At 38.7% G+C, this 64,868-nt stretch overlaps 1 protein-coding gene across 1 annotated transcript; it reads right to left on the bottom strand.

The window, feature by feature from the left end:
- Positions 1-4,194: 4,194 nt before the first annotated feature.
- Positions 4,195-33,637, bottom strand: LOC121739759 (putative fatty acyl-CoA reductase CG5065). Its single transcript, XM_042132313.1, has 11 exons — positions 33,457-33,637; positions 32,252-32,334; positions 24,858-24,974; positions 23,760-23,882; positions 23,172-23,297; positions 21,056-21,200; positions 20,037-20,138; positions 19,001-19,190; positions 17,570-17,676; positions 6,509-6,638; positions 4,195-4,613 (listed from the first exon to the last, which is right to left on the bottom strand). The coding sequence occupies exons 1-11, from the start codon at positions 33,458-33,460 to the stop codon at positions 4,394-4,396; spliced, it is 1,347 nt and encodes a 448-aa protein (XP_041988247.1). The 5' UTR covers positions 33,461-33,637; the 3' UTR covers positions 4,195-4,393.
- Positions 33,638-64,868: the final 31,231 nt, after the last annotated feature.

Genomic DNA, 64,868 nt, shown 5'->3' with positions numbered 1-64,868 from the left:
AAGGTTGGCAAAAATATTAAATAAACGTATACAAAGTTTTCGAAAAAGCGCTTACGTTTTAAAAGGGTGTAACACCGTATTGGGATTAGGCGAGATAATAATCATGGCGTTATATCATATTTCGGAATTTATAATTTGGAAACTACAAACAGAGTAGACAGAACTAAGGATTGCCTCGACTTCGAACAAACTGGCGTATCTACGCGAGTTGGACTCTAGTGTCACTTTGAACATGTTTCACAATGCTTTGCGAGTTTCTTACGCCGGTTCTTCTCGCCGGGCTAGTTCCCGAACCGGTGGTAGGCATTATTGTGGACTGTATGATTTTTGTTGATATTTATATGTCTATATATTTGAGCTTTGATCACTTTAAATTAAATCACTTTTAACTCTTCACTTCGATTTATTATATTAAAATTAAACTTCGTGCACTGTACCAAGGCAAAGGGCGGACTACTCAATGTTTATTATTTATACTCGTTACACCCGTAATCTGACCTATCGGAGCAATTTATATCCGTCCGATAAGAATGATGTTCTCTGACCAAGATCCGTCAGAGTTTCTGGAGTCGTAGTTGCCGTATGAGTCCTATGCCCAATTACTATTCTATCGCAACGCCACGACGCAACGTCGACCGGCCTATTTATACGTCTAACTTCACTCCCGCCATGCGGCATGCGCTAGCGCAGAGGGAGAAGACCCCGCCCACTTATCCCGGTGCGGGGATATACGCCTTATTTCTATCCCACGGAGATACCATTTCAGCGTACACCTATCTCTTTCCTACCCATTGCTATGGCACTGTGCACTACACAATACAAATTACAATATACAATAATTATTCAATACATAATATGCAATACAACAATTTCAATGCCATGATATTATGTTCTTAATCTACGTAACATAATATCGTGACTCACAGATCAGGGTCTTAGATTAATATACAAATTAAATCTAATTCAGATGTGCACTAATTATTAATCATCTACTAATACACATTATTCGTATTTCTTGCCCTTTGATTCCAAACGTACGAATTACACAATACGTGGCAAGAAATACTCATAGCAACAACTGTCGCGGAAATTATGTAATACACAAGAATACATAAGGTTTTATTATACTCAAAACTTATAGCTAGATACTACAACACATTTAACCACATTCGTATCTAACCCCAAAGGTTTCCCATACGATAGCCTAGTCTTTATTTATTTGTAGTTTACACATATTCTAAAACACATACAACACATTTTGACGTGGGAGAGCCATGCTTCGGCACGAATGGGCCGGCTCGACCGGAGAGATACCACGTCCTCATAGAAAACCGGCGTGAAACAGCGCTTCCGCTGTGATTCGCCGAGTAAGTGAGTTTACCGGAGGCCCAATCCCCTACCCTTTTCCTTTCCCTACCCTCCCCTATTTCCTTCCGTACCCTCCCCTATTCCCTTCCCTACCCTCCCCTATTACCCCTTAGAAGGCCGGCAACGCACCTGCAGCTCTTCTGATGCTGCGAGTGTCCATGGGCGACGGAAGTTGCTTTCCATCAGGTGACCCGTTTGCTCGTTTGCCCCCTTATTTCATATAAAAAAAAAAAAACAATCAAAATAAATATTTCTATCGTAACAATAAACTAAGCATCTGCTAGCTTTCTAAAATTCTATTCTTACGCTGGTTTCTCAGATATTGGCGAACGTTTGTTCCTAACATCCTTTATTTATTGTTCGGACAAAGACAATGCTTTATTACTTTGTAAGAGAAACAGCTTTACTCGTTACTAATTTTTAAGGAACACTGTAATAACGTATTTTGACTAACGAACCTAATACAGTCAAAGGGACCGAACATATTGTGGCGATTTCACTTTAACAATTATTTTTTTTTATGATATAAGGGGGAAAACGAGCAAACGGGTCACCTGATGGAAAGCAACTTCCGTCGCCCATGGACACTCGCAGCATCAGAAAAGCTGCAGGTGCGTTGCCGGCCTTTTAAGAGGGAATAGGGTAATAGGGGAGGGTAGGGATGGGAAGGGAAGGGAATAGGGGAGAGTAGGGAAGGGAATAGGGTAGGGGATTGGGGCTCCGGTAAACTCACTCACTCGGCGAAACACAGCGCAAGCGTTGTTTCACGTCGGTTTTCTGTGAGAACGTGGTATTTCTCCGGTCGAGCCGGCCCATTCGTGCCGAAGCATGGCTCTCCCACGTATTTTAGAAATATTGTATCTTAGAAATACACTACTTAACCTTCTAAAATATGTTCGCTGCCCTTTTCATCGTTGTGTCCACAACAGGCATCATGTAGACGTTCAGAGAATATTTGAAAAAATTTATTCTGAATAAAAAAGTTTTGAGTTTTTGAGTTTGAGTAAGGATTGATTCAGACTGCAACACGACGCGTAGATGCATTTCTAAATTTATTTGGATTTGACAGATTTGCAAGACGTCTCACGCAATTGAAATCTGTCAAATCCATACAAATTTATGCCGCGCCGCGCCTCGCCTCGCCTCGTCGCGTTGCGGTCTGAACTGACCCTAAGGGTCAATTAAGACCGTAACTCGGCAACAAAATATTGAATTGGCCTCACAGGACCAAACTTTTTGGCGAAACTTATTTTGTGATGTCATTTTGATGATTTTTAATTAAGTACATGTATTCAGGAGGAGGTTTAAAAATGTTTTACATACATAAAGAATATAAACTTTTTTCAATGTGAATATAATATCTTTCCAAAAAATCGAAGAAGAAATAGTTGTTGACTCCTCAAAGATTTTTGTCCTTAAGGCCGCGCAACGCCGGAATGGCAGCGGCGAGGCGAGCACTTCTGAAAGTGCTCGCCTCGCCGTTTAAAATCATAATATGACACTGATGTCATAATATTATGATTTTAAATTTTATCTTCATTAAGTAATACATACTTATCACTTGAGAAATCGCGGCCACCGGTGCCCGCTTGGCCGCTCGTAAACTTCTTAAGCGATACTATGTATTACAATAATGAAGATAAAGTTTAAAATCATATGACACTGAAAGTGCTCGCCTCGCCGCTGCCATTCCGGTGTGGCGAGGCCCTAAAGGGGATGAACTCTCGCCCTTCACGCACATGCAGGATTATCCTACAATTCGGGGAAACCCCGTAACAAATACTGTCTATAAAAACTGTAATATACACAACAAATTGTCAACTTTAGCTTTTATGGTATAGTAGTAAATAAACATATTTTGTGATCAGAAATAACTTTTTAGCTTAGATGAATGATTGGCGAGACCAATCATTTATCTAAGCTTTTTATTGTACTCAGTACTCAGTACTGACTACTGATACTGTCATGTATAGTTATATTTTGATACAAAAGGCTTATACAAATAATTATACTTTAATAATTATTGTAAAATAATGCTCCCATTTATATACAGTACCAAATATTGCTCGTAATTAAAGGGGGTAAGTAGCAAATAAGCCATTGATCCATTCATTCTGACATTTCCAATAGTCACCTAACCGGGCTATAGTATAATTTATTATGAATCAGCTCTAAGACTTTGTTTTAGGGCCAACGCTAAATCTCGCGCGGGCGCACGCTTGCGTGTGAATAATGAAAAATAATATGGGCAGCGCAGGCGCGTGCGACGGAGCGCGGACGCGGGCGACGGACTGTCACACGCTCGACGGACGTGCGGGCACACGGCGCGGGCGCACGCTTTCCGCAATGGGGATTGTTGATTTTTTCTTAATTTTGCTCATTACAAAAACATTTCGAGGAATAAGGTCAGTGATCGTTTTTCTGTATATAAACGAAAAAAATACTCGTACCCATTGGTTATTTATGTTTTTGAACAAATACGTTTAACCTTTGTTTGACCTTCAATGGCGTTAAACTAGCAATAAATTCGACCAACATTACGTTTCGAACTTTTGGTAAGCTTCTCGTATCAGCTTTCACATAATGAGAACTTGCATTTGACGAACCAGCCATTATAAATAAGATTGAAAGGAAATTTAAAACATATGCAGAGGTCAATTGGCGGCCGATGATGACGTCAGAGCAGAACTTTAAAAATTTATTAAGAAAAAACTAGCCAATGAATTTCAAAATTATTTAATTTATATTCTTAAAATACCCTATTTTAACGAAAAAAAATATAAAAAGTAAGTACATGTGATTTTTTTGGACAATGCCCATTATCGACGTTGTTTCTGTTGACGTATTTTTACCAAATAATAAATTAGTAAATAATCCATGGTAATCTACTTAACACAACTGTACACGCTCGAAATAAAAAATATACTATCAGCGCTAAATGAGATGCGCACGCGACGGGTGCCCGCTCGCCCGCGGCGGTATTCCGACGCGTGCGCCCGCGCCCGTATCCGCCCGTGTTTTAGCGTTAGTCCTTGAGCAAGTGTTCTCTTATGCCACTACAGTACGTGTACATGTAATTCTCCCAGTCTATATTTTCGGGGTTAAAAGGGAATTCGTCCCTATCCCTTTGGGGAAGGGACTGGAAAAGTGCCTTGGTCCTCTGCGCCCGGATCACCCAGGAAGTAGCTATGAACGGCACCATCTTGCTTTCGACGAAATGAAGTTTCCTTATAAGTTCCACGCTTCTGAAAATTATTGTGATAGGTTAAGCTATGGTTATGATGGCTGCTTAAGTAAGCTTGCAAACACCTGTTTATAAACTAATATCAGCGAACCGAAAAGCTTGTAAGGTTTATGCACACCGCTATAAATTGCGGTAAAAAAATATAGAAGTACAAATTTAAGCTATAGATATAATATTAGTGTATACTTTAGTAATCTGATAACAGTATAATTACAAAGTTCTCAGAGAATTTAGAAAGTTTTACAATATTCTCATCTCTCTCCGTAATTTTTTTAGTCAGTTATAATTATACAATACTGGATGTCCCGCGCGGCTTCGCCCGCGTAAATTAGGAATTTTACAGAAACCCTACATTTTCCCATAAAAAATATTTACCCCGTTTTTCCCACATTTTCCTGAGTTTCTTCGGTCGTATTAGTCTTAACGTGATAATATAATATAGCCTATAGTCTTACTCGATAAATGATCTATCTAACACTTCCTTCCTGAGATTGACGCGTTCAAGCAAACATACTCTTCAGGTTTATAATATTAGGTAGGTATATATTTTTTTTAATTATCGCTTGACAAACTCGAGTCTCGATCTAAAAGACTATGAAATGGTATAATATGGTAGTGATGATGATGATGATGATGATGAATGTAATTTGCATAGTAGCATATGCTTTCTGTTCTTAAAACAACGCCGAAACTCCCAAACTTGTATCTATAAAGAATCAGGAGTTCTCTCAGCACCTTCCGAACCACGGTATACCAGGTATATCTCGGTGCAAAATCTTACTTGTTGGTAGCATATGCTTAGAATACTTCTCACGAAACCAAAGTCACCACATGTTTCCCTATAAGTTTTGAGGAGTTCCCTCGATTACTTATGGATCCTTCATCAGATCACCACTTTTGTGAATATAATACCAAATTGGGATGATACCCTATATACCAAAAGAAAAATCTTGAAAATCGGTTAACAAACGGCGGAGTAATCGTTGAATATAAGAAAACGAACATAACACCTCCCCCATTTTGAAAGTCGGTTAAAATTGTAGCCTATGTGTTATTCTGATGTATAAGCTATATTATTGTAAAGTTTCATTAAAATCCGTTCAGTAGTTTTTGCGTGAAAGAGTAACAAACATCCACACATCCACACATCCATACATCCAAACAAACTTTCGCCTTTATAATATTAGTAGGACTAGTAGGACTAGCTGTCCCGGCAAACGTTGTTTTGCCATAATATAAAGTATTTTGCCCATATTATTTTATTGAAGGGACTAAATAAGTATGGCACCATCGCCACCATGGCAACGCGCAACGTCAATCGCTATCCCGTCGCAAAATCTATAGACGCCGTCAGTCTCGACTCTCGAGTTGTAATATATTACTATTATTTATTCAACAAATGCACTTATCAATTATTATTATTATAAAAAGTACACAGTAGCCGATTCTCAGACCTACTGAATATGCATATAAAATTTGGTAAAAATCAGTAAAGCCGTTTCGGAGGAGTACGGTAAGTCGGTAACTAACATTGTGACACGAAAATTTTATATATATACTAGCTGTCCCGGTGAACTTCGTGTCACTTTAAAACCTTCCCTGGACTTCTACGAATATTTTAAGACTAAAATTAACCCAATCCGTTCAGCCGTTTTCGAGTTTTAGCGTTACTAACACAATTGAAAATCCCTTTTTATATATATAGATAAGATATAGTACAGAATTTAAACTTGGTCGGTTTGAATTTAGAAACTAATGGTTATCATTTATCTAGGAAGAGAATCTTGAAAAATTTTAAATTCCTGCATCTATCGAAAATAGAATATTGCTCGAAAGTTGTCTTACGAAGTTTTTAAACCTTAAGAACATTACGTTAATATGTAGAAGAATTTTTACCTTCCTTTCTCTCCCTTGAAGTAATCTTTGACGTCACTAAGATACATTGGTATAATTTCTTTCCACAATTTCAGTAAATAAATGTTGATGGGCGACGTGGTCAGGGCCACATTTGGATTTGGACGTTTATCTAAAACAGAAAAATGTTAAATTATTTCACTGATAACATGTACTCAACGATACGGAGCACTAAACTTTATATTTATATCTCTATATCTTTATATATATTGAATATTGTCAAAATTTGTAAACAATGAGGGATAAATGGCACTTATATGTAGCCGTAAGGTATATTGTGTCAATTGTCGTGTCAAACAGCTGTCATATGTCACGATATAGACGTCATATTATGTGTATCTGACACGACAATTGACAAGAAATACCCTACCGTCCCTCTGCGTAGCTAGCACGGGGTTTCCCAGTCGATTCTTCGGAAGAAAGTAATGGCAGTTTCTTTCCCATGTCTACATATCTTATTCCCGAGCATGGCACCACCCATCGACTTGAGTTTCAGTGGACAAAGACAAGAAACTCTTTCCATAGCAACCATTAAAGCAACGGCAATTATTTTTTTTTGACATTAGTTTCTTGGTTCTTTTTTTTTAATTATGGCACCTCGGCTATAAAACCATGGCCAGTGTCGAGTAAATGGCGGCAAATTAAAAAAATCGACGTGTAGCAACCTTGTCTATAGCCAGAATTATAGTTTTGATCTACGAAATACGAATAATAAAAACTAAGGAACTTTATTATTCGTAGTTTGTAGATCAAAAAGATAATTCCGGCTATAGACAGGGTTGCTATACATCGATTTTTTGAATTTGCCGCCATTTACTCGACACTGGCCATGGTTTTATAGCCAAGTGCCATAATAAAAATAAAAACAGAATCAAGAAACTAAATGTCAAAAGCGGATCGTCATGCTTGACTTATAGATTTTCAAAAGCGAAAGATATCGAGATAGGAAAGAAACTTTTACTCCAATGTTTTTCCGGTAAAACTGTCAAAATTTAGTTTCTTTCGTTTGTCTACGTGCTTGTGCTAGCTATGCTGGTGGCAAATAATATATCGAAAACCCTCATTGTGTCGTGCGTCTTGCTGTAGTTTTAACCTTCAAGCGGTCGCGCGACGTCGAATCGACTCCCCTCAATACATTTTCGTTGATATTATCGATATTTATCGTTGAATACGTATCATTCTCTCAGTTCAGTAGCTTTTCATAATAATTTATCTATCTACCAAAATATAAATAGCTTATACTTACTCGGCGCACCCCCTTTGAAGCAAGGAGCTTGTATGATTCTCGCTGGAGAGGCAGCTGCATTTCCCTGAAGCTTGTGCTTCAATACCTAGTGAATTCCCAGCAGTAGAAAAGCATAAACACTCACCTGGAAAGGTTTGGACTGGAGGAAGATTCTCTTGAACTCGGGGCGTCGCCTGGTTGCCGGCCGGCAAAGGAATCCCTTCGAAGACACCTTGGTGGGTGTGAAACTATAGCACCACAAATTCACCACGTAGATTGAGCGCAATTCAGTCAGCAAACCTCTAACGAGACTGTTAATTCTTTTAGTTATAGATTTTTAGATCACAGACGCGCACACGCGATATCTTTCAGGCGGCCATATATATTTTTTCTTGCCCGCGCGCAGTGATTGGCGGGAGGCGATACGCGCGGTTGGCGGGATATTTGAAAGTGGGAGGAATTAAAGGAATAGGCTCATGTCTATACATTTTCCCCCCACTTGAAATTCACAAGGATTTCATAAGCAAAGTGATATTAATAGGGGATAGCTGTGCTCGAAATATAATAAACTTAAAAATAAATTAAGAAACTAAAGCTAATAAGGAAACACCATCTACCTTCTACGTGCTTGACAGTATTTCCCTAGCGAATACAGCATTAAGAAATTAATTAATAGGTAAAGGACAGACCTTTACAACTGGTCTGCGTATAATTCTTCCGTTAGCAGTTCGGAGAGTAACTACTCGAACTACTTTATCTGAACCAGTATGAACCTGTTCAACGCGAGCTAGTTTCCACAACAGAGGTGGAAGATTAGGTTCATTAACGACCACTAAATCATCTTTCTTTAAATTAGGAGATTCTGAGAACCACTTATTTTTCTGTTGGAGCGTGTGGAGAAAATCACGCTGCCAAACGCGCCAAAAACTCTGAGTGATCTTTTGAATCATCTGCCATCGAGAACGTGGACAACGGTTTTCATCCCGAAATTCTTCCGGTAATGAAACCAAAGGACCTCCCGTCAAAAAGTGTCCGGGAGTCAAAACGTCAGATTCCTGAGGATCTGGTGACAATAGGCAAAGTGGCCGCGAATTTAATACTGCTTCTACTTTGGTTAAAACCGTTATAAATTCTTCTAAAGTGAGCACTTGGGCACCGACAACTCGCTTAAGATGATATTTTGTCGATTTGATACCGCTTTCGAAAATACCTCCGAAATGAGGTGCACCCGGAGGATTAAATTTCCAAGTTATTTGACGATTTGCCAAGCCGTCGGATATTTCTTGATTATGTTTACTAAGTTCGTTTATAATTTCGTTCAAATGCCGATTTGCTCCTACGAAGTTAGTCCCACAATCGGTAATAATAGTTTGACACATTCCCCGGCGAGACACAAAACGGTCTAATGCGGCAAGAAATGCTTCCGAGCTAAGCTCGGTTACTGCTTCTAAGTGAATGGCCTTAGAGCTTAAACAAACAAAGAGACAAAGATATGCCTTATAAGTTTTAGCGCCTCGACGGCGACTTTCCTTCAAACAAAACGGGCCACCAAAATCAATTCCCGTGGTTTGAAAACAACGAGAAGGCCTTAGTCGAGCCGCGGGCAATTTACCCATGATTGGTTGCCTAGCAACTGGGTTTACCTTGAAACATCGCACACACTTGGATAGTACAGTACGGATAAGAAGTCTTAATCCAACTATCCAGAATTCTCTTTGGATTAAAGACTGAAGGGTTCGAGGACCACAATGTAAATATTTTAAGTGGAAATGTTCGACAATGAGTCGAGAAAGATTACATGCCTTAGGCAAGAGTAGAGGATGTAAAATTGATGGAGAAAGGTTCGCGTCATCAATTCGTCCCCCCACTCGCAATAAACCATCCTGATCTAAGAATGGAGATAATTTTTGAATAGATTTTTCACATTGCTCGTGCCTTTGCACTTGACTGACCTGGGAAGTCATAAAATGACCTTGAGTGAATTTAACTAAAGTCTTCATTGAATTATCAAGCTCAGAACTAGTGAGCGCGGAAATTCTACGGTCCGACCTACGACGGCACCTAGAATTTGAAATAAACCGTAAACACCAGGCTAAGGTTCTTTGAACTTTAGTAAGAGTTGAAAACTTTGAAGTTAAAGTCAGAAGTACGTTTTCGGTTTGCACAACGTGAAAGTTTTCTGTAGCTAGAGTTTTTAATTCTGGTAACTCTTCTTTAGGAAGGAGCACTTGTTTTGAAGACCAAAGATTAGGCTGCAACCGCAACCACGGCGGACCGGTAAACCAGAGTGGGTGGTCAATGAGATCTAGACATGAGACACCACGACTGCTACAGTCAGCCGCGTTGTCTTCAGTAGATACGTAATACCACTTGTCAGGGCTGACCAAATCAGTAGCCTGAACTACACGATTTGCGACGTACATTTTAAGCAAGTGCGGTGCTGTGTTTAGCCATGATAACGTAGTCGTGCTGTCGGAGTAAGCTCGAACCGAACTAATGTCGACCTTGTCCTTAAGAAGATTATACATATGATTCAAGACCTTTGCTAGAAGCACTGCTGCGCTTAGCTCGAGTCTGTTCACTGTTGTCGGCTTCAACGGAGCTACTCGGGATTTTCCTATCAGTAAGCTAACAACTGTGGAACTGCACGCATCAGCAGGAACGACACACATATACACACAACAACCATACCCTTTTAATGAACCATCACAGAATCCCACTAAATGAACTTCTTTCGGTGTCGAAGGTATTACAAGCCTTGGAAAAACAATTTTCTGTAAATCCGCTAAATTTGCAGCTATTAGATGCCACCTTTTGGCGAGCTCTGGAGGAATATCTTCGTCCCAGGACAAGTTTAATCGCCACATGTCTTGTAGCAATGACTTAGCGGCAAAAACTACTGGACAAATCCAACCCAAAGGATCGAAAATTCGAGCAACAATTGAAAGTATTGATCTTTTAGTAAACCTGACGTCGAAAGAGTCCGAAAAGTGATATGAAAAATTATCGTTTGATGGGTTCCAACGGATACCTAAAATTTTGACAAATTCATCTCCTGATATTTCGAAGGATTTGGAAATTTGACAATGATCCAAAGGAACATCAGATAAAAGACTGGGCTCATTTGAGCTCCACTTGCGAAGCTCAAAGTGGCCTTTAGACAATAAAGACGTAAGATCCGCCTTTAACTGCTTGGCTTCCTCGAGAGTTGAGCAGCCCGTGGTTACGTCATCCATAAACGTCTCTTTGGTTAGCACTTCTGACACACGACTTGGAAACTCAGAATCGTGGTCTTCTGCTAACTGCCTAAGAGTTCGGATAGCCAAATACGGAGAGCTACTAACTCCATAAGTTACAGTATTAAGTTCATATTCCACCAAATTATCGTTTGGATCATCACGCCATAATACATGTTGGTAACGCCTGTCTTCAGGTCTTATTAAGATTTGCCGAAACATTTTAGAAATGTCGCACGTGAAAACAACCTTATGTAGGCGAAATTTAGTAATTAAGTCGATAATATCGATTTGAAGCTTTGGCCCAACATGGACAAAATTATTTAAAGAAACATGGCTAGAAGTCTTGCTACTAGCATCAAAGACTACTCGTAGCCGTGTAGTAGCGCTTTCCGGACGCACCACACAATGATGTGGAATTATATAACGATCAGTAGACGAAGCATCTGCAGGCTGCATGTGTCCTAGGTGTTCGTACTGATTCATAAACTCCTTATATTCCCTTTTTAATTCGGGCTGTTTATTAAGACGTTTTTCCAAATTAAAGAAACGATAAGACGCGTGACTATAAGAATCACCCAAAGGCGGAGAATCACCCTTCAACATAATAGGTACTACATAACGACCATCGGAGGTGCGATATGTACCTATCTTATATTTGTGTTCACAAATATCGTCCTCGGGACCGGAAATTTTACATTTCGGCGGTTCCTCGGACTCCCAGAACCGTTGCACGATATTCTCGAGCGCCGAGGAAGACGCGAGAAGTGACGTAACAGGTTGACTAGGAACGTGAGATTTCGTGTTTTGAAAATACTTGCCGGTAACGACCCAGCCGAACACACTAGACAAGGCGCACGGTAGTCCGGGGCCGGGCGAAAAGCGCGATCCGGTATATATTTGATCAAAACATTCGACACCTAACAAAAGATCGATCGGACCCGATTTATCAAAATCGCAGTCGGCGAGATCGAGGTGCTTAAAATGATCCTTGACCGACAACGGCAACGTAGCGGAAGGCATTTGAAATGTAATTTTAGGTAAAACTACAAATGGTAAGTTAAACTTTGGTGATTCACTCGAACGAGGTATTATCGAACCAAAAGTATAACCTTTTATATTACAAACACTATTTTGTCCTAATCCGGTCACACTTAAATTACATTTTTTAATATTTAAACCTAATCGACGCGCACACGCAGTCGTAATAAAACAATCCATCGACCCGCTGTCTATAAGGGCGCGCGCATACTGTAGCGAACCGTCGGCGCGGTAGATGCGCACAACCGCCGAACCTAATATCTTAGCGGTAAGGCCCTGATCGACAGGAGACTCTGTGCTGGTGGCGCCTGTCAGAACGGTACTAGCACCGTCCGACGAGTTCGAATCATTCGTACAAGACACCTTTTGTTCAACATGTAACATCGTATTATGTCTACCGTTACAAACGAAGCAAGTCGATTTTGATTTACAATTTTCTCTAGTGTGACCCGGCCTTAAACAATTTATACACAATTTTAATTCGCGTACGAAGTTTTGTCTTTGTTCTAAACTCATAGAATGCATTTTACCGCATCTATAAATTGAATGACCTTCATTACAGCATGAACATAACATCTGTTTATTACTATTGATAAGATGCGTAGGCTTATCGGAAGCTACCAACGACGATCCCTGCGAGCGACTACCGCCGCTAACCCTATTGACGCCACGCGATTGTTTACTAATTATTATGTTCGATGGGGCGGTCATAACATTAGGTTGACTCACCTCCAGAACCTTTACATAACTCTGTAAGTATGATATTAAGTTATTAAAGGTCGGAATCTCGTTAGTATTTTGTAGCTCAAACCGCCTTTTAGTTTCGATGTCGAGAGGTCGAGAAGCGATATAAAATAGTATAAATTCAGACAAATCCTGAATACCTAAGGCGCGCAAGGCGTTGACACTTTCATATAAAGTATTTGTAAATACTGATAAGTTATTAAGAGACGGCTTTTGTATCGGTGTTAATTGAAATAACTTTTCTAAGTAGGCCGTCGCTAGGACGCGCTTATTGTCATACCTATCTAAAAGTGCATTATAGACAACATTATAATTAGCTTGAGTAATCGGTACGCCCTTAGCCAATGTCAACGCGGCTCCGGACAGGCACGATAGTAGATAATGAAACTTCTCGATATCCGACAACGATTCATTTTTTTGTATAAGCGGAACATAACTATCTATAAATGTCTGCCAATTCTCAATACGACCGTCAAACTTAGGAATTTCTAATTTAGGTAATTTAACGCGAGTAAAGGAAGAAGACTGATGTCCAGATTCCGTAGGCTTCGAGGCAGTATTCGAACCGAGCGAGTCGGCAAATTCAACCGCGGCGTAATATAATTCGTCAAAGGAAAACAAAACACTATTATCGAACTCATATTTTGGATTTAAGCTCAATTCAAATTTATTTATCTGTTCGTGTGATTCAATAAAATTAGCACGAATTCTTTCTATATTTTTGTACCTCGCTTTAAATGACGCGAGTTTTGTAGAATCCTTGCTAATCTCTTGTATTAAATCGTAGATGATTTGTACATTTTTAAACTCGAATTCGCGACGTTTAATGTAAGATTGCAATTTGGCTTCCGCCATTTTGTTTTACCTTTATGACTTGGAAAAGCCTGAACAAACACTTTTCTCAATTTACGAATGTAAATAGTATTTCACTACCTAGACATTGACGTAATTAAAAAAATAATAATAAAACCTTTACTCCCTAGATTTACCTAAATATTTCGAGCACAACCACACCCACAAATAACACTACAAAATTCAAGTCAACGCAGTGCCAATTTCACTATTTAAGTACCTACTAAGATAAGTTTAATTTTGACAAAACTCCACTTATGTCTCAGATGATTATGAAATTATTTTATTTAAATGAAGAATGAATTTCAATGCAAAATTTTATAAATTGTAGGTGTAGGTAGTAATGGCGGACGCTTGCTGCGACCGTGGCAACAATGATAGTTAAGTTACTCAGTTAATATTTTGAAATAATAAGTTTTAATGCGTCTGAAAGACGGAAAATGTTTTCTAATTTAATTAATAAGCGAGGTAATTGATCGGCCTTAGTTGGCGACGAAATTATACCTCACAGGAGGCACCATAAAAAATGTATGATTCTCGCTGGAGAGGCAGCTGCATTTCCCTGAAGCTTGTGCTTCAATACCTAGTGAATTCCCAGCAGTAGAAAAGCATAAACACTCACCTGGAAAGGTTTGGACTGGAGGAAGATTCTCTTGAACTCGGGGCGTCGCCTGGTTGCCGGCCGGCAAAGGAATCCCTTCGAAGACACCTTGGTGGGTGTGAAACTATAGCACCACAAATTCACCACGTAGATTGAGCGCAATTCAGTCAGCAAACCTCTAACGAGACTGTTAATTCTTTTAGTTATAGATTTTTAGATCACAGACGCGCACACGCGATATCTTTCAGGCGGCCATATATATTTTTTCTTGCCCGCGCGCAGTGATTGGCGGGAGGCGATACGCGCGGTTGGCGGGATATTTGAAAGTGGGAGGAATTAAAGGAATAGGCTCATGTCTATACAGAGCTCAATTGTTTTGATCTCGGCGCCGGCGTCGAAAAGACTCCGCGCGCCTCTCTTATAATTTTATATGTAGTTTTCATATAATTGAAGCAAATTCTATGTTTATTTATAAAACTATGTCGTCGTTGACCAATAACATCGAGTGTTATTGCTAGATGAAGAAAAAATTGGAACTAGGATGAGATTTTAATCACTTTTTCTGCCCCTGTCCACACAAGATAAGCTGCTTTGGTCACCGGATTTTATAACTAAGTTTTTACTAAACATACAATTAAATTTTCTGGGTGAGTTGATTACTTTTAAAAAGAGTAATAATTAAATTTATGAAATAACTAGATGATGAACGCAACTCCGTTGCGCCAAAATTAGTTTATCGCGCCGGAACCGTACATTTTTCCGGGATAAAAAGTATCCTATGTCCTTTCCCGGAACTTAAAGTATCTCCATGACAAATTTCAGCAAAATCGGTTCAGCGGTTTGAGCATGAAGAGGTAACAGACAGACACACTTTCGCATTTATAATATTAGTACAGAAGTACCTACAGATAAATAATGTTGAATGAAAAGTGCTTTGTTTCCCAAATTCACCGATGACGTATTTTAGGTTATGCGCGACCACTGTCACAAGTCGTTACAAAATAGCGCGCGCCCGCTTGAAAGTTAACTATTAAGTGAGTATCCATTCTCCGTAGTTTAAGTCACAGTACACAATATAATAATAAAAGCTCCCACACCGGTTTCGGTGACGGTGGCCGGTTTCATTGAAACCATACCAGCTACGCAGGAGTAATTTATAGTGCCCAAGTGTGTGCGCAGTACACAAGAGCACTCTCTATTCCTTTACTCTCATAACCCAGTGGGACGGACGACCGACACGACTGGCGAGAGATCAGGCGCAGGACCGACTTTTTACATGCCCATCCGACGCATGGATCATCTTACTTATCAGACAATCAGGTGATCAGCCTGCATTGTCCTAACCAAACTTGGAAATAACATGTTTCCAACGCGGGAATCGAACCCACGACCTCCGAGTCAAGAGCCGCGCTCTATACCACTAGACCACGGAGGCGTTCACACAAAAAACACAATATAATTATCTATATTATCAAAGGAAAGGGATCGGCACCGTATCGCCTCGAGCCGTTCAATATTGTTTGTATGGCACTCGACCCTACTGCAACGCACACTAAGCGGAACCGTAACGTAATCGCCTCGGAACAGTAGGTCTACTACGAAACTGTTTTGAGACTCAAACAATCGGACGAGAATGCCGCGTCTTGCTCTAACAACGTCATTTCACGTTTGTTACAGTAGGACGCAGCATTCTCGTCCGATTATTTGAGTCTCAAAATAGTTTCATGATACAAGGCCTGAACCGGGATGCGACGCGTGGTCAACTAGCAGTCCCCCCGCTTACGGCTCGTCGTCCACCCGCTTACGGCTCGTCGTCCCCGTGCTTACGTCTCTCCGTACTCAAGCTTACGTTTCTTCGTCCACCCTTGCCCCTTTCCCCTTCCCCGAGCCGTAAGCGAGGCATCCGCGTCGCCTAGCCGTAGCCGAGTTGACCTGCAGGCGCTACTGATACGCTTTAGTTACATGGTGCATACGTTAGGTTGACGCCTGGTTGACGGCGTGGCGGAAGGCGATATGGTGACGATCCCTTTCCGAGTTGTTGTTTCCGATATGTGTTACCTTACCTTATAATCTGTATATGTGCCAAATATCATCAAAGTTTTTCGATAGTTTACGACTTCTGAGTAAAATAAAATAAAATAAATAAAAATTGTTTTATTTCTGAATAGATTTTAAGAAAATGCTTTCAGAATGTTGATACCATGATGCCTACCACCAGTATATTTGATGATAACAAACAGAATAGTTAATGTTAAGGTTGGTTGTAGGTTTCATTTTTGGTCTAGCAACCCATACTGCTGCTGTTCTGTAGTGGCGTAGAGCAAAATCAAACCTTAGGGTCAATTCAGACCGCAACGTGACGAGGCGAGGCGAGGCGAGGCGAGGCGCGACGCGACCTAAATTTGTATGGATTTGACAGATGTCGTCAGCGTGAGACGTCTTGCGAACCTGTCAAATCCATACTAATTTAGTAATGCATCTACGCGTCGCGTTGCGGTCTGAATTGACCCTTAGTTTTTATTATTCGTAGACAGAATAGATAATACAAGTACCTTAGATACTGTGGCGGTACCCACAATTCGCCTAACATTCCTGCATCGCGCTATCGAAGTTTTCTGAGCGCGTCGGTATGTATACGACAGCTGAAATGTATTACGTGGGCTTCGGCCTGACCGAGCATAACACCTCGCTCGGTCGGAAGATCTTCCTTTGTGGCCACCATACATTATTCCACAATACCAAATGTCATAAAGGGGCGATTTATTTAAATTTTTGGCGGTCGCAACTCGCGGTCGCACGCCGCTACGATCAGAACTTGATCTTTCGGGTCAATTCAGACCGCAACGTGACGCGTAGATATGCATTAATAAATTTGTATGGATTTGACAGATTTGCAAGACGATTCAATAATAATTGAAACGTCTTGCAAAAGCGACTGCGAAGCGGTAGCGTCTACCGCGCGGCGGACGCTGCCCATGTAATCTTATGGCGCCGTTTCGCGTTACAGACGCTCTCGTATCGCATACCGCGTCCCCTGTCACTGACGCGTAGGTTTGTTCTAAGCTTTATGGATTTGACAGACTTCAATAGAAGTCTGTCAAATCCATAAAAAAATAGAAATGCATCCACGCGTCGCGTGGCGGTCTGAATTGCCCCTTCAGAATCACGTTCATATAAACTTTAAGGGTTGATTCAGACCGCAATGCGACGCGTAGATGCATTTCTAAATTTGTATGGATTAGACAGATTTCAATTGCGTCAGACGTCTTGCGAATCTGTCAAATCCGCGTCGCGTTGTGGTCTGAATCAACCCTAAGTAACGGACTGTATTTTCCATAACTTACATATTTTATTCTCAATGCTGTGACCGACAACATATTCGTTCACCATTCGCAATATGATCGGATTTAGTTCACTCGAGCTCGAATTATACACAGCCACCTCGTCTGAACTGAAACAAATTAGTTCATTCATAATTATAGCTGCGTGACATCTGAATAATGATTAGAACAAGAAATTATCTTTAGTTACAAGTTTTATTTCAGTTCTAATGAAATGATTTGTATTCGCAAGCGCCCCAGGGTCAATAATTTGCCCATAACAAGAGTTTAAAAAAGTTATTTCTTCAGTGCTGTCACCAATGATATTCTATGTTACTAGTATTTTAGAAACTCATTGGCTGTCACTATACGAGGGACTCATACACGTTTTAAACTATTTTCACTTTGTTTTGTTACACCCCGTATGAAGCAGTTATAATTGTATTCAAAATTGATGTCTATTTATTGTAAGTAATACGCTCAAAGACCGAAATCGCTCAGTGAGCGAAAAAATAGCTCACAACGCGTTGTGGTCACAGTGAAACAGCCACGACGCGTTCTGGCAATCACAAAAAGACCATAACGCGAAATTCTTGTCGTGGCTGATATGATATTCGTTTTTCTTGATTTGTTCTTGATTGATTAATCGTCCATAGGTATGGAAGATTATATTTGAATTACCACGCATACAGCGTACTACATAATTTTTTTTTTTTCAAATATAATCTTCCACACCTATGGACGATTAATCAATCGAGAACAAATCAAAAATAATCGGCTAAGTGCGAGTCGGACTCGCGCACGAAGGGTTCCGTACCGGTATAGAGCGAAAGTATACAAAAAATTGTGTTTTTTGTATGAGAGCCCCCTTAAATATTTATTTTTATTTAATTATATTAATAATTATTAAAGTTACAATATAATTAAGTTTTTTATGAAAATTTCAAGTGCCTGGCTGTTACCATTATTGACTACGAGCTAATAAGGCCAAAAAATCACGTTTCTTGTATGCCCCCCTTAAATATAACTATATATTATTTTTAGTATTTGTTGTTATAGCGGCAACAGATATACGTAATCTGTGAAAATTTCCGAAGTCTAGCTATAGCCGTTCTTGAGTTACAGCCTGGAGACAGACAGACAGACAGACGGACAGACGGACAGACAACGAAGTCTTAGTAATAAGGTTCCGTTTTTACCCTTTGGGTACGGAACCCCAAAAACGAATAGCATATCAGCCACGATACGAATTTGGCGTTATGGTCTTTTTGTGATTGCCAGAACGCGTCGTGGCTGTTTCACAGGTCTATTAAACTGTTTACCGATGACACACTATTTCGTCGCGTTCCGTCCGTATATTGTATGCGCTTGACATTGCGGGCGTAATCATGCGGAATTTCCGCCGCGTAACTTCGGCCTAGTGTATTTAGACCCTTTTTAGAATGACCTACTCACCAATAAGAGTCTGTAGTAGCTGCGACGATGGTGAGGTTGATGACGTAGTCCACAGGTATTAAGTCTGTCGCGTTGCTGTACTTGCCCCGCAGTGCTCTCGTCAGCCCCAGCCCGATGCCCCACACGACCGAGTTCGCGCCTGACCAGGTGTCGATCCACCCCTCTACTGGCTCTTTCAGACTTGCCACCACTTGGAAAGAACGGTTGTGTCTTTAAAAGTGTCTAAACTTTAAAGTGTTAATACTTTAGGGTGTGTATTTCCCCTATATAGAGTTCACTGTGAAAGTAGCTGCGCTGAAAGAGCATATTTTTGTATTTTTTATACGGAAGCCCCCATATGACAGTAAAAAAGGTGGTCTTTCAGCGCTGCTACTCTTACAGTGGACTCTATACAGGGAACTCATTCTCGCCTTAATGACTTAGTTTTGCCTATCTTTTCGTACAATCATAATAATATAATATTTTATAAGATCTCTTATTATTTTATTTATTAATTGTATATTTCAGTATTTTTTATTTTGTAAAAGAAAAAAGGTATAAAAATAACTATACCAAAAATATTTTATCATAAGGAAAAGTGCTCGAGCCTTTCTTTAGTATAATAGCTTCAAACTAAGAACCCTTTTAGCTGACCTTTATAAGGCACTAGAAAAATATTTTAGAAAAATTGTTACAATAATATTATGATATGCTTAGATTATATTAAAGGACTGACACTCCTAGTTAGGATCGTGTTTGTCGTTCCTTAATTAATATTTAAAGCACTTACGATCGCATTTAGAGAGATTTGATAATTATTTAACTTTAATTAAACGAAGTTTTTGACATATTATAATAATAATTAATAGATTTTCTGTCAAAATCTTCATTAAATTCAAGGAGTTATTTAACGTCTCGAGTGCGGCCATTAGTGAACGAAACTTATTTTTAAAGCAACTTCGTTCCATCCGGGTGTCCCTTGACACCTCTCAAGTGTTTCTTAAAGAAATGTTTAGCTTACAAGAATCTAGTTAAAAAGTCTTTAAATAAAATATACCTATAGACGGTCTAACGATGACTGAGGGCACGTGTGCGCGGTTGTCGTTGATGTACACCTCAGCTAGAGCCTTCGTGAACGTGTACGTGTTGGGTCTGCCGTCTGAAAGAGTCGATTTGCGTCCCTTATTTTCTCCGCGCGTCATCATCATCATCACGCGCCTGCTCGAGCAAGCTCGCGCCACCTCGACTCTCGAGCCAGCCCGCGCCACCTCGACTCTCGAGCCACCCCGTTCACACGGCGCGTGGCTCGAGTTGGCGCGGCGTGGCTCGTTATATTATGCGCCGTGAGAAGCCAGCATAAAGATGGTTTTAGACTACGCTATAATATAATAGCATAGCATAGTATTTAATATAGCTCAGCACAAGAATATCGCGCACGATACATAGCGTGTAGCAAGCCAACAGTACAGCTTCTAAACGTGTCCATAACAATGTATGTTGCGCGATATTCTTGTGCTATGAGCTATAAACCATAATATGCTATAATATTACAGCGTAGTTTGAAACCAGCTTAAGAAATTGATTCATGGCAGTTGACGGACCTACGTCGTTTGGTCGAGTCAATTTAATATAAGTCATATCTGTCGGCTGGGTTTGACATACCGTGACCAAATTACGTTGATCCGCTATCTGCCTATAGCTATAGGCGCTTTGCACATGACGGGGCGGGGCGGGTGGTTCAATTTCGCCGTGAAAGATAGCACAAAGATAATCTTATGCCCGGCGGGCACTGGCGGCGCATGTCTGCGGCTGCCCGCCGTGGATCACACAAACCAGTTTAGATGCAGTAACGCAGACGGCGGCGTGGGGCGGCTAACTCTATTCTCTCAATCTCCACTAGAACGAACGCCCTGAACTGACTGCCTCCGCCCGTCGTGTGCTTTGTGTAGGTAGAGTGAGGGCAGACATCGACGGGCAGACGCGGTCTTTAATGCTTCGCGGGCAAAAAGCCCGCCCCGCCCCTTCGTCTGCAAAACGCCTAAATCAACTTCTCTGATAGTACAACCAGTAACCTACCCAATAGCTTTTCCACTTCTTTTGGATAAAGACCTCCTAGTATCTGCTTTTTTATTGCATTCAACGTGAACGGTAAGGGATATATTCTTTCTTCTATCACTTGATGTTTCGAGTTCGAAAAGGCCGTCGAAACGTATACGAATTTCTGTAAATAAAATTATAGAGACACTTACTGTAAACTTAGACTTATATGGTAAATATAATGGTAATATATGGTAAGTATATGATACTGTAAATGTAGACTTGAATGGCGTGGCGGTTAAAGGGTTATTCCAGACATTACTAGCAACTTGTCTAGAGTTTTCTCGAAACGTGGCAGTGGTGGGGTCGAGTCACGAGTGATAAGGTCGAGCCCCTGGTGGTTATAGACGGCTGACTGTCGCTAGCCCACTGCAGTTTATTATACGGATATAGAGGTGTGTAATATTAAAGCAGTAATTTTTTAATTAATAAAAAGGCAGCAGGCAAATTTAATATCACGAAAATATATTTTGTCGGTAGGTCTATTAATTAATTAATTTGTACGTAAATGTAATTATTTATTTATGAATAATTATTATACGAATATTATTATTTTGTCTACTCGCCTCAAAAAAGTTCATAATGTTATCTTTGTATTTTTAAGTTTACTTTTGCCAACGTAGATAGAAGTTAATAATTGTGGATTTAAAACCGTGCCTCTCTCCCAATCTGTATATTTTCGACAGAATAGATATTTCACAAACTAGCTTAAGTGGGCCTTAGGGTCATATCACATCGAGCCGAGTAAAACTAAAAGCCAGCTATGCACTCTCTATACATCTATACATCTTCTATACATCTATACATACATATAAATAAAATTGGAGTGTCTGTTTGTAATATTGAAAGCACCGTTTTTTACTATACGCATATGAATTTATATAGGGTACAGACACCAAAACAAAATTTTTTACAATTTTTGTCTGTATGTCTGTCTGTCTGTCTGTTTGTTCCGGCTAATCTCTGAAATGTGTGGAGCGATTTTGACGGGACTTTTTTAGGCACATAGCAGAAGTAGTAAGGAATAACTTAGGCTACTTTTTAACCGACTTCCGAAAAGGAGGAGGATATATATTACTTTTTTATAAAGGAATCGTAAAAAGGGGATTTTTTTTCCTTTTTCATTATCTTTGTTATCACATTTTGCTGACGCGAACAAAGTTGCGGGCAACAGCTAGTAAATAATAAATAAGCGAAGAAGGAGGGGGATATTATCTTTTATTGAATGCAATCTATTCAAGAAAATTAATATATCCAATAACATTATTGTATCACGACTATCTGTTACCGCGTCTCGTATCAGTGTGACCACCATAAACTTATAATATACTTATGGTGACCACTTGACCAGCTGACTCCTTGACATTTTCCAAAGTATGTTTATAGTTTATAATACACAATATATTTGGTTGGCAACTAAGTAATTGCGGATTTTACTCATAGATGGCGTCAGTTGCAGCTTTAGGTTTGCAGACGTGGCATAAATATGTAAACCACATAGGTACATTTTGTTAATAATTGATAGAACTTGGTAATTATTTAGTTCTCAATCAGTATAAAAGTTTTTCGTTAAAAAATGGAAAATCAAAAGGAACATTTTCGTCTTATTTCAATAGCGATAATGATATCAAATCGTACCTCATTCAGGATTTTGCTAAAATGTTTTATGAACGCGGGATTAAGATGCTGCCTGAAAGATGGCAAAAGGTCGTTGATGAAAATGGTCAGTGCATTACGGAATAAAGTTATTTAGTTCCATTTGATTCCATGAAAAAATTGTCTTTGGTTTTCTATTTGACGCAACGCACCCTGTGGACTGGCTCTAAGGGCCGGGACACATAAACACGTGTCGTACCACGATGCGACGTCGTGTCGTGGGAATCTACGACGAGCGTCGTAAAAAACTACGTCGCGACATCGTAACGTGCCACGGTACACGGCACGACGTCGTCGATACAATGTCGGGTGAATTGTCGCAGTTAACTTCTTTGAATTTTGAATAACACGCATCTTGAGTTTCTACGACGCGAAGAAGAAGTTTTACTTCAAAAAATCTGCAATTAGGTACTTGGTTTCTTACCAATTAATTTCATACCTGTAACCGTTTCATCCGCTTGCACAGGTTCATGACCCGCTCCGTGCCGCCAACGTTGATGTCGAACATTAGCTCCACGGGGTCGTTGAACTTCACCGTCGCGCCCAGGTGAAACACGTACGACACCTGAAATATAATAATAATAGCTCCCACACCGGTTTCAGTGACGGTGGCCGGTTTCATTGAAACCAGGCCAGTTACGCAGGAGTATCTTATAGTGCCCAAGTGTGTGCGCACTGCGCAGTACAGAAGAGCACTCTCTATTCCTATACTCTCAGAACCCATGCTCTAGTCTACTCCACTCGAGCCACGCCTTTGAAGTTACCGACTTCAATCGGATCGGACGCGCCTGCTCGAGCCAGCCCGCGCCACCTCGAGCCACCCCCTTTACAAGGCGCGTGGATCGAGCTGGCGCGGCGCGGCTCGTGATATTACGCGCCGTGAAAAGCCGACATTACATGAATTTGACATAATCCGACCAAATATGCCTATGAATCAAATTATCTGATAGTACATTTAAGTAACATAAGTTGCTAGCGTAAAATTTTAGAAAATTCTCATGATGGTTACATTGTGACAAAAAGGTACCTTCTCAATAATTTCCTTCACATCTGTTTCCGACAGACCCAGGTTGTAGGAGGTGAGGTCGCCGGTCACCACCGCAACCTTTTCCATCGCCCATGGTTTCTCTTTCTGCAACCTCGAAAAAACCTGAAAGGCACGATATCTATACTAATATAATAAAGCTTAAAGTTTGTTCGTTTGATTGTGTTAATATCATGAACTACTGGACCGATTTCATATAATTATTAATTAGACACATATGTAGAGCACGGGAAAGGACATAGGCTATATTTTTGCGAGGAATGTAAGGATTCTACAATACGTAACATCTAATTTAAAATACTTAAATTATTTATTTGAGTAATGATATATTGCTGCAGCATCACCTGGGTTCTATAGGAGCCGAGCTCCATATGAACCCAAAGTGGAGGTTTCATGTTTGGACTCATATTGACGCGTGACGGCCTCATCCAAAAGGACATTCCTGAATGGTATTCATTAGGATGTAATTTGATCCTGTTGATAGGAATTATTTTGCACTATAACCATCACAAGTTTAAAAAGCATGAAATAAAATTAAATTAAGAAATTTAAAAAACCCCGCCAAATAACTTTAAAAAGTAATGAAATAATATATTTTACTGACTTTAAGTTTAAATAATTCCTAAGTGTAAAGTGATATTTTAGTCCATAATTGTTGTCAAGGTGTGTAGGGGGACCGCTAATGTAGATGTTTGATTTCACAAAACATTATAGTATCGAGACAATCAGTGACATGGCGATACAAAAGACACTGATGGCGGTCCCCCGACACACCTTGACAACAATTACGGACTAAAATATGACTTTACACTTAGGAATTATTTAAACTTAAAGTCAGTAAAATATATTAATTCATTACTTTTTAAAGTTGTTGGGCGGGGGTTTTTAAATTTCTTAATTTAATTTTATTAGTATTTGTTGTTATAGCGGCAACAGAAATACACAATTTGTCCAAATTTCAGAAGTCTAGCTATAGCGGTTCTTGAGTTACAGCCTGGAGACATACAGACAGACAGACATCGAAGTCTTAGTAATAGGGTCCCGTTTTCACGCTTTGGGTACGGAACCCTAAAAACTCACTGGTAATTGAAATATTTCGTCGAGTCTCTGCTGCGCTGATGCGCTTCGTTTGTCTCGCATCAAAACATATACTTTGTTTATCCCATCGCAACTGTACAGGAGTTTCTCTATGAGTACCTTAAACAAAAGAAATACATTTTTACTTCAACGCTATTGTTTTTTTTTATGAAATAAGGGGGCAAACGAGCAAACGGGTCACCTGATAGAAAGCAACTTCCGTCGCCCATGGACACTTGCAGCATCAGAAGAGCTGCAGGTGCGTTTCCGGCCTTTTAAGAGGGAATAGAGTAATAGGGTAGGGGATTGGGCCTCCGGTAAACTCACTCACTCGGCGAAACACAGCGCAAGCGCTGTTTCACGCCAGTTTTCATTGAGAACGTGGTATTTCTCCGGTCGAGCCGGCCCATTCGTGCCGAAGCATGACTCTCCCACGTGTGAAATTGTGAATTGTGTGTGTGTGTGTTGAATCGTTTCTTAGAATTGAGCTATTTCGAGTTCGTTAGCGTTATTAGGAGAAAGAAATGTAGGATATATCATATTTGTTGAAGCCTGGCCTTAACACAACCACGAGAACCAGCAGCGAGCGATTGCTATTTTCTTCTGTAAGGCGCTTCAATTCAAGGGTCGGCGGGCCCCACCGCTTCACGTCATCAGCTACGTCATCGAGGACTGAGGAGGGGGGGGGGGGGGGGGGGGGCTCGACCTGTCTAGAAGTCCTCTATTCGCCCTACAATCGCCCGTAGCCGCATATCGTTCCATTTGTTAATCCACTAAAAACTTTGCAATCTGTAATCGATCCCTGTTTGTAAAGTACAGAATAAATTGTATTTTGTACGAAGTTGTTTTGAATAAGCAATTTCCAAGTTTTTTCTTGTATTTAACAATATTCGATATCCTATTATAAACTTATCGATATCGTATCGACGTCGTATCGGATAACATAAGATTCTTAAGAAGACCTTAAGCTAATCACATCCACTTATGCTAAGTACTCACATACGGTTTTGCTCGATCGAGCAATAACGTCGAGCAAAACTCGCGGCTCGGGATTTCGTCCACACATTCAGCATTGCTCGATAGTTTTACTCTAAATCGATATATTTAATTCTATCAAGTCGGCTCGATGCGAGCCTTCGAGCTGTGAGTTTTGCGGTCAACACAGTAATTATTACTCGATTTGGAGTAAAACTATCGAGCAGAATCGTATGTGAGTACTTAGCATTACTTGATCACACATTCCCTCCAATTTATCCGAGGAGTTTAAATTCTCGTAGCACTGCTACGTGCGGCTCTCGTAGCACCGCTACGCGCGTAGCCGGCTACGACATTGGTATTCAAGTTTCGTAGCACTCCTACGCATAATATGTTTCTTGCGTGGGTTTTTATAATAATCAATATCGACATTGACATCCTAATTTTTGTACCTACAATATTCATTGCCTGTAAACAAGATGTAAGTTTTTGGGATATCAATTTTATTTTACCATTTATTTCAGGCATCTAGGCCCATTATGGGCCTAGATGCCTGAAATACCTTACAGACTAACATACATATTATTATTATACACTTAAAAACTACTTTATCACGTGTTGACGGCTACGTGACGCGCTTCATTCCGGAGTCTCCCCCGAAACCTCCGGTAGACCACATCCATCGGCCAGAACTCCGGCGCCTCAAAGGTCGAAAGAAGATTCGTCGGTACTCTCACCACAAAGAAACTAAAGTTAATTTTGTGGCGAGACTGCAGACGCTCTACCCTCAAGCGCAGTGTCGTCTTCTTCTGGATGTAGTCCACGACGTCTTCGACCTCCATGGACCACTTTTTTTTTTTTTTATTTATTTATTTAACTCAGGCATCTTGGCCCATATTATAAATACCTTATAGACTAACATACATGCAATTATACTAAAAACTAACACTAACACTAAAACACTAAACACGTATTGTCTGCGACGTGGGGCGCGACGTGTTCGGAAGTCGTCCTCGGAACCTCCTGTAGACGACTCCAATCGGCCAGAACTCCTCCTTCTCGAAGGTCGGTAGATGGTGCGTCGGGACTCTCACCACAAAGGAGCTAAAATTCACTTTGTGGCGGGACTCCAAGCGCTCGACCCTCAAGACGAAGTGGGTCTTGCTCCTGACGTAGTCCACGACCTGCTCGACCGTCGTGGACCAGTGCAGCCTGGACACGTACAGCGGCGTCAAGGGAGTCTCACGCCGCAACAGCTGCTCGGGTCCTTCGGGTGCGGTGCCGCGATGGTTGTGGACGACTTCTTCTTCTTTTTCTTCTTCTTCCAACAAACCGCTTTTTAACTGCGATAATTCAATACGTAAATCACTGATCGTAGACTCTGATGCCTGCAATCTACCCCGAACTCCAGCCAGCTCCTCCTTCAGGAACCTGATGTCCTTCAGTAGGCTGACGACGTCGACGTGATCCAGCGTGACGGGTGGTAGCTTGTGCAGCTCTTTTGCCACAAAAGCCGGCACCTCATCTGGATCCGTCTGCTTCAGCAGGGAGATGATATCCTGCACACTTCTTTCCGTTCCGTCTCTTCGCCGCGACGGCATGTTCGCCCTCTGGCCGAGCGTCTCATACAGCAGCTGCTTCCCCTTGCAAATCTCCTCACTGGTGAAGGAGGACTTGCAGATCTGCATGATGCTGACCTCGTCCATGGTGTCGATGGCGTGCTGGATAAACGCCAGCAACTCGTTGGCCACGAGCGCCATGGTCACGCGCAGCGGCAATGTGCCGCGCGATTCGCAAAAATATAATTACTTTTGCTGCGTGTGTAACGCGGAGCACGACCGGTCGCTAGCTCTACACATTACACACATGTAATCAATAAACGTATTATTATTATTATTGAGCATTTTAATCAAATATGGAAAACTACGATCAATAATTATTAAAAATACCGAAAAATAGATAGATAGATAGATAGATAGATTCTTTATTGCTCACATTAACTAAATAATACAATAATGTTTCTAAAACTAAACATAACAAAAAACATAAATGTGTGCAAGGGCGGCAAAAATACCGATTGTCTTTGGTGGAGAGGCAGAATAAACATTAAAAATCTTTTTTTTAAAAGCTTTTATTTAACTTGCTCTGTATGTATGTAAGTATGTATGTTCGGGTGAAATTTTGGAACACAATTTTGAAGTAGATATATTTAACCGATCGAGCTGAAATTTTGCATGCACGTTTAGTTTGAATGACAATACATGATATTGTATGTGACATCACTCCAAATCCGATATGGTCGACTATCGAAGATGGCGAAATAGTTATTTTCTATGCAGTTCTACAATATGGATATTAAATGAAAGGGCTTTTTGAGACTAACTCGAAAACGAATGTAATGACATACTACATCCAATATGGCGGCTCATCTAAGATAGGGGAATATAGTTATTTTTAGAGCACTTCTGCAATATGGGTATCAAACAAAAAGCCTCAATAAGAGTAAATTGAAAAGTCGTGTCCTGCCGTGCCTTGTCGTGTCGTGTCGTGTCGTGTCGTGTCGTGTCGTGTCGTGTCGTGTCGTGTCGTGTCGTGTCGTGTCGTGTCGTGTCGTGTCGTGTCGTGTCGTGTCGTGTCGTGTCGTGTCGTGTCGTGTCGTGTCGTGTCGTGTCGTGTCGTGTCGAGTCGAGTCGTGTCGTGTCGTGTCGTGTCGTGTCGTGTCATAATGTATCGTGTCGTGTCGGGCATTAGAAAATGCCTGGTTGAATCCGGTCATTTTTGTTAAGTGATATTTAATTTTTTAGTCGTAAAATTAAGTAGGTACGATTTCTTAATTTAAGTCAATCAGATTGTAACAAATTCTTGAAACAAAACAAACTACAATCAAGCAGACTTAAGAAATCTAGTCAGAGATTTAACTAAAAAACAAAAAATAAATTATAAGCAAAAAACTATTTGAAAAAAAGGTTTTATTTAGATACTTTAAAAAGAATAAAATAAATTTCCCCTTAAAATTCTAACCATTAAGTTATAACCTCAATATATTATACAATTTGCATTATAATAAAAGCTTGTCGCGAGACTTAAAACAATCTGTCAATATTTAATTACTATAATAAAATAAAAAATATAATATCAGTTTACTCAGTTATTAACAAATCACGCGACAAGCTTTTATTATCATGCAAATTGTATAATAAATTGAGGATACAACTTAATAGTTAGAATTTTTAAGTGGAATGTTTTTTTCTTCTTTTTAAAGTAAGCATTTAAATAAAAGCTTTTTTCAAACAGTTTTTTGCTTATAATTTATTTTAAAGCAATCCTTGGCCGTCAAAGAACAGTAAATCTAGCCACAAAAATACGAAATATAAATTAAACGTAAATAAAAAATAAAATACATATTTAAAAATTCATTTTATCACAAAAAAACTCATTATAGGAATAAATTAAAGGAAATTTCGACGAATATCTAAGCAAATGACCTTGGACGTTTGACGCGGAGCGCCATCTGTTTATGAATCAATGTAGGTTGCCAAGCTACGGTAAGTTACATAATATTTCCGCTAGATCTAGCATTTAGCAATTTATTTTGCAGAGGTGGGCAGAGTAATAATAAACAGAGACTACTTGTTTTTTTTTTCGAATTAATTAAATAAAATAAATATGTACATAGAATACTTTTTTATTTTATCCCCTTTTAACCCGTATTTTATGTATGTCCCGTATTATATGTATCTCGAATACGGCTCAAACGATTTTCATGATATTTGGAGTGGGGGAGGTTTCAGGGGAGAAGACGCGGAGATGAATGTTTCATTTTTTGCCACTGATATAGAAGTCTTTCAGCTTTTTCTCCATTTTTGTTTCCAAGAATTCCTCATCACGATAGATTATTTCCGTTTTAACTGGAATGTTTTTGGAAGACCATATACCAAAAATGCATTTTTTGCTTCTGGTTACATGAAGCTGGCCCTTTATTTGGTAGAACCATGCGTGGTTTTTATTTGTTACAAAAAAATAAAAACCATATAGAAGTGCAATCCATATAGAAGTCTTTCAGCTTTTTCTCCATTTTTGTTTCCCAGAATTCCTCATCACGATAGATTATTTCCGTTTTAACTGGAATGTTTTTGGAAGACCATATACCAAAAATGCATTTTTTGCTTCTGGTTACATGAAGCTGGCCCTTTATTTGGTAGAACCATGCGTGGTTTTTATTTATTTGTAACCCGCCTTTGGTTTTTTTATAAAACGTTAATTGTTTATCATTTATGGCTTTTTCTACACCAACATTGTAACAACATTTTGGGCACTTTATTTCTACTATAGTGTCGTCATCTACAGTGCCATCTGGGGTTGCTCCAAAATATTGGACTTCCGGATATTGGACAGGACAGGAATTTTTGTATTCGAGTAAATTTGAGAATTATTAAGTTATTTTTTTTCCTTTTGGGCAATGGGGCTTGTTGGCTTGAATGGTGGGGGACTAATTTTCTTTTTTCTGACTTTTTTTCATTTTTTCTTGTAACAGTCTCTGTTATTTACTGTGGGTCCCTAATAGGTATTTTTCTCGGATATCTAGGATCCACTAATTCTGGCAGCTGATTGTGCTGACAAAAAAAAAATACTACTACTCCCTCCAGTCTGGCTTTTTGTTTTTAATATAATCAATAATTAATATTTACGTTAAAAGATAATAATAATATTTCTTACTGGACATTTGAATCCGTGTTATCATTAATCTGATGTAATGACTCTTCTAAATTTTGTCCTTCGGTTGCATCAATTTCAACTATCCTACCTTGGATCCTACAGGATTACAAAAATAAAAATTTTGTGAATAAAAACAATTTGAAAATCAATGCATTGTCTGATGCGTATACACATGAAGGTATATTAAATGATGATGAAATGTATTTTGCGCTGTAGCTAGTGAACGCGATAATAGATGAGCGCGATATAGTGAACAATATCGCGTAACAACGGTCCGGCGCATTATAGCACGAAAGTAAATTTCGCTAGTCCCAAAAATGTTTTTGATGATTATTGATTACTTAAAAATTAAATACAATTCTAATATTTCCTTTAGTTAATCTTTTATATAGTGTGTGATTGTAGTAGTGCAAGTTATTGAATGATAGTAACTCAATAAGTGTAACAGATATTTGTTGAAAAACCCAGAAAAATTCATAATTTCGAAAAATGAAACTATAGAGTCAAAATAAGTGAATCGTGTTTTCCGTTAGGCAAGTATCAGATAAATATACAATCATTAAATAAATCTCAATTTCATTTGTGTTTCATCGTCTTCCGGGATCGTAATACTTATTAGAAAACACAGCAAAAAAAGGGAGCTCGGTCTTAATGCCAAATTACAGCTTTGTAAGTCCTATAGTCTTTGAGCAAGACTGCGGACAGACAGACAGACAGACAGACGGACAGACCGAAATTATAAGGGTTCCTTGTTGACTACAGAACCCTAAAAAGTTCATTAAAAGTATTTTTTTAAAATTTTACGGCTTCCTTTAACAATACTGAACCTTCCCTGAAGCTATGGCATATTATCTCCATGTATGGCAAACATTTTTTAAACATCCTATAGTTATGTAGGTATAATAGTGTAACAGTAAAAAATAATTGTTTGAAGTCTCTGTGATAAACTATTCTGTATGCTATACATTTACGTAACAATTTACATTACAATGTCCGATAAATAATAGACTGTTGTAAATGCATCTGATGATCACATGATCATAATATTATTTTTCACTTTTTTCAAAATCGAAAAGTGCAAACTGTTAAAACTTAAAGCCGGTAAATTGTCAAAGTGAGACTAATCAAAAGAAGAGCACGCACTGCTTGTGCCGTGTGCGCGGAACGGCAACGCCGCGCTCCGTTGTACATATCTCGAGTTGACAACGACGCATTCTGTAACTAATTTACGCCTGTTAAATTTTATGAGCAAATGCTTTACTACATTTACTAGTGGAGTTTGATTTACAGTAGGCACTAAAGAGTTTGATGATAAAACTTCTATTTTGCAATACTGTTTATCGCAAATGGTTCGCGATCAACAAGATAAAAAATAAAGAAACATGTATGCAAAGATTCATTATAAACAGATTAGCTAAACCAAAAAAAAAACCCATCCTAAAATATACATCTTACGCGATTTAAAAATATATTTTCTGATAACTGAATAAAGATCACCAAAAATATCGTTCACGACAATATATTTCAAGATACACTTTCTAATTACACAAAACTTCTGTATTTCCCGATCTGTAATTTAGCTGTAAAACATCGCCAAAAAGACGTCTAAAACGCATTTTGCTTTACTATTCACCTTAAGAAAATAATGTATTCAAAGATGGCAAATTAAAATTTTTGATGTAATGATCAGGAAGAGGAATACCCACTTTGCCGAGGAATCCACTTCCACCGATGACGAACACCGACTTGCCCCGATACTGCGCCGCCACGCCGCTCTCGTCACACTCACCTGGACAAATATATTCATTACAACATTTTTTGGAACGAAGTCCCTTATCGCGCGTTTGGCGTAAAGGGGGCTAGACAGAACGATTGTTTAATTGAATTTATCTAAAATATTGTGCATATCTATAAGTGATGTAAACACCAGCTCTTATTTATTTAATGTTGGCTAAAATTTATGTGTTTATATTGTTGATGTGCCTTAATAAACAAATAAATAAATTAGTTTTAAGCACCAAGTCAAGATATTTGAGCATCGTTTACGAAAAAAAAATTGATGTACCATCGAAGAAATTGATTCATAGTGTGATGACGGTCCTACTTTATTTGGTCGGGTTATGTCAATTCAATGTAAGTCACGATCTGTTGGCTTGTTTTTAATCCAATCAACTTTTTTTTTTTTTTTTTTTTAAGAAAGAAGGGGGCAAACGAGCAAACGGGTCACCTGATGGAAAGCAACTTCCGTCGCCCATGGACACTCGCAGCATCAGAAGAGCTGCAGGTACGTTGCCGGCCTTTTAAGAGGGAATAGGGGAGGGTAGGGATGGGAAGGGAAGAGAATAGGGGAGGATAGGGAAGGGAATTGGGCCTCCGGTAAACTTCTCTGATAATAATAATAGCTCCCACACCGGTTTCGGTGACGGTGGCCGGTTTCATTGAAACCAGGCCAGCTACGCAGGAGTAATTTATAGTGCCCAAGTGTGTGCGCAGTACACAAGGGCACTCTCTATTCGTTTACTCTCATAACCCAGTGGGACGGACGACCGACACGACTGGCGAGAGATCAGGCGCAGGACCGAATTTTACATGCCCATCCGACGCATGGATCATCTTACTTGTCAGACAATCAGGTGATCAGCTTGCATTGTCCTAACCAAACTTGGATATAACATGTTTCCAACGCGGGAATCGAGCCCACGACCTCCGAGTCAAGAGCCGCGCTCTATACCACTAGACCACGGAGGCGTTCATCTTCTCTGATAGTACAAAGCGTGAGCCGTGTTTTTGTTGCGATCCAAAATATTTCTCTATCCTTTTAGCAATAGTAAAAATATCTATCTATTAAGCCGTACCTTCAAATTTTCTCGTGTTTAATAGTAAAACTCTACAAAATAAATATAAAACTTACCCATGATATTATGTATTTGTAAAGTAAAAAAAAATTTTTGATCTTAATAATTATGTCCGCTTATAAAGTCGCACGATAGAAATAAAATATTAACGAAAAACACTCCTTAAAAATACGACTTCCACATTAGTCGGTATCCGTGTATAAACATAATAATATTATCTATACGATAAGTGTTTAAAACACCGTCTGACCGACCGTCACTACTAAGAAGAATGAAACATTTTATATAAACACAGGCATTTTCTACAGTTGCAATTATATTATTACATACAGTCGTTGCTCACGACTTTCTCTCTGTTACTTTTGTTATTTACTTCAGAAAAACCGGCCAAGTGCGTGTCGGGCCACGAGCAATTTAGGGTTCCGTAGTACCGCTAGTTTTTTTTTTAAATGTTTGTGTGGTCAATTAATGTGAGATTATGTTGTTAGTAAAACACGTTATAAATTAACGTGTTTTACTAACAACATAATCTCAGTTACTTTTAAAGGAATTTGAACGAAAAGTTCCTTTATACTTCGCCAAATACATTTTTTAGTTGATCGCTAGTTGATCGACTATTACTCAATAAACGATGAAGTCTCCTTGGTCGTAATAGTTTTCCTTTTAAATTCAACATATTTGATATTCCCGTCAATTTTTTCATACTCGTATTTCCAGAAACGACCGTTTAGCTGGTAGAAGGGGGGACACTGGACTGTAACGATTTTTTCCACTTTAAAACTTAACATTAATGCACAATGCCCATATTAATAATATGGGCATTGTGCATTAATGCCAAATTACAGCTTTGTAGGTCCGATAGTCTCTGAGCAAAACCGCGAACAAACTCGCAGACGGACAGATAGACGGACAGACAGACGGACGGACAGACGGACGGACAGACCGAAACTATAATGGTTCCTTGTTAACTACGGAACCCTAAAAATTGCAAGATTTGGCCTCAAAATGGACTCTCGGAGACAGAATACTCAATTCTGTAAAGATTTTGGGCCATGATAAATACAAAATGATTATCATGATCCTGAAGCTCTCTACCGAAGGTATGTTAAATCAATGTCGAGCTTGGAAAATTATAAACAAATATATTAAGGCAAGGACAAACCCCATTTTGTTATTTACTGACTTCTGGTTTACCTAGTTCCAATATAATAACGAAATGTAAAAAATATGAGTTAAAGCACAATATTTAAAAGGGTTTAATTCATAAACATATAAAACGTAATACTTCGGCTATAATCATCGAAATATAAGTATTAACTAGGACAACATACATTTTGTTTGAGCCGATTAATTTTGTTTCTTAATATTTATTTCCAAAGATATTTTACAAACACGTAAAAAATAACATAGAGCAGATCCGCCCCTCGGAACTACAGTTTTATGCTAAGCGAAAATGAATCTTATTACAATGCGTACACTTCGGTTGTGTGCAAGGTTATCGTTTTGGAATTGGGGTAAGTGCTCGCCTTAATAAATAAAATAAATAAATCAATAAAAAGCCATTTATTTCACGTTTATCCTAAAACAATAAACATGTTTTATGTAGTTTTTGAATATAATATTTTAATATATAATAGTAAGATAATAAAATGCTACATGGACTTATAAATTAAGGCCCCTTACACGCTGCAACTTTCATCAACGATGCTGTCGCGATACAGTAGAGATGCTGTCGCGATGCAAAAGCTGTCCATTGAACTGTAGCGATGCAGTATTGATGCAATCGCGATGCTATCGCGTTGGCATCGCGACTGTATCGATGGTAGGCCTCATGTAGACACGTCACACGACGTTCTAAAAGTGTTAAGTTTGTTAACATATTTGGAAATAAATATTTTTGATTTTGATTTTGCTACCGTGTGCCACGACACGAGTCCTATTTATTATTAACGTGATAACATTTTACAAACGACTCCATAATTGAAAGTACATCATGAGCCAATGACGACGGGTCAATTTATAGGTACATACAAACAAAATGTATGATATTACAATTTAAAATATAGTTTTGTTATGAATAAAAATGTGATAATTGTCCTTTTGTTTTCTAAGTTTGAACCTTGCGTGTTTAAAGTGAGACTAGAATGACATATTTTATACTATTATTAAATTACTTTTAGAATTTAATTATAATCTTTAATTTCCTGCTTCCTTTTGTCTTTGGTGATGTAAAATAGACTTTGTAGATACAATTAAAAAAAAAGATTATTATCTTTTAAATATATTTTCATTGTATAGTATTTGTTTTTCCTGCGCAATGATCTTAAGTGTCAACTTTATTATTTAATTTTTTATTCTGTCGGGGAAGTGGATTTACGCATCCCCGGTAGTCTGGGGAGGGCCACCAGGATGTGTGGGACTCCTCGGGGAGGTGAAAGCCGCGCCCGGGCATACCCACTAAAACCCCAACGGTGTTCCTGGTTTTCCGCCTTAGGCAGAGCCACGGGATACGCGAAATACACAACCGCGACCCTGCCAGCGAATGCCTCTGAAGGCTTTTATTCAGTGAGTAGTTGTTAGGCATACACTGACAACACTACGAACACTTAGCGCGTTGCGGCCAACTCGGTTTTTGGAACGAAGTTCCTTATCGCTCGTTCTGAAAGGGGGCTAAACAGAAAAAAAATAAGACGAAAAATTGTAAAGACACTTTTCGCTATAGTTGTAAGCCGTGCGGTAGCGCATGTTTCTCTCTCTGTCTGTCTCTCTTCCCCCCCCCCCCCCCCCCTTTCTCTCTCTATCTCTCTCTCGCTCTCTCATAGAAAGCAAGTTATTTTTGTGCCGTCTTTCTATTTCGCATTGTTTTTTTTTAGTGTATACAGGTTTTTTTTACATAAGAAATAATAAACTAGAACTTTGTTCCATCCAGGATCCCTTGACACCTCTCAAGTTTTTTTTTTATAAAATAAAGGGGAAACGAGCAAACGGGTCACCTGATGGAAAGAACTTACCGTCGCCCATGGACACTCGCAATAATAGAAGAGCTGCAGGAGCGTTGCCGGCCTTAAGGCGAGGATAAACCTCAATTTGTTATTCCGCGACTTCTGATTTACCTAGTTCCAATATAATAACGAAGTTTTAAAAAATATGAGGTATAAAGCACAATATTTAAAATACCTTAAACCATTAACATTTTAATAAAACTTAATACTTTGGCTGTAATTAATTTACAAACTCACCTCCGATAAAAATCTATTTCATCGAAATATAAGTATTGTTACGGTACATGGTATACGGACACGTGGTGCGCAAGTACATACTCGAACCTTCTAAAAAGGTCCAATGTTTGTTTACGTGTTTACCCTTTATTTGTTAGCGTGTTTGAATTTAGACCTTATGACTGAGTCCATAAGGTCTAAATTAAATTCAACTTACTGCACTTATCGCAAGGACGGCAGTTTTATTGTGGCACATTCCCGAGCCTACTAGAAATTTCCCACGGTTGTTTACTTGTTTACGTGAAATCGGGAAATTTCTGGAATTCGTCTCGCCATATAAAAAGAGCCGCAGGCAGGCCCGGCAAGTCAGTTTGGTTCGAGCGATCATCAAGGCGATTTCGGAGTGAACACAAGTGATCAATAGTGAGTGAACCAGTGAAACCTGCGACTTGGCTACGACCTAGGACAGTGATAGTGCTTAGTGATTGGACCTAGTGATTAGTGTTTGGACTTAGTGCTAAGTGTTGTGACCTAGTGTTTAGTGCAGTGTTAATAAAGTCTTCAAGAGAGTCACCAGGTCTTTCTCTCCAAATCCTCGAACCCTAGCACGTAACAACTGGTGTCAGAAGTGCGATTTGGAGATGCCATTGACTCCGAGAGAGGACTTCAAAGGGAGTGTCAGGACAAGGGCGCAGCGAGCTGCTGCCATTGACTCCGAGAGAGGAGTTGCGGAGGCCACACCCACTGGGGACCAAGCTCCGCCCACTGAGGGACAGCCCCCACCCACTGGCCCCGCCCACATGGCTCCGCCCACAGGCCACGCCCCCAGGCTCCGCCCACTTTGGGCGTGGCCACGCCCACTGTCTCCACCTACCAGGCCACGCCCACTCTGGCCCCGCCCACTCAGGCCACGCCCACTGGCCCAGCCCACCGAGACACGACCACTGGCTCTACCCACCTTGACTCGCCCGTAGCTTCTGCAGCCCCTCAGATGGCTCTTCAATTGGAAAGCATAATTGAGTTGATTCAGGCTTTGCAAGAGGCACAAGACCGCAAGCTCGGTGCTTTGCAAGAGGCACAAGACCGTAAGCTCAGCGCGTTGCAAGAGTCACAAGAGTCACATGATCGCAAGCTCGGCGCTTTGCAAGAGTTACAAGAACGCAAGCTCGGCGCTTTGCAAGAGTTACAAGAACGCAAGCTCGGCGCTTTGCAAGAGTCACAAGAACGCAAGCTCGGTGCTGAAATCAGAGCGATTCGAGAATCACAAGAGCAACAAAAATACCTCCAAGAAAAAGCGCTTGGAGCTATAAAGGATGTCAGTGACACGGTGGTTAAGCTTCGAAAAGATGTCGACGTAATGGACGAACGAGTTACGGGGTTAGGAGTGGATATGGAAAATGTGAAAACTGGCCTCACAGAACTACAGAAGTGGAAAGTGCGCGTGGAAACCACAGGAATCGCGACGTCTAGTGGAACTTCCGTAGTGGTACAAGGACCAAGAGTTAAAGTGCCACCATACGACGGTACTACTTCTTGGAACGCTTATCGTCAGCAATTCCAGACGGTTGCTTCTGCCAACGGATGGAATGATGAACAATGCCTGACCGCTCTCACAGTTGCGCTCAGAGGGCAAGCTTTGTCGGTCCTAGAAGCCCATACAGGAAATGGGTTTAAAGACCTGATGGAGGCACTTGAATCCAGATACGGGGAGCGACACCTGGAGCACGTGTTCCGTGCCCAACTGCGTGACAGAGTCCAACGCCCAGGAGAAGGACTACAACAATGGGCGTTGGAAATTGAAAAACTCGTCAAGAAGGCACACCCAGGAGCTGACGCCAAGATGGTCGACACGAATATTGTGCAAGCATTTGTTGACGGAATCAGGGACCTGGAGGTCAGAGCTGCAGTGAGGCTACGTCACCACACCTCGCTTAAGGAAGCATTGGCGCATGCTTTAGAGGTCGAGGCTGTTCGGCGTGACATACGGCAGACATATAAGATCCGCGAGGTCTCTGAGGAAGTCAAGGAGGTTAAGGCTCCTACGAAGAGAAGTTCTGGAGCCATGTGCTACAAGTGCGGCGAGAGGGGCCATCTTCAGCTTAACTGCCCGCAGAAAGAGACCCAAATGGCAAGGATGAAAATGCTCGAGGAACGTCTGGAACAAATGGAGGAGCTGCAAAAGCAAGGGGCCTCGTTCCCTGCCCGGGATCAGGGAAACGAATAAAAGCCAGGACTAAGGGGCGAGTGCTGGCTGACACGGAGGAAGCCCCGATAACTGTTATCTCCCAAGCATGCAGCGGGAACAGTCTTGTGATTCAGGGGACTATTAACAGGACGGATTGCAAAATGACTCTAGATACAGGAGCCTCTAGAACGATAGTGAACCCAAATCTGGTAAAAGCCGCGAGAAGACACAAGAGGAGAATTAACTGTCGGCTGCTTACTGCCTCCGGTCAGCCAATACCCGTCCTGGGAGAAATGTCAGTTACGATTAATGTAGGGGGATCCTCATACCCTCATGACGTTATCGTGGCTGAGATTATGGATGATTGCATCTTGGGTTTGGATTTCATGAAGAAGCACAACTGCAGAATTAATGTCGCCGACGGAGTGTTCAAGTGTGGCGAAGAAGAAATTTTCATCCTTGGAGGCGCCTGCGGGAAAGTTGAATGTGTAAAGAAAGTCATAATACCTGGACGTGCGGAAGCTCGGGTGCTGGTGAAACTACCGCCAGCTGGAAAGAAGAAGTCAAACAGATGCGTGTTAATCGAAGACACACCTACCAAGACATCAGCGCATAAATTGATGACGGCAAGAACCCTTGTTAGTGGAAGCAGTAACGCTGTGGTCAGAGTTTTGAATCTTGGTGATCGCGAGTTCTGCTTGAACAAAGGTGATGTCATTGGAAAGTGCGAGGAAGTTGTCTGGATGAGAAAGTGTAATTCGATCACAGGCTCAGACTCAGCAAACACCAGCAACTATGGAATAGTGACTGAGCTACTCGATGACTGCAAGAGTAATCTGACTTATTCGCAGGGCATGAAAGCTAAGAAGTTTTTACAACGCCACGCGAATATCTTCTCCAGTCAGGAAGGCGACCTTGGAAGAACGTCGATGGTTCAGCACAGGATAGATACCGGAAGCGAGAACCCAATTCGTCAACGAGCAAGACGGATACCCATTGCAAAGGAAAAAGAAGTTGAAGGCCTTTTGGAGGACATGAGAAGGCATAAGATCATTGAACCGTCTGCAAGTCCGTGGTGCTCACCGGTTGTATTAGTGAAGAAGAAAGATGGCAGTACAAGATTTTGTGTGGACTACAGACGTCTCAATGATGTCACCAAGTAGGACAGTTATCCATTACCTCGAATTGACGACACTCTGGATACCTTGAGTGGCATGAAATGGTTCTCGACCCTGGACCTGAAATCTGGATACTGGCAGGTGGAAATTCATCCAAAAGACAAAGAGAAGACAGCTTTCTCCACCGGTAAAGGTTTATGGCAGTTTAACGTCATGCCCTTTGGATTGTGCAACGCACCTGCCACATTTGAGCGACTCATGGAGTGTGTACTGGCAGGCTTAGTTGGAGAGGCTTGCTTAGTCTACTTGGACGACGTCATCATTGTTGGCCGCGACTTCGAAGACCATTTGCGAAACTTAGAACGAGTTTTCGCCAAAATAGAGGGAGCCAAATTAAAGTTGAATCCGAAAAAGTGTCGTTTATTCAGGAGTAAGGTGAACTATCTCGGCCATGTTATCTCCAGTGATGGAATTCAGACGGACCCGGAGAAACTAGAAGCAGTCCAAAATTGGCCAACCCCTAAGAACAAAACCGAAGTGCGGGCATTTCTCGGCCTATGCTCCTACTACAGGCGTTTTGTTAAGGGATTCTCAGAGATAGCCAAGCCATTACATCGACTGACAGAAGATAAACGACAGTTTAATTGGGACGAGACTTCCGAAGATTCTTTTCAGAAACTAAAGAAACATCTGTGTGAAACACCAATCCTGGGGTATCCACAACCTGAAGGTCAGTTTATAGTCGACACGGACGCAAGCAACACGGCCATTGGAGGGGTGTTATCTCAAAAACAGGGTGAAAGAGAAGTTGTAATTGCATATTTCAGCAAATCTTTATCTAAGCCAGAGAGAAACTACTGTGTGACAAGAAGAGAACTCTTGGCTGTCGTAAAGACGCTACAACATTTCAGCAAGTATCTCATCGGCAGACACTTTTTACTGCGAACTGATCACGCAGCCTTTAAGTGGCTACTACAATTCAAGAACCCAGAAGGCCAAGTAGCTCGATGGATTGAACAACTCCAGGAGTATGACTTCAAGACGGAACACCGCAGCGGAAAGGCACATGGGAATGCCAACGCACTTTCGCGAAGGCCGTGTTCGGAAGACTGCAAACATTGTGTTAAGCAGGAATCTAATGAAGTAACATTAAAGTTAACGAAAACAAGTCCTTTGGGCCCATGGGAGAATGATGCTATGAGGGAGGCTCAAGAAACAGATGACGACCTTCGGCATATCATCACATGGAAGAAACGGGGTGATGAAAAACCAATCTGGAGTGAGGTTGCACCCACTGGCGCTGTCACTAAGGCGTACTGGGCGCAATGGGACAGTCTGATACTTCAAAACGGAATACTCTACCGGAAATGGGAGAAGACCAACGGCAGAGAGTTCCATCTTCAGATAGTTGTCCCAAGTACGAGAGTACCGGATGTTCTCCGTGAAATGCATGATGGCGTATCAGGAGGTCATCTAGGAGTAAAGAGGACGTTAACAAAAGTGCGAGAACGATTCTACTGGTTGCATTGTCGAGACGATGTACAGGATTGGTGCCGCAAATGTACTACTTGCGCTGCAGTGAAGGGACCACAGACAAGGAGCCGTGGGAGCCTGCGCTTGTATAACGTTGGCGCACCATGGGAACGAATCGCAGTTGACGTAGCTGGGCCATTTCCTGTAACGGAATCAGGAAACAAGTATTTTATGGTTGTCATGGATTACTTCACCAAATGGCCCGAAGTGTTCGCCATACCAAACCAGGAAGCTACAACAGTTGCTTCTAAGCTAGTCGAAGAAGTAATATCTCGCTTTGGTGTGCCTCTAGAAATCCATTCCGATCAGGGCAGGAATTTCGAATCGCAGGTCTTCCAGGAAGTGTGCAGAATTTTGGGAATGCATAAGACGAGGACCACCGCGTACCATCCACAGTCTGATGGAATGGTTGAGAGATTTAACCAGACCCTTGAGAGGCATTTGGCGAAATTGGTAGATGACAAACAAAAGGACTGGGACAAGTATATACCACTCTTCCTTCTGTCGTACCGTACCGCCGAGCATGAGAGCATAAAAGCTACCCCGGCGTATGTCAATTACGGTAGAGAACTATGAGTACCAGTAGACCTTTTGACAGGAGGATCACCGGAAGAACCAAAGACCGTACCAGATTATGTCTGCGATTTAAGGGAAAAGATGCGCTATATACACGCCATGGTGCGGGAAAATGGGTTACAGTCAAGTGAGAACATGAAGACCAGATACGACCGGGAATCGAATACAAGCGGCTTCGAAGAAGGGTCACTGGTGTGGCTGCATAACCCAACTCGCCGAAAAGGCAAATCTCCAAAGTTGCAGACCAAGTGGGACGGCCCATACAAAGTGGTTACCCGATTGAATGATGTGACTTACAGGATTCAAAAGCAACCAAGAGGGACATTCAAAGTGGTACACATAGACCGTCTGGCGCGATACCATGGCAGTAACAATGATGCTCGGGACGAGCATCTCTAAGAGGGGAGTAGTGTTACGGTACATGGTATACGGACACGTGGTGCGCAAGTACATACTCGAACCTTCTAAAAAGGTCCAATGTTTGTTTACGTGTTTACCCTTTATTTGTTAGCGTGTTTGAATTTAGACCTTATGACTGAGTCCATAAGGTCTAAATTAAATTCAACTTACTGCACTTATCGCAAGGACGGCAGTTTTATTGTGGCACATTCCCGAGCCTACTAGAAATTTCCCACGGTTGTTTACTTGTTTACGTGAAATGGGAAATTTCTGGAATTCGTCTCGCCATATAAAAAGAGCCACAGGCAGGCCCGGCAAGTCAGTTTGGTTCGAGCGATCATCAAGGCGATTTCGGAGTGAACACAAGTGATCAATAGTGAGTGAACCAGTGAAACCTGCGACTTGGCTACGACCTAGGACAGTGATAGTGCTTAGTGATTGGACCTAGTGATTAGTGTTTGGACTTAGTGCTAAGTGTTGTGACCTAGTGTTTAGTGCAGTGTTAATAAAGTCTTCAAGAGAGTCACCAGGTCTTTCTCTCCAAATCCTCGAACCCTAGCACGTAACAGTATTAACTAGAATAATTATACATTTTATTTGAATAAATTGTTAGTAAATCTATATTAAAAATTCTTTAACCGAACAATTTTGTTTCTTAATTTTTATTTCCAAAGATATTTAAAAAAAAACATGAAAAATAGAGAAAATCCGTTTGAGTGACTTCAATTTTATGCTAAGCTAAAATGAATCTTATTGCGATGCGTATACGCTTGGGCTTTGGTTGTGTGCAAAGTTATAGTTTTGGATTGAGATTAATCCCCGCCTTAAGCCTTAACCGGTTTCGATGGTGTTGGGCGACTTGTGTTGAAAAGCAATGTATTTTTTGCGATGCCACGCCGCAAGGCAGTGTTGTGGCCTGGCCCTAAAGGCTTCCACACAAAACTGTGAATTCGCATCGCATCACATAGTATTTTGAATTATGAATTTTGTCGCAGATATTTGTGATGCGATGCGAATTCGCAGTAATTTTATGCTGGAATTAACTGTAATCAGTAGCATTTCTGGACCAATACGACCTGCAAACCTTCAAGAAGAGAGCGTATTCCCTCTTCTGCAGCTCTTCTGATGTTGCGAGTGTCCATGGGTGACGGTAGTTGTTTTCCATCAGGTGACATCTTTGCTCGTTTGCCCCCATATTTTATGAAAAATATATAATATACAGCATGACTGGTGAGACATGTTCAATACTCGAGGACGTGATAATTGGCTATTATATTAGATGAAATAAAATTATATTATAAAAAAATAATATACTTAGTTACATAATTAATAATATTATTATTTACCCAACGCATGGACAGTGGACACCGTGTGCGGGAAGGGTAGCGACGCGGTGTTTCTTTGATGGCGCACGCCGCGCCGGCCGCATAGTATGCCTACTTGCATAGCCGTGTAATTTACTTACCCCTTTACTAATAAACGTTGTATAAGCTTTGAATAGTTATACAAATATACAGTATTTTGTTCCTGTCACACAATTGTCATTTTTAATTGGATTGAAGAAGACAAAACACTGTATAACTATTCAAAGCTTATACAGCGTTCATTAGTAAGGGGGTTAGTGTCCATGATTAATTTATTTAAAGGGAAATTTGGTCAAAAATTAAGTACCTAATTTTATTACATACATAATTATAATGAGAATCGAGTACCGAGTACTCTCCTTAAGGCTCAGTAGTCCCTAAAATTAGCAGGTCGATGTCTGTCAGTACGAATATCGACGTTAAGGACATTAAAATAACATTCATATCAGCGCGTATTCTACAGTGGCGGTTACGCGCTCGCCGCGTGCCTTGATAATAGAAAATAGTAAAAACCTTTTGTTTTTAGTATTACACAAATCAAATATATCAAATCGTTTACGTTAGGTTACGACACATATACTACATTTTTTGTTTTTTCTAGAAAGTGTGTAATTTAGCCATAAAATGATTTAATTATGAAAAACAGCGTTATAACAGTCATCTTTGAGATTTTTTCTATCGAGCAGAATTTTTCAAATTGTGTACTGATATACCTTTGCGTATAGGAAATTTTCTCAATTTTAAAACGGTACTTATTTTATACTTAAATAATGACATTTCCTTTACTAAAAACGTGTTTTAAAAAACCCATTTTACGTAGTTTCAACAACCACAGCGCCTTAAGTATTGAACATGTCTGTCTCACCAGTCACCAGTCATGCTGTATATTATATGTGTGGGAGCCCTTAGTCGGGAACTCGGGACGTCGCGGGGCCCTTTGCGTTCGCCTTGGCCTCCTTCGAGGAACTATAATATTATTTACCCGCACTACACATTGTCTTAAGAGGATACACCAGGGGCGAGAGAAATTGAAAATAGGTATTTGAAAATGTATTGCTGTCTCACCAATCACAAGTCTCCCACCGCAGAGCGCGATAGAGACAACACGACAAAAGTTCTAATAAAAGAACAGAAAATCTTCGATTCGTTGTCCGCTGATTCCTTCTTCTAAACTTAACCGATTTAAGTACTTTTTTCATTAAGAATTAAAGCAAGGCTTGAGCTGTGTTCCTATGTTTTACTTTTTTTGTATATTTTAGCCAGTTTTGTTTTCTGGGTTTTTGGACGTTCTTATCTTTTTTAATTATAAAATTATGAAAAAAAAGAAAACATAGGGACATGCTAATATTCAGGAAAAAAATCATAACTCTATCGGCATTATCCAGGGAGGAAACAGGGGACAGCGTTTGTATGGAAAAACGGCGGTGTGGAATCCTCTTAAGCATCGTCATTCGTCTCTTAGATATAACATAAGTACAAACATACATACATCACATTAAATTTTACTCATAATTAATTAATAATTATTAACATATTTTTTACGCTTTTTTTTTTGGAAAATATGAAAAATATCGCGTTACAAAAAAACTACATAAAATTAAGATTTTCATAAACACAACCGAAATTTTACGTCATAAATTAAATTAGGTTCCTTAAAGAAACTTTTTAATTTGAAAATTAAAATTAAATAAAATTATAAATGCAATAAAAACGTTTTATTACTGTTATTATGCACGAAAACGATACTTCATTTTATTTTAAAAATGCATCTGAAGGTTTTTATTATTACTTATATTCTGTGCAAAAAAATACACAATTTAATAATGTCATAAAAATTATCGCGCCGTACACAGAGATATTTATTTATGATTAGCCTTTAACAATTTAATGAAGAATTTGACAGATAATGTCTATACATTATCTGTCAAATTCTTCATGAGCTTATGACAAAATTTTGAATTAATTAAGTAATTACGTTCAAACGTGGGAGAGCCATGCTTCGGCACGAATGGGCCGGCTCGACCGGAGAAATACCACGTTCTCACAGAAAACCGGCGTGAAACAGCGCTAGCGCTGTGTTTCGCCGAGTGAGTGAGTTTACCGGAGGCCCAATCCCCTACCCTATTCCCTTCCCTACCCTCCCCAATTCCCTTCCCTACCCTCCCCAATTCCCTTCCCATCCCTACCCTCCCCTATTACCCTATTCCCTCTTAGAAGGCCGGCAACGACCTGCAGCTCTTATGATGCTGCGAGTGTCTATGGGCGACGGAAGTTGCTTTCCATCAGGTGACCCGTTTGCTTATTTGCCCCCTTATTTCATTAAAAAAAATTTACATTTAAGTAATTATTGTTCATCTCTGAGTGCGGCACTAAGCATGTAAAATTTTGTTTTTAAATCCAATTTATAGTTAAATTATTGTACTTTTATTTTGAAGCTAAGCTTTAATAAATAATAATGTAGGTAAGTACAGACAAAAATATCATGAATTTTTATAATTACTTAAAATTCCAAAAAACTGACAAAAAATAGAGGTTTTGAAGGTTCACTATAATATTATGTAAATACAATTGAATATATTTTTATGCATTATGATAATTATTATTATGACGCTCGGAACTCAACTTATAAAATACAAGATTATGCCCGGAACTCCCCCAACGCCGAAATTCATATTTCATCGCTTGGCAACCGTACATTTTTACGGGATAAAAAGTATAGTCTGTCAAAAAAGTGAAGAAATTAAAAAGTGGCAACATCGTAGTGTCATCCCTTTTTTCTTAAATAGATTTGAAAGGGATGACAATAAGATGTTGCCACTTTTTAATTTCTTCACTTTTTTGACAGACTATACCGTCCTTTCCCGGGGTTCAAACTATCTCTATATCCAGTAAATCAGCGGATCGCTCGTTAACAGGTAAGTGGTAACAGACATACATGCATGCTTCACATTTATAATATTAGTACTTAGAATTATAGATGTATGGAAATGTAAAATATTTATATAAGCTTGTGTTGTAGACATTTATTATAATAAAACACTTAATTATTATTATAACTTCGTGCATGACAATAACCGTAATAAGGTCTCTTAATTCGATGTGAACTGATATGTGATGAGATAAACATTTTTTTTACTTATGAAGAAACTAAGTAAGTATAGCATAATATAAATAAATAGATTATAATTTGTAGCCTACAAATCACAATAATTAATAATTATTGTACTAAAACTGCATCGAATAAAAATGCAAAAATAAGTACTTAGCATAGTAGTACTTACCTTGGTGGTTAAAATAAGGACTTTAAGAATATAATATCTTACAATATAATATGTCACAATGTTAGGCCCCGTACTCCTCCGAAACGGCTTTACTGATTTTAACCAAATTTTATATTATGCATATTCAGTGGGTCTGAGAATCGACAACTGGGTACCTACTTATTATATTGATTGTTGAATAAATAATAGTAAATTATTACAACTCGAGACTGACGACGACCATATACTATACTACACTACTCGGTGAAATACTTGATTTAAATATTATGGCAAAGCAACGTATGCCGGGACAGCTAGTATATTATATAAGTATTATATTCTTCAAGTCTATAATATACATATAATATTTTTTTAAGTAAAATTACGTTATAGTTATACCTAATTATAATATACTTTTACGTGGGAGAGCCATGCTTCGGCACGAATGGGCTGGCTCTACCGGATAAATACCACGTTCTCACAGAAAACCGGCGTGAAACAGCGCCTGCGCTGTGTTTCGCCGAGTGAGTGAGTTTACTGGAGGCCCAATCCCCTAACCCCTACCCTATTCCCTTCCCTACCCTCAACTATTCCCTTCCCTTCCCTTCTCTACCCTCCCCTATTACCCTATTCCCTCTTAAAAGGCCGGCAACGCACTTGCAGCTCTTCTGATGCTGCGAGTGTCCATGGGCGACGGAAGTTGCTTTCCATCAGGTGACCCGTTTGCTCGTTTGCCCCCTTATTTCATAAAAATATATATATATATATATAATCTATATCCTTTAGACACCTTTAGAGTAACAACTGTTCCTAATGATCAAAATAATTGGACGAGATTCCTTGAGTTTCGGTTCAAAGTCCTGTGAACATCGGCCGTTTGTCCACCAGCGTCGTCACCGGGATGTCACCGACAAAAATTCTAATAAAATGCTTCTTTATGATCTAGGCTAGGGGTCACCAAATGGCGGACTGCGGTCCGCATACGGACCGCGCGCCGCGCCTACCGATTGTGTGCGGACCAAGCATGTTCGAAGATGATCTACGTTCATCTTACCTGACTTCAACATCTCCAGGATTTAATGTCAATATATATAGCTTGCACTACTATTTCACTCCAAACTTCAGAGAGCTACAAAAAATGATTACTTTTCTCATTGATATGAGATATCTAAAAAATACCTTTGTAGTTTCCGTAATTACCTACGTTTAATAATTTTTTTTATAAAATGTGTGGACCGCGAAGGTCATTTCATGTCTTAAAACGGGCCCCGAGCAAAACTAATTGGTGACCCCTGATCTAGGCTATAGGTTTAGTTTATTATTAGTTGCAATTTGCAAGACCAATGTCGGTAGAAAATGAAACCTTTATGCTGGCTTCTCACGGCGCGTAATATCACGAGCCGCGCCGCGCCAGCTCTTGCACGAACCAACTGACAATAACAACTGAAATGCCACCAAAAACATTTCTTCTAAAATGTAGCCGAGACGACCACATAAGGTTTACCCTGTGAAAAAGATAATATTATGAGATCTCATGTAGAGCTAAGCTTCTAAATCTACACGGCCTAACTCTATATAGTTGGGGAGGGGAAGAGGGGATTTCGGGAGTAGCTCCAGCGTGTCAGTTTAAGCTTGTATAGGCTTCCGACATAATATTGTGTCTAATTATCATGGTATAGAAATCAGATTTCTCATGTGGTGGGTATTTTTTTTTTACATTGAAATGTCGTCGCATCTGTCAGATTAAGATACTGGATGTTTAATATACCCGAAAGAAGCTTACATGTAAAGCACTGACGATCAAAGGTTTGGTAAGACTGTAGGTACATTTTAAAATATAAAAAGTAAAGCTTCATATTTTCCTAACTAAGCTTCGCAGATATTTTATTTTGCACTAAACTAAATGATTTAGTCCTTGCTGTCTAAAATATATTTGTAACTGACTTAAATAAGCAATTTTCTGAACATATTTTCAACTTTAAAATGGCTGCAGTTTCTGAACCCACCACTAAAATAAAAACGCTCTTCCTTCTCCCTTCCTTCTCCTCTACTACTGACCTTTTTTTTGTTTTTTTTTTTTTGCGACGGGAAATGCATTGACGCATCCCGGGTGAATTGGGGACTCCCCCACGAGTATGTGGGGCTCGCTGCGGCCGTAAGGATGGTAAGTGACCGCAGCCCTACCCACTAAAACCCATCGGTACTCTTCGTCTTCTCGTTGCCGAGTCGCGAGAACCCGTGAGCACTACTCTGTGGCACTACTACTGACCTTACACAATATATAGCCTGTTAATAAAGTCATGACAGGCGGGAAAATTTTCTAAACGTAATCACGCTTAAAAGGTGTTTTTTTTACCCGACTGCCAGGTGGGTTATGTGTTTAGCGCGTATCTTGTTTCTTTGTATTTTCACAGAGAACGCTTAGTACATTTTAAATATTGTCACCTCGCACATTTTTATCTCTAATTAATAAAGTTCTCATATTTTTTATTACATTTAAAAATTTTCCCGCCTGTCATGACTTTCTTGACAGACTATACACACGAATTATACTCTTTTGTTTATGTTCAACCATAAACAAAAGAGTCTGTTTTTTTTATTAAATCTGAAGTAATCAATACTTTTAACGGGGAGCCAGGAGAAGATAATTAAATTTAAGGTCGATTTTCAACTATTGGGCGATCTCTAGTTAGAGTAACTAAGTTATTAACGACAGAGTCCCTTCACATTACAACATAACGCGTCGATGCATCTGCTTGGGTAAGCATTTTTAGATGATTCATTCAAAATTAAACTTTATTAACTAAACAAGAAGACACACCTTAATTTGACATACATAAAAGCCTATTCAACAACAGCTTTGACTCATTTAAAAATACATCGCAAAGACTCGCAAAGTTGCAATATGTATTAAACCTTACAAGTCACAATATTTAAAAAATGCAAGGTGTTTTTCTAACAAAAATGCATCTTTTATGAATTCCCAGCCAATATGCTCTCGCCTCTGATTTCCCAAGACATAAAATATTATGTTCATCGGAATCAGACGGAAAATTTTCAGATGGAAAATTTTCTCTGTCGTTTTGTTTAAACGCTGCCTCAAACTTTTTTAGAATAAAACTTTTTTAATATTACGACTATTACTTATACATAGCTGATGTAGCCTTCTACTTCATCTTTACTACGAGTATATTATTATATTATTTAATATTATAAAGCGGAAGAGTTTGTTTGTTTGTTTGTTTGAACGCGCTAATCTCAGGAACTACTGGTTCGATTTGAAAAATTCTTTCAGTGTTAGATAGCCCATTTATTCAGGAAGGCTATTATAGGCTATGTTTTATGCACGGACTTAGTATAAGCTCCGTGGTTTTATGACGTTAAGACTAATGGAGTTAAGGAAAATGTGGAAAAACGGAAGGAAAATATTTGAAAGGGCTTATTTGAACGCGCTAATCTCAAGAACTACTGGTCCGATAAAAAAAATATTTCAGTGTTATATAGCCCATTTATTGAGGAGAAGCTATATTTTATCACGCTAAAACTAATAGGAACGAAGAAATAGAGGAAAAAACGGTGGGAAATTATTTGAAAGGGCTTATCTCACGAACTACTGGATCAATTTTTCTGTCATTTGGCACAGATAAGAAGTTGACTACGTGAAGGATCATAGGCTATTTTTTATTATATGAGCATGAGCATGAGCATTAGCATGAGCATGAGCATTTATTAGAGAATGCAATGAAAAAGAAAAAGCAACGAATTTAAATGCGATCAAACATAAGGAACATATCGAAACAACTTATAGTCAGGGAGCACTAGAACAAATTTTTTTGTGATTACTAACAAGCAAATTTTTTGTGAGTAGCTACATTTTGATAAGACGAACAACATTTTTATTTTCGAAAAATCTCGAAAGTGGTAGCTAACAGAGATAATGACTCACAAAAAACTAGCTTGTTAGAAATCACTAAAAATTTTGTTCTAGGGCTCCCTCACTATTAGGATTGTAGAAACGGAACCAGTGGTGTTGACTGGGTGAACTTCTTATGTAATTGACATATTTTATTTTTTTTGCTGTCACTCCTGGTAGAATAACACTAGTATTAGCCCGGCCGCACATTGTCCGAAATTTCTGATCAGAAACAGTTGAACGTCCGCGCTGTCTCTTACATTTTGTACTGAGCCGAGTGAGCTCGAACTCGCCGGAAGGATATTTCGGATAGTGTGCGGGGTGGCGTTCCGGCGAAATTCAACTGTTTCTGATCAGAATTCGGACAATGTGCGGCCGGGCTTAAACACGTAAAAGTTTGTGAGTATATTTATTACTTCTTTACGCAAAACTGCTGCACAGATTTTGATCAACTTTGGCGTGGTAGTAGCGGCCAAAGATTAAAATATAGGCTCCTTTTATAAAATTTATGGTGGTACTCTGAGGTGTGTGATGAATCTAGTAAACAATAATCATTGACAACTTTTTTTATGAAATAAGTGGGCAAACGAGCAAACGGGTCACCTGATGGAAAGCAAATTCCGTCGCCCATGGACACTCGCAGCATCCGAAGAGCTGCAGGTGTGTTGCCGGCCTTTTAAGAGGGAATATGGGTAATATGGAGGGTAGGGAAGGGAAAAGGGGAGGGTAGGGAAGGAAATAGGGGAGGGTGGGGAAGGGAAAAGGGTAGGGGATTGGGCCCCCGGTAAACTCACTCACTCGGCGAAACACAGCGCAAGCGCTTATTCACGCTGGTTTTCTGTGAGCCCGTGGTATTTCTCCGGTCAAGCCGGCCCATTCGAGCCGAAGCATGGCTCTCCCACGTCAGAAAGTTTGTTTGAGATAGCTACATAATAATTTATTATAAGACCGATTTTTTTTTAATTAGTAAATTAAGTAAGTATATAAGCGAGTCACTTTTACTGAACTAACAATATGAGCGCACTGACGACAGGTCACATCATTAATTTTAACGACCCACTATTCAGAAAAATATTTCAATTCCCCTTGATGTTACCAAGATTTTAACGCTTAAAAGGAACGCTACCAACCAATATAATATATTCTGTGACGATAGCAAACTTATGTAATTTAATTTTATATTTAACTAATACTTACTTACTTATACTTTACAGGAATTTCACTATTTCCAAAAAATGCCCTCAAAAATAAGAAAAAATATAATAAATAATCGGCCAAGTGCGAGTCGGACTCGCGCATGAAGGGTTCGTACTAGTGTCCGACCGAAACTGGTTTTTCAGCCGAAACCGAAACCGAAACCGAACTTTCGGCCTTACTCTCAGTTTCGGCCGAAACCGAAACCGAAACCGAAACTTGGTAAAACATTTAAATTGACTGAAATTTATTGATTTTTGACATAAATTACAACTTTTTAAACTAAAGAAAAAGTACTGCATTGATTTTTTTACTTTTCGACATTTCTTAAAATAAATATTATTATCTACTTAATCTTAGACTCTAATATGTTCCCTAGAAATTTTTTGTACTATATTCCGTTTTTATACGATTCCAAGTAGGTGCAATTTCACCAAAGAAATTGAACGCGCTTAGCGCACACTAAACCGGTTCTAAACGTATAAACACAATTGTAACACTCAATTGCATTTCACCAACATAACCTAAACTCGTTAACAGCAAATCCGATTTTTATCTTCTGAACGCCCAATATTCGAGTTTTAACTTCATAAAACACACTTAAGTCCTGTCAGTGTCATGACAGATCGAAAAACATAGACGAAAAACTTGTTAAGATGACAGTTTTCACGCATGCGTTTGGGGAACTTATTTATCGCTTTTGCTATTTTGTTAATAAAACAACGTGACAAGGCTCCAAGATGATAAAAATATATAAAAATCATCGTGTGACGTGACGTAACCGGAGATTTATTAATCGGGATTAAAAGAAGAATGTGAAATCTATTTGAAACAAAACGAGATTTACGTCGCCATATAAACGCGTTCATTGTTCAATGAAAACTCAGTTTAATAAACCGAAGTTTTAAGTGTGATTGGTAAAATTCTCCTTAATGTATTACAACGACGGATTACCCTAAGAAACAAGAGCAAAAAATATTTCAAGTCATTTTATTTAGGTGCAATTTCACCTAAGAAATAGGACGCGTTTAGTGTACACTGAATCGGTTCTAAACGTATTTAAAAGCGTTTATAGCACCAAATTGCATTTCACCAACAACGTTCACAGCAAATGAGTTTTATCTTCAGAATGTCCAATGTTGTACAGTTAAACTTCATAAAAGCCGTTGAAGTGATTTTAAGGTGTAGTGTCATGGCGAATCGAAGTGAATCGAAAATCATACACGAAAAAAATGACAAGATGACAGTTTTGATAGATGCGTTTGAGTAGCTTATGTATCGTTTCTTGCTTTTTTGTTGATAAAATAACGAAACTAGACTCCAAAATGACAAAACCATGTAAAATCATCGCGTGACGTCACATGACCTTTGATTTATTAATCGTGATTAAGGCAGGGATTAATCTCAATCCAAAACGATAACCTTGCACACAACCAAATACCAAGCGTATACGCATCGCAATAAGATTCATTTTAGCTTAGCATAAAACTGTAGTAACTCGGGCGGATCTTCTCTATTTTTCATGTTTTTTTAAAATATCTTTGGAAATAAATATTAAGAATCAAAATTGTTCGGTTAACTACATTTTAATATATATTTACTAACAATTTATTCAAATAAAATGTATAATTATCCTAGTTAATACTTATATTTCGATGAAATAGATTTTTAACGGAGGTGAGTTTGTAAATTAATTACAGCCAATGTATTACGTTTTATTAAAATGTTTATGGTTTAAGGTATTTTAAATATTGTGCTTTATATCTCATATTTTTTACACTTCGTTATTATATTGGAACTAGGTAAACCGGGAGTTACGAAATAACAAATTGGGGCTTATCCTCGCCTTAAGATTATGAAATCCATTTGAAACAAAACGAGATTTACATCCCCGTAAGTACGTGAGAACTAAGTTTTATTAAACAAAGTTGTGTGATTGGTGAAATTCTCCCTTAGACATTAACTACGTACTGAAAACAAAATCAATTCCAGTATATTATTTTTATGGGAAACATGGACACGACCGTGGTCGAAGTTCAAAATGAAATTACTAAGCAAACTTGCAGTAGGCGTCACTAAGTCTCCCAAGATATATCCTAATATAGTATATATATATATATATATATATATATATATATATATATATATATATATATATATATATATATATATATATATATATATACTATATATATATATATATAGATATATCACAGTCAAACAAATTTCTTAAGTAAATAAAGTTCATACACAATATTATAATCAATTTATGATAGCATTTACTAAATCGTTTGTTTGGGAAACATTGTTAAAATAGCACGTAATTTGCCAATAGTTATGTTTATTAAAAAAGCCTGCGTTTGTCGTAGAAATAAAATTAAATACTTAACATAATTTCGATAACAGTAAGTTTAGACAATTTAATTAAAATAAAACGAAGTGCTAATTTTTGATTTTGGACTAATCTCGAAAACATATTCTCGAATCACGATTAAATAGATGTGGCGAACTGAGCCGGGGCCTCGCTGGCAAGCAAGCACGAGTTAACTGCGAAGTTTATCGAACGACGCATGAGTTTCGGCGGGGCCGAAAGTTTCGGCTATATTTTGGCCGAAACCGAAACTATGGCCGAAACTAGATTTTTTGGCCGAAACTGGCCGAAACCGAAACCGAAACCGAAAGTTCGGTCGGTCACTAGTTCGTACCATCATAGAGCAAAAATAAAATATATAATTATAGTATGGGAGCCCCCCCCCCCCCCCCCCCCCTTACATTTTATTTTTATTTTATTATAATTATTATTAATTATTGAAGTAGACATATATTAAGGATCTTTGTGAAAATATCAAGGGCCTATCTGTTGCCATTATTGATATGGAGCAAAAAATGCCAAAAAACTGTTACTACTTCAGGCCTATAAGCTGCTAATCCAAATTTCGATATTATATCGTCTACTACGCCTAGATATAACTCGTCCAGCCGGCCTAGCACGGCCACCAGTACAAATGCGAAAGTATGGACAGTGGACAAACTGTGGACATAAACTTAAGGTGAAGTTCCGATCTTTTTTCGTTCCGAAAAATTCAATTAAAATGCCACTTTATGACAGACTAAGGTCCTAAAAATTCAAATAATATCCTACTTTAAGACATATTATATTATAGTCTGTCATAAAGTGGCATTTTAATTGAATTTTTGTCGGTCGCGATTAGCCGCGGTAAAGATCGGAACGGACCTTATGTTTTAATGCCCACAGTTTGTCCATACTTTCGCATTTCTACGCATAATTTTGTTAAATTAGAGTAGCTTGTACAAATGTGTATTCTGTGGAGTAGCTGAATTAGGGCCTGTTTCACCACTTCCTGATAAGTGACGAATAGGCTATCCACCAATTAACTTGACTGATCAAGTATGGATCAATCTGTCAAAAAAGTTGTGAATAGCCTATTCGGCACATTATCAGAAAGTGGTGAAACTAAAATTATATCAGAACTTTTGTTCTATTATGTAGTTCAAAAAATCAGTTTAAAAAAATATTGAGCAGTTATTTAATTTTATGGCGGTTGATTAATTATTGCGACTGTAAAACATGGACAGTAATAAAAAAATAATTGAGCAGTCCAATAACTGAATGAGAGGTAAAAATGATGGAATGAGCGGTTCGATAAATGAATGAGCGGTAAAAATGATGGAATGAGCGGTTCGATAACTACTTAACAGAAGGCCTACTTAACCACGGATACCGTAGCGGGGGGATGGGGGGCTCAGCCCCCCCGAAAGGGTGGTTCGGGGGCGCAGCCCCCCGCCAAAACAAAAACAAACACAATCCAGAAAGTCCAAGAGTAGGTTAGGTTAGGTTAGAACTTAGACCACAACACAGAGGGAGCTGAGCGAGCGCAGCGAACGTGCTGCGGCAGCAGCCGGCGTCCGTCTTACTTTCGCTTTATAACGGTACGGAACCCTCCATGGGCGAGTTCGACTCGCATTTGACCGATTTTATTATATTTTACCACCTCATTGTTTAAAGAACAGCTTAGAATGGGATTTCTTACTGACAAATTCCGATTCGTTACTGCCCACACGTAATCGCTCATTCATTAATTTTACCGCTCATTTAATTATTTTACTGTTCAATAATGTTTTCAGTGATCCATTTCATTATTTTTATAACTCATTTTTGTTTAATTTACTGCTTAGTTTTAACTGCTTAACTAGTTATTAAACGTGCCATTTATAATTTTTAGCTTACCAAAACTGCAATTTACAACTGCCCCTTTAAATAAGTGCCTTTTAATATTAATATTTAATATTATAAATAAGTACATCTTCTTCCTACTAATATTATAAAGGCGAAAGATTGTTTGGATGTATGGATGTATGTATGTGTGGATGTATGGATGTTTGTTACTCTTTCACGCAAAAACTACTGAACGGATTTTAATGTAACTTTACAATAATATGGCTTATACATCATAATAACACATAGGCTACAATTTTTACCGACTTTCAAAATGGGGGAGGTGTTATGTGCGTTTTCTTATATTCAACGATTACTCCGCCGTTTGCTAACCGATTTTCAAAATTTTTCTTTTGGTATATAGGGTATCATCCCAATTTGGTATTATATTCACAAAAGTGGTGATCTGATGAAGGATCCATAGGTAATCGAGGGAACTCCTCAAAACTTATAGGGAAACATGTGGTGACTTTGGTTTCGTGAGAAGTATTCTAAGCATATGCTACCAACAAGTAAGATTTTGCACCGAGATATACCTGGTATACCGTGGTTCGGAAGGTGCTGAGGGAACTCCTGATTCTTTATAGATACAAGTTTAGGAGTTTCAGCGTTGTTTTAAGAACAGAAAGCATGTGCTACTATGCAAATTACATTCATCATCATCATCATCATCATCACTACCATATTAACACTAGAAAAACCGGAATTCTGAACTTCCTAGAAAGACCAAGAGCGGTCAAATGACCCATAGTATGTTTTTACATTTTTTTGTGTCTTACTATTTTGCTTTTGCATTTTATTTATCACATAATTATTTATAAATGTAACTAAATTATTATAGAACAAATATTTAAGAAAATTATTTAAAAAAAGCATTTTATAGACCTGCTACTAATATAATGACATTATAATGACTCCACAATATTTATTCATTTTGTTCCTGTATTTGAGCATAAAACACCGTTTTTTTCAGATTTTATATTTTCTCATTTTAGCAATAGAATGGTAAAGTTACTCTTATGTACAGTAATTCACGTTTAGAAACCATGAACATCTTGATGAACAAAACTATTATTTTTTCGTGTCGTATTTTTAGTCACAATATAAAAATCTGTTATCACTAAAGCTAAAAAAGTACCAAAAAACCGGCCAAGTGCGAGTCGGACTCGCGCACCGAGGGTTCCGTACAAACCTGCAAGGTTTACAAAGTTCGTTCATTACGACAATCGAGTCATAACTATGGTATTTTTATTGCAAAATGAAATTCATAACATTACAATGGGGAAAGATGGAGGAGCATAAATTTAAGACAAAGATCTCTTTATCGTTTAAGTAATAGCTCTACGCGTTCATGAGGAAAAAAGTAATAAGTTTATATTTATTAAAAAATATATATTTTGTAATGTAACTAAAAATTTAAGGTTTTCGGAATTTTTCCTTTATGTGTGCTATAAAACGTTGCTTCATGCCAAATTTCAAGATTCTAGGTCGACTGGAAGTACCCTTTAGGTTTTGATTCCCTTGCGAGTACTTGCGAGTTTCAAAATATGCAGCTTAAATTGCTGTTTCTTTTGATTGCGTTGACATAGAAGTTTGATTTTGTTACAGCTTAAAGGTATTATAGACCTGAGTATTTGGTATGAATTTCAATTTAATACCTCTACGCGTTTATGAGGAAATGGGTAGTAAGTTTAAAATTATTAAAAAAAAATATATTATGTGATGTAACTAAAAATTTATGGTTTTCGTAATTTTTCCTTTATCTATGCTATAAGACGTTGCTTCGTACCAAATTTCAAGATTCTGAGTTCACGGGAAGCACCCTGTAGGTTTTGATTCCCTTGCAAGTGTCGAAAATTTGCGGCATAAACGGCTGTATCTTTTGATTGCGTTGGCTTAGAAGTTTGATTTTTTCACAGCTTCAAGGGACAGTAGACCTGAGTAATTGATATAAATTTCAGCTTCATACCTCCACGCGTTCCTGAGAAAAAGGGTCTTGACAGACGGACGGACGGACAGACGGACAACAAAGTGATCCTATAAGGGTTCCGTTTTTTCCTTTTGAGGTACGGAACCCTAAAAATATGCTTTAGAAATGAAATATACTTAAAATTAGCATTAATATAACAATTGTTATCATATTTTCATAGAACTACAATTCGCAACCTTTAGTTTGTTATTTGCTTCGTTTGTGTAGGTAAAACAAAATATTAAATTAACTGAGCATAAATATTTTATTGAAATTCGAATTACAAATAAACCCTGGCTGTGTTAGGTCAACTCAGACAACAATACTATAAAAATTGACATAGATTTTTGTTGTAACGTTGATAGTTTTCAAAAAACAGGGTTTCATTAGGCAAAAAACTTGAAATACGTTACAATATCAAAACAGGCAAGGCAAAAGGTTTTATTTGTGCACATACTATATTTGTAAATATATTACCATTATTTTAACATATAAAAATGTGAAATTTTAGACCATTTATGTAAATAAAAGTATTTATCCCACTTTTGTCCTATGAGTCATTGACAAGTCTATTTCAGTCGAGTTTTTTATAAATTTTAAATTAAATTTCAAATACTATACACACACAAAACATAATAATAATAAAAAATTTTAAATAAAAATAAAACTTGCAAGAAAAACACACTTTATTCAGAAATTTTATTCAAGCGGTCAATTGACCGCTGCGGTTTTTCTAGGTAGGTTGTTATTTAAAACTTATAATTATTGAGCAATCATTAAAAACACGTTATCACAATTTAACAAATCACTGGTACGAAAATTAAATGAATTTCGTAAAATGGGGCGACGCAACCTCTAATGATTTTAGATTAGAGTGTGGGGTGCGCCAAGGAGGGTTAACCTCGCCGGACCTGTTTAGCCTGTACGTCAATGGTCTGATTGAGGAGCTCAGAGGCACCCGTGTGGGTTGCCACATAGGTACGACATGCATTAATAATTTGAGCTATGCTGACGATATGGTGCTTCTGAGCCCCTCAATCAGAGGCTTAAGACGTCTTCTCGGCATTTATGAGACCTATGCTAGAAGCCATGGCCTCAAATACAATGTTGCTAAGACGCAGATGATGGTGTTTAGGGCTGACAAGGGTCCGGAGAGGGTCCCGCCGATTTATTTAGATGGAGAAGTAGTGCAGCGAGTCGAGCGTTTCCGATACCTGGGACACATTTTGACCGAGAATCTGTCTGACAATGAAGACATTGTTCGTGAGAGACGGGCGATGGCCGTTCGGTGTAACATGCTCGCGCGCCGTTTTGCACGTTGCAGCGCTGAGGCAAGGCTGACACTGTTCAGGGCATACTGTCAATGCCTGTATACGTGTCAGCTTTGGAGCAACTGCTCTAAATCTGTAAGGAGTAGCATCAGGGTGCAGTATAATAACGCATACCGCATTCTTATGAGACTGCCCGAAGACTGCCCGAAGCACTGCAGTATCTACTGCAGTGCTTCGGGCATGTTTGCCGACGCCAGAGTTCCCGATTACTTCGCCGTTGTTAGGGCACGAGTTGCGGAATTCTGTGCCCGCGTGCGATGTTCTAGGAACGAAATTCTCGGTGTGTGTGCCGGGTGTCCGGAGAACTCGTTTCCAGCCTACTGGTTATCGGTACATCGCGACAGAAACCAGAAATGACTTTTAGAATTATTTTTAAACGATATTTTTGTAGCATTTTATTTTATTTGTATTATTATTTAAAATTCACAATGTTTATGTACTATTTAATTTTAACTTTTAATTTAATTTAATAATTTAATTTTATATATTTTATATGGGTTTATTGCCTGCAATAAATGATTATTATTATTATTATTATTATGCAATCGAAAATTATTAAATGTCGCGAGAGGAAAACGAATTTCACGCAACGGTAACAAAACTATCGCAAATTAAAAACGAAAATGCGGTCATTTGAACGCTCCGGTTTTTCTAGTGTTATACCATTTCTAGCCTTTTAGATCGAGACTCGAGTTTGTCAAGCGATAATAAAAAAATATCTACTTATACCTACCTAATATTATAAACCTGAAGAGTATGTTTGCTTGAGCGCGTCAATCTCAGGAACTACAGGTCCGATTTCAAAACTTATGTCAGTGTTAGATATATCATTTATCGAGTAAGACTATAGGCTATATTATATTATCACGCTAAGACTATTACGACCGAAGAAACTCAGGAAAATGTGGGAAAAACGGGGAAAATATTTTTATGGGAAAATGTACGGTTTCTGTAAAATTCCTAATTTACTCGGGCGAAGCCGCGCGGGACATCTAGTATCTTCATAAATTATTTAAAATTCTCGTGTCACAATGTTAGTTACCTTACTCCTCCGAAACGGTTTTACTGACTATAATATACTCCTATTAATCCTTCGATCGTGGATTCTTGGAAATCTATTGTTATTCTATTGTGTCTCGCTCACCTTGCTCGCTCGCTTGTAATAAGATAGTAAGTAGAAGTGTCAAAAACCTGCCACTTTCCATATAAACCGCGATTGACAATGAAATGTCAGATATTGTCAATCGTGGTTTTATATGGAAAATGACAAGTTTTTGACAGGGAGCCAATGACCGCTAGCGACAAGTTAGCCCGAGTGGAGTATAGATACGTAGAATAATATACAGATGTATTATTCTACCTATAGTACGCGATAGTTTACTAGGTAACTAAAAAGAGTGAAATTATTATTTTTAACAAAAAATTAAAACCTACTTCCAAGGTAAAAACAATAATAACATCCTTATAATATGAACTAAAAGGTATTAAATAATTTTTCCTATCTCAAAGTGCCTTTTTCCGAATTCGGCTAAAACTCAACTGCTGTAAAATACTATTTTCGATATAATGTATACCTAGTATTTCTCTTTATTACAGTCATGACATGTCGTCAAAACACGAAAAGAGACATGTTATCCCGTTTTTGGTTTATCGGAGAAGTTACCAGTTTCTCAACTAGCAACACATATTTCTGTTATAAAAATTACGTAATTATTAATTAATATGAATCAAAGCTGGACAAAACAACAAAAGAGCCGACAGTTCATGAATCATGATGTATCCCAAAGACTGGCTATGGAAATTTTACATATCTGGCGAAAAGCGTCGCTTCCCAAAAAAGAAGTATATTAGGTATTTACTTGATTAAATATCTGCAAGAAAAATGATAATAGGCCGTTTAGATATAAATGCGAATAAAAATATGAAGAAAATAAAAATACAAGACAAAGAATGACTTCGTAACAAAGAGATAATGGATCCTAACCAGACGTCATGTTCTCGTTCTTTGCATGATGACTTAACAACCGAAAGAACGAGTTCCAGCGATTGTAGCTTCTTCTTGTAGCTTCTACAAGCTAATCAATTGCCAAAATAAGTAGCTGCTCAGCTACCCAAGAAAAAGAGATTCAATTTTCCATCGTTAGCTCTCGTATGCGATTGTACCTGAGTCTCTGACAGAGCAGCTGCTATTATAGCTTTATCTGTGTTAAAAGATGTTGATTGTTGGTATTATTATATCAAAGGATTCTAGCGCTGTCACTGATCGTTAAAAATACGATGAGAAATAATGAAAAACAGATCAGCACTTACGATGCAGATCGCAAATGTAAAAGTATACGCAGAATTTATTTTGATGGCAGAAAAGGTGGCTGTGATGGTACAGTTGTGAATATAGTTTTCAAAAAAGATGTTATTCGTTTTATGGAAGAAGTAATTAACAAACTTATAAAGTGGTTGTTGGTTTGAAATGCCTAATTGCGAAATAAAAAAACAATTTAATACCAAACAATCTCCTTTTTTCTGATGATCATTCCTTGATAATATATCATAAATATTTAAATTTTCTCGATAAAAATATTGAAACCACTAACCAGAGCCTGTAGTCAAGACCTTTTCTTTATCGATTCTTTATAGAATCGTCGATCAAAATGTATAGAATTGACATTAGACGAGTCGAATGTCAACGTCATATTCGCGAATTTTTAAGTCAATTCCATACATTTTGATCGGCGATTCTATAGAAAAGCGATAAAGAAAAAGTCTTGGCTAAGGCATCTGGCTTTTATTTAATGTATTACAATGTAGTTTTCTTTTACAAGGAACAGCAAATATAGAAAAATACTATTTGTCAAAACTAAACCAATGTTTTCAAAAAATTCGTATTTTTCGAATTTTCAATTGGGTCGGGGCACCTCATAACATCAAGATAAGTAAACTATATTTTGTATGCAGAATTTACTCATCCAAGAGCAACTTTCTATTGCTATGCCATTAAAAAAAAATTAAAAAAAATTTTTCTTCATACATTATCGCTCCACCCTAATATTTAACCAATAAATTTTTGCATGCTGCTACTGCAGCATCACCTGGATTCTATAGGAGTCGAGCTCCATATGAACCCAAAGTGGAGGTTTCATGTTTGGACTCATATTGACGGCCTCATTCAAAAGGACATTCGTAGATGGTATTCATTGGGATATAATAATATGATCCTGTTGATAGGAATTATTCTGCACTATAACCAACACAAGTTTAAAAGGCATGAAATTAAATTAAGAAATTTAAAAAAACCCCCGCCAAACAACTTTAAAAAGTAATGAAATAATATATTTTACTGACTTTAAGTTTAAATAATTCCTAAGTGTAAAGTGATATTTTAGTCCACAATTGTTGTCAAGGTGTGTCGGGGGACCGCTAATGTAGATGTTTGATTTCACATAACATTATAGTTTAATGGTCAGTTCACAGCGAACCGAATATAGACAATCAGTGACATGGCGATACAAAATGCAAAATACTCTGTTGGCGGTCCCCCGACACACCGTGATAACAATTATGGACTAAAATATCACTTTACACTTAGGAATTATTTAAACTTAAAGTCAGTAAAATATATTATTTCATTACTTTTTAAAGTTGTTTGGCGGGGGTTTTTTTAAATTTCTTAATTTAATTTTATTAATTATTATTACTGGTAAGTATAACAATAATTACTTTTAAACATTTTAACTTGTTAATTTGTTAATTTTAAAAATTCAGATTTTTCAATTATAATTTTAATAATAATACTTAGTAATATTCGTTTAGCAATATCTTATTAATAATTCCTTAAACCTAAGATGTGGAAGTCGCCTCTTTGGCGTAGGCCTCCCCCCAGTCGCTCGCTCTCGGCGCCACGGCCCACGCTTTATATTATTTGGTGTAATAGTGAGTGTCCTATAGCTCGTTTTTTCAAAATGGGTAGTGGGAGGATTAATTGGATTTAGATACAAAAAAGCACAGTGTTCTAATTCAGAAAACAAACTGTGCCATGCTGGCTCTTCGGATGTAGAGAAGTTAGAGCTCTTTAATGAAATCGAATTAATACCGATGATGTGATGTTTAATAAGTATAGAACATGAAATTTAAAGTAAAATTGAAGTACTTAATCGATATAAAATTTACGTTTTGGGGTTAGGCTAGTTAGGGTCAGTCAAGACTCAAGAGCACATCATGGTCAAAACCGAAAAAAACTTCAATCTACAAACAAATAACAATAGACTTTGTTATCTATTTTATATTGGAGAAATTTGACAGTACCTATGTAGTAACTTGATGTGCTGTTATAGTTCGTCTGGTGGAACGAAAGAAGACACCGCTTAGAGTCCTCACCCTTAAGCGGCCGGACAAACTGTACTTTTACTTTGTACCCATTTCATTTTGACTGCGCGCGCTTGTTAGGGGGCACTAGGGTAATGTTTGCACACGGGCGCCACATGGGCTAGAGACGGCCCTGGGTGGCCCTGCAGAATAATTCCTATCAAGATAATCATATTCTCATGATTACCATCTATCAATGTCCTTTTCGATGATGCCGTTAATATGAGCCCAAACATGAAACCTCCACTTTGGATTCATATGAAGCTCGGTTCCTATAGCATCCAGGTGATGCTGCTGCAGCGGCATGTAAATATTTACTGGTTATCTACTTCTTACTGGTTGTCGCAATTAAAATGAGCCCAAACACGAAACCACTTCTCTAAGTTGGCGAGTTGGATATCCTATTGATTACCAGGTGATGCTGCAGCACCAGGTCAACTTTCCATTATTATGTGTATACGTATATTGTATATTCACAAATGTCACGAACTATAATGAAATATAAAAAAAACCATCAAACGATTACAAGTTGCTAACGGCCTTTCATGAACCAGATAAATCCTGATTGTACAGCACTGAGCAGGCTGATGATGATGAATTATAGCTAAGAACACTCTCGATCATGTCAGTACAAATTTTATCCGGGATGAAAAGTATCCTTCCCGGGACTCAATGTACCTCCATACAACATTTTAGCATAGATTATGCAGTTGGGGCGTGAAGAACAAAAACACACACACACACACACACACACACACACACACACACACACATACACACACACGCACACACTTTCGCGTTTACAATATTAG

This window comes from Aricia agestis, chromosome 2 (genome assembly GCF_905147365.1).
Source record: "Aricia agestis chromosome 2, ilAriAges1.1, whole genome shotgun sequence".
NCBI lineage: Eukaryota > Metazoa > Arthropoda > Insecta > Lepidoptera > Lycaenidae > Aricia > Aricia agestis.
The sequence above is the reverse complement of the archived record's forward strand: the minus strand, read 5'-3'. Positions and strand labels throughout refer to the sequence as shown.

Excerpts from the sequence above, each read along its gene's own strand:
- LOC121739759 (XM_042132313.1), bottom strand. Across the intron at positions 6,639-17,569 it reads CAGCATTGAGAATAAAATAT|ATAAACGTCCAAATCCAAAT; the intron begins GTAAGTTATGGA and ends TTTCTGTTTTAG. Across the intron at positions 4,614-6,508 it reads TTCAAGGGAGAGAAAGGAAG|AAGCGTGGAACTTATAAGGA; the intron begins GTAAAAATTCTT and ends AATAATTTTCAG.